This window comes from Nicotiana tomentosiformis, chromosome 1, assembly GCF_000390325.3.
Source record: "Nicotiana tomentosiformis chromosome 1, ASM39032v3, whole genome shotgun sequence".
In the NCBI taxonomy this organism is placed as follows: domain Eukaryota; kingdom Viridiplantae; phylum Streptophyta; class Magnoliopsida; order Solanales; family Solanaceae; genus Nicotiana; species Nicotiana tomentosiformis.
In genome coordinates this window covers 150,850,543-150,922,631 of record NC_090812.1, presented here as the reverse complement: position 1 = coordinate 150,922,631, position 72,089 = coordinate 150,850,543, and the positions used below count along the sequence as shown (strand labels likewise).

Below are 72,089 nucleotides of genomic sequence, written 5' to 3'. Positions count from 1 at the left end.
GTCCTGCTGGGACATCAATTCAGATAGGCACATTCTCTGCAGGGATATGCGACTTAGTTATCCTTTTCAAATCAGTAAATGCGTCTCGCATTTGATTTGCTATATTCTGTAGATGGATGATCTTCTGGACCTCCTGATTACATATAGGGGTACGTGGATCAAAGTGAGATAATGATAAAACTTTCCACACAATTTCTCTTTTGATTTTCTTTTTCTCTCCCCCTAATTGTGGGAAATTTGTTTCATCAAATCGACAATCTGCAAATCGAGCAGTAAATAAATCTCCCGTCAATGGTTCAAGATAGCGAATAATAGAGGGTGATTCAAACCCAATATATATTCCTAACCTTCTTTGAGGGCCCATCTTACTACGTGTGGTGGTGCTACTGGCACATATACAGCACATCCAAAAATTCGTAATTGAGCAATTTTTGGTTCATGACCAAAAACTAATTGTGACGGAGAATATTTATTATAATGTGTTGGTCTGAGACGGATAAGTGATGCTGCGTGCAAGATAGCATGGCCCCAAACAGAAGTGGGTAATTTTATTTTCATAAGTAGTGGTCTTGCTATCAATTGCATCCGTTTAATAAATGACTCTGCAAAGCCATTTTGAGTATGAACATAAGCTACAGAATGTTCAACTTTTATTCTAACTGATAGACAATAATTATCAAAAGCTTGAGACGAGAATTCTCCAGCATTATCAAGACGAATAGCCTTTATAGGATAATCTGGGAATTGTGCCCTTAATCAAATTATTTGGACTAATAACTTTGCAAACGCCAGGTTGCGAGATGATAGTAGGCACACATGAGACCATCTTGAATATGCATCTATTAGGACCATAAAATATCTAAACAGCCCACTTGGTGGGTGAATAGGTCCACATATATCCTTATATATACGTTCTAAAAAGGCAGGGGACTCAATGCCAACCTTCATTGGTGATGGTCTAGTGATCATTTTGCCTTGATAACAAGTATCGCAAGAAAATTTATCATTTGTAAGAATCTTCAGGTTCTTTAATGGATGCCCACTCGAATTTTCAGTAATTCGTCTCATCATTATTGATCCAGGATGGCCTAAACGGTCATGCCAAAGCACAAAAGTATTTGAATCAGTAAACCTCTGGTTTACGATAGAGTGTGCTTCAACTGTACTAATCTTTGAATAGTATAAGCCAGAAGATAAAGTTGGTAACTTTTCTACAATGCATTTTTGGCCAGAAATATTCTTTGTAATACAAAGATATTCCACGTTCATTTCATCTATTGTCTCAACATGATGCCCATTTCGGCGGATATCTATAAAACTCAACAAGTTTCTTCGGGACTTGGAGGAGAACAATGCATTGTCGATAATAAGTTTTGTTCCCTTAGACAGAAATACAGTAGCTCTTCCGGAGCCTTCAATCAAACTTATATTACCAGAAATTATTGAAACATTTGCTTTTTCCTTATGCAAATAAGAAAAGTATTTCTGATCTTTGAATATGGCATGAGTTGTTCCACTATCAATTACACAAATATCTTCGTGATTGGTCTTTGATCCAAACATAATTTGAGGATTATCCATATTTTTTAAAATGACATAAACAAAATAAATATGATAGTAAACATCATTTTTAAAGCATAACTTTTATTTATGTACAACAATTACATAACCATACTATCTACTACAAACAACAAAAATTAAAATATTTACATTTCTACAGATTCACTACCGATCACATGACTTGTTTCTCCTTCAGGGAGTGCAAAATAATCAGCTACATCCAAATGCATGAAGTCTAAATTATCTTCAGAAATAAAATTTGCTTCAGCATTTTTCTCTGTCTTCTTCAGGGAGGCTTGATACAGCTCAACCAGGTGCTTTGGCATACAACATGTACGTGACCAATGCCCTTTTCCTCCACATCTATAGCATGCATTTTCTGGCCTTGCTGCTTGCACCGCTTCATGCTTTTGTTCCTTCCTTTTCCACTGCTGGTAGTGAGGAGGGTTCTTTGGTGCATTGTTATTACCACGATTAGAGTTTCCTCCCCGACCACAGCCATGACCATGACTGGGGCCACGTCCTCTTCCATGCTTAGCTTGGTGGAAATTCATCTCATTCACTTCAGGGAATGGACAAGAACCAGTAGGTCGGCTTTCATGGTTTTTCATTAATAGCCCATTATGTTGCTCAGCTACAAGAAGATGTGAGATAAGTTCAAAATACTTTTTGAATCCCATCTCTCGATATTGCTGCTGCAAGAGCATATTCGAGGCATGAAAAGTGGTGAAAGTTTTCTCCAACATATCATGATCAGTAATATTGTCACCACATAGTTTTAATTGGGAAATAATTCTGAACATAGCAGAATTATACTCACTAATAGATTTAAAATCTTGTAGCCTTAGATGAGTCCAATCATAACGTGCCTGTGGAAGAGCGACCATCTTCAGGTGGTCATATCTATCTTTCAAATTATTTCACAGTATGACTGGATCTTTAACAGTAAGATATTCTATTTTCAGGCCCTCATCAAGGTGATGGCGTAGGAATATCATTGCTTTGGCACAGTCTTGGTTTGATGCCTGATTTTTATCTTTGATGGTGTCTGCCAGACCCATCGCATCAAGATGAATTTCGGCATCAAGCACCCAAGACATGTAGCTTTTGCCCGATATATCCAGGGCTACAAACTCAAGTTTAGAAAGATTTGACATTATTTAGAAAAAGAAAGTTCGTACCTCTGATACTTTCAAAGTATTTTCTCGAGATGGCAGAGTCTCGTTCTGATAACGTGTTATAAAATAAAGATAGTAAAATAAAGACAAGTATAGAGAAACTGATATATTATTCAAACTTCAAACTTATGTACATAATGAGCTGAATTCTCCTCTATTTATAGAAGAAATGAAGCTGCTGTGTAAGCTGATACTGCAAGCTGCTGTGTAAGCTGATCTTTGCCCTCTCTTTGCCCTATTCTACCAAATGAAAGACATTAATATAAGTAATCAAAAAGAAGCATCGAAGGATGCAGCTTTAAAGGATAATAAAATTGAGCGAATGATAATAGACCAATGTTTATATTTTAAAGGAGGCAAAAGATTGTTGTGTAAAATGCTTTTTCATTTATTTAAGTTTTAATGGAAAGAGTTGTTCGATGTTCACGAATAGTATTGATAGACCAAAATAACCCTAAAATATTAAACACAAGAACTCATAGTGAAAGGACATAATTGTAATAATCTATTTTTTGGACTACAATACCTTTTATGTTAATTTTTTAATATTTAATATTTTAAAATTAATAAATTTTGTCTATTAAATTATTTCTTATTAAAAATATGCAGGAAGGTTTAATAATACCAATTTCATAAGAATCCTCCGTATTGTCTATACATTACCACTCCATAATGTCCAATACCAACAAAAAAGTAATGTTAAATGAATTACATAAAGTATTGAAATTGAGAAAAGAATATCCTCATAATAATATATTTTTATATTATATTTGAATTTTGAACTGCTTTTCTACTCAAATAATATTTTTTTATTATTAAATTTTCATATAATATTGAAAAATATACTAAATTATTAAAAATCAACTAAGAAAATATTTAAAAATATAAATGTGTGAGAAAAAAAGAAAAATAGTTGGTAAAAGTCAATACCACTAACGATTTTGCAAACATAAAGATCTAAAAGTAAATATCAGATCGATCTTTTTACTATTTGAAAATAAAATTTATGGTGGATAAAATTATAATTACGATTAAATATTCAAGACATGAGATAAACTAATATTAAGAATTTAAATAAACATAAAATAAATTATTCTTTGTGTTTAGACCAAGTAACTAAATCTTTTAATTAATTAATTAGCAAGAGAGTGCAATTCAGTTATTTTTTAAATTTATTATATGAGTAAAATTATTTTTTAAGTTAAAAAAACTCTTAGGATAGATAAATTTATCCCATAAAAAGAGCGTTAGAGATTAAAAAAATTTAGAACATAAAGTAAAAAAAAAAAAGGTTAGTATAGTATTAAGAATCAAAAGGCCATACACATGTCTGAAGAAGTACAATCAAAGATGATACAGGTCAATGTGCTTCTAAGTATATATTTATCCCTGAATTCACTCGAAACTAAAGGGTATCCTTTATATTTGTGTGAAAATAATTTTCAGTATGTTTATATTTTACAATTATAATAAGTAAATCACAAGGACAAATATTCTAAATATTGGTTAGACTTGATTAGATGCCAACACCTATAGCCATGTCCAACTTTATTAAAATGCACTCTACTTTGTTTCTCTATTCTATAATTAATTATTTTTTCTTCTTTGTATCATGTTATTGATATGTATATATAAAGGATTTGTAACTTTACAACAACAATAACAATAATCCAATATAATTTTACAAGTGATGTTTGAAGAGGATAGTGTGTAGACAGATCTTATCCCCTACCTTGTGAAGGTAGATAAACTATTTTCAAAAGACTATCAACTCAAAAAAAAGAAGCATAGTCACCATATAATTAAAAAGAAATACACGAATGGAGAAGTCATGTAAAAAAAACAGTAACAAAAAGTAATAACAACAACATGATAATAAGGCAATCAAAGAAAAAAGATAACTGGTAGTAATAGAAATTTATATATAAGAAAATGTGCAACTTAACAAAATTCATTGTTTTATTATCTCTATTTCAATTTAGATGATTTAGTTTAACTTGACACAAAGTTTAATAAAAAAGAAGAATACTTTTAAAACATATGGCGCTAAAAATTTAAGGGACAAAAGCTTAGTGGGTCATGATATTTGTGTGGTTATAAAAGCTTCTCATTAAGGGTAAAACGAGTAAAAAGAAAAGTTCACACTTAAATTAAATTGTTTCTAAATAGAGAAATATCAGTTTTTGAAACGAACTAATAAGGAATGTGTGTCGTTTAAATTGAAGCACATAAATTATCATTTTTGTGGTGGTCAAAACTTTGATGGACCAAGCTAAGCTAGCATTTGGCCATAGATTCCCAAATTTATTTTAAAAAACTTAATTTGGGTGAAGTTTGGTTTGAAGATGAAATTCTATTTGGACATAATTTTTTAAAAATATATTTCACTTTTTTTGTTTGTTGAAAAAGCATGAAATGTGGCTTATACCCATAAGTTCTAAAAACTATCAAAAATACCGAACAATACCAAATAAATAAATTTGCTAATCCTGTATATGCAGAACCTTCACCGATGCCATTCGTTATTACTATCACAAACCATAGTCCTGAACATAGTTAAGTTTGGCACAAAATTATCATTTTTATAATGAACTACATAATATACTATCCTAAAGTCATAACCTGATATTTTATTGTCAACTGCTAATAACACAATTACTAGCCATTATAATTCAGCAAATTACAATATTATTAAAAGATCTATCAGTCCAAAAGAAAATGATAGTAATTACCTAGTGGATTAGTTGGGTCATAATAGATGATGAGCATTTTTATAAAATATAAAAGTTTGAGGTAATTTTTACAATTGTTAAAAAAATCAAATAGTAATATTTTGGGCAAAAAACAGGTCTAGAGCTAGTTTTGGGATTTGAAAATTTTCTTTTCAAAATCTGCCAAAACATAGATAAAATCTATAAACAAATATGTTTTGCCAATTGTTTTTGAAAAAAACTTATAAAATCTATGACCAAATGGGCTAACCAAACTAACGTGTTATCAAGTTCAGTCAAAAGAAGGTCAAACCTAGTATGTACGCTCCCTTGCAATATGATGTATGAACCTTTACCAACATGACGACGTACCGACTTCAGAGATAAATTTAAAATTATATTTATTTCATATTTAATTATGTGTATCATCTAATATTGATATAAGTTTTATACCAAAAATGTTTAATTATCCCATATTGAACATGAAATAATAATTACAAAATTATAATCTTGATATTATTAATCTCAAGATATCCCAAATTGGAACCAAACGACCTCTCAAGATAATGGCAACCACCTCGGATAATCAAAGAGTTCTTACTCATATAGACTCTTAAGAAAAAGGACTCTAATCCCCATCTTAAACTCTGAAACAACCACTGCATCTTAAAATCCTATTGAATTACTCTCTTCTTGGCTTCTCTTTGCTGTAAATACGTTATTTTAGCCATTTTAGTTTTAAAATTGAATTGCTTAAATGAACTTAAGTTCTAAAAATATTGGTATTTGTATAAAATATTTATTTTTTGTAGGATTTTGATGTTTTCACATTGAAAGTATGATGTACAGGGAATAAATAAATTCTAATTTAATTTAACTCTTAAAAAAGACAGCCCAGTGCATAAAGTATTTCGCGTTCATGCAAGATCCGAGAAAGGACCGCACCCCAATGAGGTGTGATGTAGGCAGTCTATACTTATGCATGCATCAGAGCTCAAACCCGTGATCTATAGGTAGGGGTATCAATGGATATTTAAAAATCGACTAAACCGACCGAACCGTACCGTACCGCACCGAACTGATTTTTAGGTTTCTTTTAATAAAACCGTAGATTTTTATGTAAATCTAAACCGTACCGATAATTTGGGTAGGTTTTTTTATTTTATGAAAATAAACCGAAAAATAACGAACCGTACCGAATAAATTTACATATGAAAAATATATTTATATATTAAGTTTAAAAATAATAAAGCACTAATTTTTTTTGTGGGTCTAGAATTATGAAAATGGGTACAAGCCAACAGGTAATTAAGATCAAAATCCTAATTTTCAAATCAATTATGCTACTTCTACTGAAACTAGCAATTGAATATGTTTCATTTCGTATGATTTAGATTTATGTTTTTGAATATTTAATTTTCTATAGACTTTATTTTTGTATCCCAACTTGGTTAAAATCTTTCTACTTGTGTGATTTATCTTCTTTTTTTTTTTTTTTTTTTTTTTGTCTTTACATAATTTCTTTTACGTATCTTTAGAATAGTTGATGGATCTACACTCTGGTCATCTTTCATGTTTTCATAATTCATCACCATTTAAACAGTAAAATTGTCTAAAGAGTTTTGCTAAGTCGTATAAAAGTATGTATGTTATTGCATTCTATTTTTATTAGTGACTTTTACATGACATTTGAAAAAATACCAAAAATTAATCGAACAGTACCGATACCGAAGAAAAACCGACATGATTGGGACGATTTCAAAAAGTTTAATTTTAGTTATACATAATAGAATAACCGAAAAATTGGTATGATACTAATTTTATAAAATAACCGACGAACCACTTATACTCTATCTATAGGTCATACAGAGACAATTTAATCATTAATTTTACTCTTATTTTTCCTCAAAATAATTAAAACAAAGAGAGCGTGTGAGTAATCTTTTTTCCTTCCGTTGTCTATTATATCTCACTCAAATGTCCCACACACTTGCATAATATAAGGTATGTAATGATTGCCCGAATATAAGACCAACCCATCATTGCCTTTTATAACATGGTTTAAAATCTTTGCCAGCTTCTTCCTAATAATTCCCAAAAATAAACACACAAACAAACCATTTCTAAATGCCAAATTATCCTAATAATAAGCCTCCTTTTAATCTTTATATTCTCTCTCATCAAACACTTTCTCTCTTTACTTAAAAAAACCCTAACCACTTTTTCTCTCTCCCTCTTAAAAAGAAGTTCCAACATAGTGGAAGCCCAAAGTGAAGCAGTGGATATATAGTAGTGAGGAAAAAAGAAGAAGATATATAGTAGTGAATGTTGTCATTTGCACACAAAAATCACAAAAATGGATACATATGAAGCAACAAAGACAGTTTTGTCAAGAATCCAAAGTTTGGATCCAGAAAATGCTTCAAAAATCATGGGTTATATACTAATTCAAGACCAAGGAGATAAGGAGATGATAAGGCTAGCATTTGGGCCAGAAACTGTGTTAATCTCTCTCATTAACCAAGTGAAAAATCGTTTAGGACTTTCATCGAACAGTTCATCTGCACCTTCAACACCTTCATCTCCTTCACCGTTTATTCCCGTTCCAAACCCCAATAAATTCAACCCATTTCCCCATTCATCACCAAGAATCATTATACCAAACAATGGGTTTCAATCTTTGCCTTCATCTCCTTGGTCTGGTGGCTCCCCAGTGTTTTCAAGAAGTCCAAGACCAGTGTCATATGCTTCTGTAGTGAATGGTCCAAACTCAAATACTGCTTCTGGCTCTTCAGATTCTTCTTTATCACTACCTTTTTTCGAGCCAAGTGATGAATATTGCAATATTCAAGTTCAAGATCAGTTGTCATTTCTAAATGAGTCGTTTCTTGAGGAAAGCAGTCATCAAAGTGGTGTTTTTCTTGGTGGGTCCCATGATGATAATAATGGTGGGTTTGGTGGTTGGAAGCCTTGCATGTATTATGCAAGGGGATTTTGCAAGAATGGGAATAGTTGTAAGTTTCTGCATGATGGATTTGGGGAGGAAAATACTCCGAGCAATGTTGATTATTTTGATGAGATTTTGCGTGTGAAAGCTTTACAGCAACGGCAGAGATTTATGGCTTCCGGTCATCATCATCATCATCCATTTTGTTACAACAGGTGCATGAAAGATATTTTGATTGGCATTGGGTCTGATTTTTTGCTTGTGTTTTTTGTTTTTTGGTTGAGAAAATTGTTAGATTTTGGTGTTTTCTTGAATCTTGGTTTTTGGGTCTTGCATTATTATAATGTCTTTCTTTTTATCATATGTATAGTACTCTTATAACAAACAATAATCTTTTATAACGTGGTGTCCGCACAGGCATGTGCTCTTCTCGACTACTCACCAAATTTGGAACAGATTAAAAAATGTTGGAGTTTAAACTCGAGAGACCAATTTTCCCATTTTTTTTTAAAAGATTTTGAATGTATCTAATGGATAGTTAAACTATTCAATATCAATACTTAGATTGAGATAATGAAAAATTATTTCACCTTTTCAGTTGGAATTTTAGAGGGTTAAAAAGAAGGGTATTTTATTTTTGTGCTAGTTGATGGGCATTAGGGCTGCTATATTTGCTTGGGCTGGTAGTTTCTTGAGAAAAGTTGTTGACTGGTGTTTTCTTGAATTTGGGTTTCTGGTTCTTGCATTTTCCAATTTCTTGCAAATTTCATGCATAGTATAATAACCTATATTTCCTTCCAAGTAATTTTCCTTACATTGACCCATTTCCCACTTTCAGGAGGTTCAGTACTTTGACTGAGGTAATGAAAAATAAATATCACCTTGGAACTTTAGATTGTTCTTCTGGGGCTAGTTGGTGGCATTTAACTGAGTTTTGGTGTGTGTTGGTTGTATTTGAAGGAAATTTATTAACTTTAGTGTGTTCTTGAATATGGGTTTGGGTCTTGCATCGTTTCAATTATTTATTTGTTAACCGATTTTTAGCATAGTATACCGACTCATTTTTTGTTTGGTTAAAGATGGTATATCTGTCTAAATATAGGCATGAAGTTTTGAGTTATGTTATTGTTATGGTCTGAATTGCAGATCGGCTGCGGCCGCATTGATGACAAGTGATGAGTTCTACAAATATGGTCGGTCCCTACCCGACAGAAATGAATTTTCAGCAATGGCGCTAGGTGGGATTTCGAATTCTAGTTCGAGACAGATTTACTTGACATTTCCTGCCGATAGCACATTTAAGGAGGAGGATGTGTCTAATTACTTTAGGTTTGTTATTCTTGCTTTTTATTCGATCAATGAAATCTTCAAATTAGAATGAAATATTGATGTTAGATGGTCCTTGATTTGTTTTTTAGTATGTACGGCCCGGTGCAAGACGTTAGAATTCCATATCAGCAGAAGCGAATGTTTGGATTTGTTACATTTGTCTATCCAGAAACCGTGAAGATTATCTTGGCCAAAGGGAACCCTCATTTTGTGTGTGATTCTCGCGTGCTTGTTAAACCATACAAAGAAAAGGGAAAATTCCCAGACAAGTATGGAAACACAATCTTTGTCTTCTGTTATGATGATTTGTGATTCATACTTTTGTGCATGACTAATGTTTCCATTCTCAATCGAATTGAAGGAAGCAATTTCAGCAACAGCAGCAGCCTATTGATAGAGGAGAGCTCGAGTCCGGGGAGCTCTATGATATTCCCTTTGGTAAGAAAATGAGCTAGATTACTTTTTCTTCTTTAGTTGTACGACGGAGACGGTTGAAAGTGCCTTTTTGTTCAGGAGCAAGGATGTTTCATAATTCGCATGCGATGATGTTGAGAAGAAAAATAGAGCATGATGCTGAGTTGCAGCAAGCAATTGAGCTTCAAGGCAGAAGGTTAATGAATTTGCAACTGATGAAGAACCAACATCACAATAATCACTTCCAACCCAGCCTCTCTCCGGGTGTTTTTTGTTCGTTTAATGGCATCAACCAAGAAGTCTTAGCAGGTTAACACTTGGAACACTTTATTTTTTTTCTTCATTTTTAAGTGTTGGCTGATTCTTTTTCCTGCAGAAAACAAAGGTTTCCAGGAACCCACCGAGCCCCCATCTGATGCAGCCGATGATAAGGTACCTCAGGAGCTGCTACATACAAATAATGGAAATGGAGGTTCCAATAAGGAGCAGACCTCGAATACCGATGATTCTTATCCTCGAGAAAGGTATTAAACATCAATTTCGTTGCTGAAATTTCAAGGTTCATCAACATGAAGTTCTCAGTTGTGGTGCTATATTTAAGCCTTTTCATATAGTTTCCACATTCAAAGCTGATGGTGTTGCTTCTTTGCAATGTAGTGTGTATTGGTGCAATTCTGTGGTTATTCTCTTAGATATTCTTTCTAATGTGTCTGAGATTTCTTTGTCATTGAAACAGCTTGGAGCACATCCTTCCTGATAACCTATTTACTTCTCCCACGAAATCGGTTGCAGAACAACATGTCGCGTTTTCCATTGATTCAGCTGAAGCTGACGTTAGTTCCGCGATGACAACGCCAGCAACAACACCAACAATAACTACTAACAGCGTCCCTATGCCTCCCGCCACTTCTGCTCTTCAACATTACGTCTCTTAAATGATGTTGCTTCCAGATGCCAAGGCAGTACTTAACAGTGTCCGTGTTTTTTCTCTTTGGTTTTAAGAGAGGATACTTAATCTGAGGTTGTTATTACCAGGTTTTACTTCTGAGAAGCCCCTGAAACTTAGGTTTTAGAGTTCAGCATGACTATGGAGGAGTGATTAACTTGAATTGGTAAGAGAACTTGCTCTATTTGTAAATTAGATTCCCTTGTCATATATCACCTAAAAGGGCTGCCTGGTGCACTTGCCCCTGCTATGCGTGGGGTCCGGGTCTATTATATGCAACCTTACCCTACGTTTCACCAAGAGGCTATTTTCACGGCTTGAACCCGTGACCTCTTGGTCACAAGTCAGCAACTCTACCAGTTACGCCAAGGCTCCCCTTCGTTGTCATTTATCATCTACATATATGTAATATACTTTTCATGTTGTCATTTATCATCTACATATATGTAATATACTTTTCATTTTGTGTTTGTTTATGCAGACAGGTTGGTAGCATCATAAAATACAAGTAGTTGAAGCCCTCTAGCTGTATAGCCAAACACAACAGAAGAAAAGATCTGTAAGGAAGATCTCCACAAGATTACTGCCATCATCAAATACCATACTACTTACAACAAATACATATAATGCATAGGTAAAGAACAGATGAACTGATTCATGGGAGTGGGGTCTCTCTGTTTATTCTGTGTACCCTCTTTTGTTGTTGTGTGCTGTGGACCATACCATAACAAAGGCTAGTAGAGTAGTAGTAGTAACCCTTAGATATTATACTGTAGTAGTAGTTTTTTCTCTTCCCCCCTCTTAATTATAGCTTGCTGTCATGTAAAATTTAGTGTAGGAAAATGAATATCTTTTAGATTACCATGTTTTTTGCCAAATGAATGTATAGATTTAGCTTGGTTAAAAGGTGTCTTGAACCTGTTGCAGCTAGTTGATTGAATGAGAAATCCTAAAGGAAAATGAAAGGTAAGACCGGTAAAGATCACCCACTTTTTCATTTTCCAATCATTCATTAGGGAAGGGGGTTATATTAGGAAAAAGGCAAAATAGGGGAAAAATGGGAAAGGGGAAAAAGGGCACTAAAAGGTGTAGTATGGTGATCAATGATGTGGATAGAGTATCACGAGGTCTTATTATTAAATTTTGTAGGCAAAAGATATTAGATCATTTCTATTCAAAGTCTTACTCGATACATATATGATAATTATAGCCACACTTATAAAAAAAAGAATACCTTGTCACGATTATTAAAAAAAAATGAAGTGGAAAGAAGGGTAAAGGGTGGGGTGAAAATGAAGTGTGTTTTTTTATGCATTAAAAGGCAACTTTAGGGGACTATTTTGTCTCATTTTATGGTCTACTTTATGTGGACATGAATGGTGAAGGGCCATATTATCACATGGCTACTGACACCATTTGAATTCGTATTTTAGGGCACTCACCCTCACTCATTAGGCTCCTTTCACTTTGTGTCCCTTCTGTTTTGTCATTCTTTACTTACTGTGCACATGTGCTCCAAACTTGATCCTTCCCCAACAACTAATTCAGTAAATGTGTCCTATTTGTGCACACTTTTTGTTGGGCTTCAGCTATCTCTTACCAATACAGCTACCAAGTATACATGAAGAAATCAACTCGCCCTTTTGTTTATATCGGTAATTAGCTAGCATTTGAACATAGATTTTGTGAAAATTTAAATTTTTTTCTTGAAGTTGTATCGAAAAAATAATTTTTGAAAGTTGAAGTTTTGTTTGGACATGCATTTGAAGTTTTGTGAGTGGAAAAAAGAATTCATCCAAAAATTGACAAAATATTTTCTTCAAATGTTTTTTAAAAACTAATCAAATTCCACGAACAAACAATATTTTTAATTTTTTTTTTTGAAAAGAATAGCCAAAATTTATATCCAAATGGGAACTTAGACTCCATTTTCTCATGGTTTCAACCCCATTTTACTTTATTACCAGACTAAATCATTTGGTGTTCTATAAATATATCTTTGTTTTGCTATTTAGTTTTCTACTGGGAAAATTATTTTGAAGTGTAAAAGTATAAAATGATTATAGTTATATCATTGAATTTGGTGGAGATTCTCAGGTGGATACTCCTGTTTCTTTGTCTCGTAATTCTCTAATGAGTTCAAGAAAATGGACTGGTCAAATGGAAACAAAATGGGAACTTTACATAATTATCACAGTTTAAAAGAAATATAATAAATTCTTTGCATGAAACTAAATATTACAGTTGTGGCAGGAAAAAATTTATATTTGTAGCACACAGTTCTATTAAAATAGTAATATTAATTATTAATCCCTAAACATAAGTAATTTGAATGGAAAGTCAATAATTCTTTGTACAAAAATCATGCATTTTTTTCTCTTTATCTATTAGCTTTCCTTCTTTTTCTTCATCTTCTTAATTTTGTTTTCTGCCGAAACTAATATATTTTCTAAATTTGTTCCATTCGTTTTCTTTTTAATTATCTTTGTTAAGTTTTTCTCTTCCTTCTTTCTTCCTTTCTTAATATAAAGATCTTATTTCGATAATAATATACGTTAATATATACAAAACGTATATAAAAAAATATACATTGAATTAACACATATAAAATATACAAAAAAATATACATAAAAAATACATCTTCAATTAAGATGACACTTAGACATGTGAATATACATAAAAAATATATCTTAAATTTAATTAAGATGGAATATAAATATACAGTATATATATATATATATATATATATATATACAAAAAATATATATATAAAAAATACATCCTGAATTAAAATGGCACTTGACATATAAAATATATTTGAAATATACATTAAAAATACATCTTAAAATAAGATGGCACTTCACAAATAAATATACAAAAATTATATACATAAAAATACATTTTGAATTAAAGTGATACCTGATATACAAAGTATAAAAGACGTATAAATCGATACATCTTGAATGCATTCACATATGCATCAGATTTTCAAAAATGGAGTGAAGAAGATGAATGTTGGAAAGGGAGAATGGACATGGACAAAAAAAGTACTTCCCGTGATTATTGAGTCAATTAACTTATTAAATGTTGAACTTAATTTTTATAATATGCTAATAATGAAAACAAAAGTGCTCTTTATGGAATAAACAATAAATAATACTATTTTTTTTAAATAATAGTCAAAAAAGGATCAATCGTGTAAAAAAAAACTCAAACAAAGGTGGGAATTCGTATGGATCAAACGGTCCCTATTCTTAGATATACATGTACGTTTTAGGTTTTTCGGTAGTTCTATTTTGTTTATCAAGAGTTCATTTATTACTAATTTTTTTGAAGTTTTATTGGACATAGATTTAATCATCTTTTGAAAATGAAGTTAGTACAATGCATTTTTGGAATAACTTCAAAAATAGCTAGATTTACAAGTAGTCATTCAAAAATAGCCACAGTTTCAAAAGTGATCGAAATTTAGCCACTTTTCATGTAAAGATAAATCTGAACGAAAACACTATTCAAAATCCGGAAAATACTCCAGCATAATATACTGAAATTCCAGTATAATATACTGGAGTTCCAGTATACTTTGCTGGAACTCAAGTTCCAGTATAATATACTGGAGTTCCAGCAAAGTATACTGGAGCTCCAATATATTATACTGGAGCCAGCAAAGTATACCGGTCCAGCATAATATGCTGGAAGTTCATACACAAATGCACCGAACTCCAGTATATTATGCTGGACCTGTCTCTGTTACAGCAAAATTATGGCTATTTCTCAATGACTTGACAAACGCTGGCTATTTTTGAATGACCAGTCCGAAAACTGGCTAGCCCGTGCTATTTTAACTGCATTTTTTGATAATAAAGCTAAATATTCGGAAAATGTAGGCATAATTTTTTCTCATTTGAAAAAGATGGTAAACATCTTTAAAAATTTCAATTAAAGATTAATTTGTTGGCAAGTGAAATATGACTAAAGATGGAGACAAATTGAGGGGGTTTTTGTTTAGGTAAAAAACTCTGAATTTACCAAAATAAAGATACAAAAATTCTGTTTGCAAGGAGATGCTTTATACAGTTAATTAAATTGTTTAAATGATTAAAAGTCGAACCTACAAAATTTGAATTGAGGTAACTTCGGTGAGACGAGAATAGTTTTGCTATGTTTAAATTAGGTTATTTAGTTTTGCAAAAATAAGAAAATGGAAACAAAGTAGTATGAAGCAGTGTTTTGAAAGGTTTTTTTTAGGATTTGTCTCGAGACTTGAGACTTATGTGTGGGGCTTAGTTCATCGAGGCTTACGCCCCCAAGCGCCAGACTGTACGCCCTAAATGCGCCTAACGCTCAACGTTCGGGATTCGCCCAACAATTCCTATGCAAATCATGTGTTGAATTCACTAATTAGCACTGTTGACTCTCAAAATTCTTTAACAAATGATTGATTAAAGTTTTTTTTAATCTAAAGGAATATAAAAATTGTGAATAACTCAAATAACGAACCATAATATAGCATATTCACTAATTGAAAATATTGTGAGGGTGAATATCATTTGAATATTTCTTCTAAAAATAGATAACCAAAATTTATATCTTACTTGATAGATCTTCATATCTTAGTTCTATGTCTCTGCAAATTATCATATATTTATTATTTTACTATTTAAAAATAATTTTATATTTACTCATGACAGAGTAATATTTTAAATTACAATGTTGATTATATTTATTGAGTATTTACTTTTAAGGAGGTAAAATATGCGGTTTGATAATATTTTTTAAGAAATTATAATTTTTAATTATTTGAAAGTTAAGACGTTTTAGTTAATTTATATTTCATAGTAACTTTAACAGTATTGCATTATTTATACTTGTAAAATATGCTAGATATTTTATTTTATATGAGTTTCTTTAATTCTTTTTGGTTTTCTTGAACTTTCAATGTATCTTTTATATTTTTTTTGTGTTATAATGCTATATTATGAATTCATAAATTTTAAAAAGTAAAGATCCGTGGGGCTTACTCCCCATGTCTCAAGGCTTTCGTCTCCTCCCATATTAAGTAAAATTTCTCGCCTCATGCCCTTGCCTTTAAAACACTGGTACGAAGAACAAATGGAAGAAATGGTTCACATTTTTGTAGAGTTTTTTCTTCTTCAACATTTTATTTTAGCATATTTGTGGAACTTTTAACTAAATTAAAGGTAATTATTTGAGTTCCTTTGGTTCACTTCTTTTTTCGATTTTAGCATGAGCCTTTTTCCTTGGTTTAGTGAAAATATAAAAGTATACTCATGTATTAGTTTTTGGAGTTCAGTCAAACCTTTCTATGACAGTCTTGTTTGTTCCGAATATTTTTGGATGTTACAGCAAAGTGCTGTTATAAAGAACATATATTATAACATAACATGAAAATTGGTTTCGAAAAAACTTAACTTTTATAGTAAAATATTATTATATAGAGATACTGTTATAAAGATGTCTGACTGTATACTGTTTCGAGTGGATTATCATTCTACTCTTGCAATACATTTTTTTGTCTCGGGGGGTCAGATTGATTGCTCTACATTATGTTGAAGGCTTTTTTCGTTGAAAAGAACAAACAGTAAATAACTTATGGGTCATCCATCGCGTCATTCAATTGCTTTTTAATAATGCTTTTTGGTTTTGAATTGTTTTGTACATATATAAAACTTTGAATTTATTTACCTGATTTAGCTAGATTTCCCTATTTACAAACAAAAATAACGTTTTTTTTACAAAATATACAATCCGGTCAAAAATTATAATTTATATACTACTTAAATATAATTTTGTAAATTTGAGATATAAACTCCAAATGATAGTGCCAATTATTTGCAACAACACCCAATTCAAACAAGTAACGATTTCACCAAACCCGATTTTCAAATACAGAGCGTTTAAGAAAAAATATTACGGGTTAATACAATTAAAAGAACAAGAGGATTTTTCAGCAACCACTATAGTTTAGTGGCTATTAACTTCCTATAGCTACCATATACATATTTACTTCCTACAGCTAATATTTCGTTTCTACCGAACTTATTTGCCGTATTCGCGCTAATGTATTCATGAATACATTCGCAGAATTCACCTAATAAGTAAGGAGTCCAACTGTTTAATAACGGAAAGAGGATCAATTAGCGTGTATCGCTCCTAATTTAACTCAACAAAATCAATTTTACAAAATTTTGTTGCTATCGATTTGTATTCGTTGTATTCGCGCTACTGTATTCATGAATACAGTCGCGAAATTCGCCTAATAAGTAGGGAGTCCAGCTGTTTAATAACGGAAAGAGGATAGCGCGTATCATTCCTAATTTAACTCAACAAAATTAAGTCTACAAAATTTCATTGCTACCAGACTGTATTTGCTGTATTCGCGCTACTGTATTCATGAATACAATCGCGAAATTCGCCTAATAAGTATGGAGTGCAGATGTTTAATAACGGAAAGAGGATCAATTAGCGTGTATCACTCCTGATTTAACTCAACAAAATTAATTCTATATTTTTTTGTTGCGGCTGTGGTGTATTCCATGTATTCGCGCGACTGTATTTATAAATACAATGAGGTAATCAGCCTAAAAAACAGGGATTACAACTGTTTAATTATGTATTCCATGTATTCGCGTGAATGTATTTATAAATACAATGAGATAATACGCTTAAAAAATAGTGATTACGGGTATTTAATAACAAAAAGCGCAATATTGAATTGTATTCAATTTCACTATATTGAATTCAGTTGTATTGAAAACAACAAAAAATCAAGATATAGGGTGTATACCGTTCTATTCAATTCGATTGTATACATTATATTCAATTCATCGATATTCATTATTCACTATTATACATTGTATTCAATTCACCATATTCAATTTGACTGTATTCACATAACAAAAAATCACAAAAAGTGATATTTGACTGTATTAAAAAAATTACAGACCTTCGGAATACATAAAATATGGGCGAAAAATAATGTATTTATACAAAAATACAACATACTTGAGTGTATTTATATAGAATACAATGTATTTGTACCATTGTATGTGACTCAATAGCAAAGAAGAGAAGAAAGTTAATTGTGATATTCGGCTGTATGCAAAAAATACAGACCTTCGGAATACACAAAATACAGGCGAAAGAATAATATATTTATACAAAAATACAGTATATTTTAGTGTATTTGAATAAAATACAATGTATTTGTATCATTGTATGTGACTCAATAGCAAAGAAGAGAAGAAAGTTCGCCAGAGATGGCATTTTTCGGCCAAGAAAAATACTGTATACATTGTATTAAAACTAAAAAAGGTTTTCCATTTACACACAACGGAGGAGACGCCCCCACCAGGTAGGCGGCCACGGGTCATAACGCACTCTTCGCAAATGCAGACGAACAAAAACCCGGTCCTCAAATCTTCTTCGGCGACTCTGCTTCAGATTTTCAAAAGCTCAATCCGTATCCATGGCCAGATTTGTTCACCTACTCCCGTTTCGCTCCAGATCTATTCTCTTCGCTTCAGAAAGTCCACCATTGCCACCAAAAATGGCTGCTACGACAGCTGCTTTGATGGAAAAAAAGAGAGAGATTTGAGGAAGAAGAGAGAAGATTGAGAATCTTGGTGAGGGTGAGAGAGATAGAGAGAGAGAGATAGAGAGAACATAACTGGCGTATTCACACCTCAATGGTAGGGTATAAAATAAATACCTATTTTACTATAAATAGAAAAGGTAGCTATAAGTAATAATATTTTAAAATTGTGTTGGTTTATAATAAATAAGGTGTAATAATTTGCTATAGGAGGTAAAATCTATCTCTATATATATATATATAAAGTTGGGAATTGACCAGCTGATGTGGCATCCCTCTATAGTCAGCTTTCTTATTAATCTTTTTCTGATTTTTTGAATTGTTTTTGTTATTTCACTCCAATTCATTTATTTTTATTAGCCCACTACTTAAAATAATAAATACTACTTAATGGCCCAAAACATTAAGCCCAATAACCGTTTAGTTTTGCCCTTTGACAATAAAACTCCACATAGCCGTTTTGTTTTCTTTAACACATTACACACCCCACGTTCTGTGCGAGTCTTCTCGCAAAGGTCAGAGGCTCAGAGCTTCGTCCAAGGTAAAATTCCCAACCTTTCTTCCGTTCATGACATGGGTTAGTCGTTTGAGTTTTCCAACTATCATTCTCCTAATAATTCTCCATTCATCCTCAGACCCACCAAAGCATACAAGCATACTACCAATAATCTGCCAGTGACACCATTTCAAGCGAGCGTGCTGACGAGTGACTTTTGGTTCTCACAATGGTTCAAACAATGTCAACAAATTAGGTTCGTTTATATTTTTCCCTTTACTGCAATATGAATGTGTTTTATGAGTACCGTTATGGTTCTAATGCAATGAACGATACTCGAAATTCCATCTTTGAATATGATTTTGTATATTTTTTATTTCCTTTGGTGTACCTGTATGGTGGCGCTCCACTGTTTTCTTTTTCTCTTTGCTGATGTCTTTTCTATTTATAGGGAAAGTGATTGATGTACTGAAATGGGAGGAGGAGCTAATCAAGGAAAATGTATTTCCTGGGAATGTCAAATGTTTAGAGGACAAGTATGATAATATGCAGAAAAAATTAGAGGAGTAAGAATGGAGATATGAATAGTATGAAGAAGAGTGTAATTTGAAAAGGAGAGTAATATTCTTTTTTTTTCCTTTTGCTGAAAATATTGCTGAAGATATTAAAAATTATGTGTTGAAAAGGGAGAAAATAAAGAGAAAAACTTAAGAAGATTTTTGATGATAGGCGAAGGGAATGGACTTGGTTTCCATTTTATATCTCTTCTTGATTTTGGTTCTTCAAGTGGCAACAGTTCGAACAAAATGGTCAGGTAGCCCATTTTTATTTTTCTTCCTATAGTTTCTTGGCTTACCAACTACAGATTTGTTGCTTAATCTTGCTTTGTACTGAAGTCATAGCAGTGGCCAAGGTTTTTACTTTTTAATCCTTAAAAATTAGAAGAAAGGTTTAAAAATTGGGTGTGCGTATTTCTTGTGCAGTTATCTATGAATTATTAGCGTAATTCGACTTTGACTTATCACTAAATGTGTACTGCGACTGTCTTTGTTATCGGAAGTCCACAATTCTTTAGTTGGATTGCCACCATTTGTCGTTTTAGTCTTTGCCTGGTCGTATTCAAGTGCAATGAGAAGGTTCAACTTAATCAATGTTAGAAGAAAAAAATGACATGTGGGCACATCACAAATTGCATAAAAAAGGTATTGTGGTGTCAAAACATTTATAATAATCATTTTATTAAGACTCAAACTTTTCTACCCAATATATTTTACTGACTAAAAAGAGTTCCTTACAGCAGAGGAGCATTCTACAGAAGCAAACAAGGACAATTTACTCTAATTAATTAGTGTAAAAAAATATGAATATATAACCCTTTATACTTTATTTATAATTAAATGACATATTCTTTTACTTTAATTCTTTTTTCTACTCTCTGTACTTGCATTCCTAAATATACAATTGAAAATGAAATTCCATTGCAGATAGTTAATATTTTGGGAAATTTTCAAAACATTTTCGCTCTAAGGTTTTCTCCCTTCCATCTTTAGTATTTTTCTATTGGTTTATTATTTTTTTCCCCTGAATTTGAATTTCTTTTTAATTAGAATGTGCGATGGTGAGATTAATCTCTGCTCCCTATTACTTATACTATACTTGTAACATTCAAAGTGTGAGGAAGATATCAATGGAGTTGAATGTGATCTTTTGGATATCCCATTGGCTCTTTGTTATGTCTTTGTCGTTCACGGCTTTTCCTTTAATTATTTTCTTCTTCTTTTGTGTTAGTACTATAGCTAATAACAAGAAGAGTTAGGAACTTTCTTTCTTCTATGCTAATCTACCGTTAAGAAATTCTTTTGGTGTTACGTTGATTATCATTTGAAAAATTATACTCCACTCTTTTATGCTAGAAAACTGGTATAAGTGTACGCATATTGCATACTTTGTAGAGTATAACAATAAAACGCCGGTGCCTTCTAAACTCCCCTACTTGACCGTGTAGAGACCATAAGTGCAACGAGGTTGGATGTTAATTACGATCCAATTTTCCCTCCGTTGGGTATCGCGATGGTACATAGTCTTAGGGACTAGGTAAGCCTAACATTTACTGAATAACAATAATAATTAAATAACATCTAACAATTTTTGAAATAGAAATCTCTATAAAATTTACAATTCCCAAAACTGATAGTGCAAGTCATAAGCTCTACAGAGTTTGTTAAAATTTTCTAACTACAACTGGTTGAAATAAAGTAAACAACGTGAATACAAATCAGAAGGTGACTCCGAAGCCTGCGAATACAATAACAGTTTTACCTTGAGTCTCCACAGCAACAGTCCGCACAGCTAGCTAATGATCAACTAACTTTGAAATACCTGGGTTTGCAATAAAATGTGCAGAAGTATAGTATGAGTATACCACAACGGTACCCAACAAGTATCAAGACTAACTTCAGTGGAGTAGTGACGAGGAACAGTCAAGACAGCCACTGGACTAAATAACCTGAACAAATATGAGAATAGGAACAACAGAGTATGATATCTACTTAAGGACTACGCGATATGGCTGATAATACAGTAATTGCAATAAGAAAGGACAACAACAAGTATCAGCGGAATACCAAATAATGACACAAAAGGATGAATGGAAAACGCAACATAAATCCGAAATCACAGATACAGAAAGGACAAGTAATCACTCAACCACAACAACTGTTTTCACATCAAGTTTAAATCAATAAACTCCACGAGGTACCGAACCTCACACTATTCACAACTCACGGGTCCCAATACCTGAACCCTAATACTTGGCATCCTGTGCCCTAATTACACTTCGTAACCGCACTGACAACTCACGTGCCAAATAGAGCCATTCTCACATAGAAGGCAACTAAATAAGGGTGTGCATCTATACTCAACAATATCAAGAAAACCTCTTAAATCGATAAGAGTGCTCATATCACGACCCAATTTTACCTATAGGTTGTAATGACGCCCAACACTACAGCTAGGCAAGCCAACTAATAAGTCAAACGTACATTGGTTAAACTTTTATTCCAAAAAAATAATAAAATACCAACTTCTACCAATGTGTGTGTGTCAAGACCCGGTGTCACAAGTGCATGAGCATCTAGTATATTATACAAAACTTCAAATACTGTCTGAAATGAAATAGACAGAATATAAATATAAGAAGAGACACTGGTAGCTGCAGAACGGCTCAGAAAGGCAGCTCACCACTATGCCTCGGGATGACGCGGGTATGTGATGATAGGTCCTCTACTAGTACCTGTCTCAGATCCTGCACAAAAAGTGTAGCAAGTGTAGTATGAGTACGTAAACAACGTGTACTCAGTAAGTATCAAGCCTAATCTCGAAGTGGTAGAGACGAGATGACCGACTTTGACACTCACTATGTGTCAATAATAATAACTGAAATAAAATTAGGATATTTAAATCAGCATGATTTACAGAATTTACAATAATTTATTTAATCAGCAGAAATAATCAAATTCCTTCAAATATAACAATTCTCAATATATTAATTAAATTCCTTCAATTCAAATAATTTTCAATTTATCAATTAAACTTCATTTACAGGAGTAACAATTAATTTCTTAACAAGCAAGAATAATAATTCATTAAATTTTAAGGATTTTTCAATTTATTAATTAGCTTCACAAGCTGAAATAAATTATTAAAGTATCGTGTAATTATTATTATTAAGCACGATTTCTGCCGAGGACGTACGGCCCGATCCAGAGTGTCGTGTACACTGCCGAGGGACGTGCGGCGCGATCCATAGATGCATCTATCCTGCCGAGGCGTTCGGCCCGCTCCACAAGAAAGGAGGACATTTTCTTATGTGCCTCCGGAAAGAGAGTATATTTATTATAAGATGAATTTGGGAGGAGAACAATTTTTTTAACAATTAATTGATTTAAACAAAAATTAAGCATATTAAAATTTCATATTTTTCTACTTTTCATAACAATTCATAATATATACATCAATTATTTTAAATAATAAAGAATACAAATCACACAAGTAATTCATGCTTTGAGTCTTAAACTAGCCGGACTTTAGCATTAATAGTAGTTACGCACGGACTCTCGTCATCTCGTGCGTACGTAGCCCCCGCAATTAGCAACAATTATTCAAATTTAATCCCTATAGGGTAATTTTTCCCTCACAAGATTAGACAAGAGACTTACCTCGTCTTGCTCCAATCTAATCCACTATAAGGCCTTTTTCATGATTATCCAACTCTGTCTGGCTCGAATTTAGCCAAAATAATTTAATACAATCACTAAACATTATAGGAATCAGTTCTATAAGAAAATACTATATTTTTAATAAAGATCCCGAAATTTATAAAAACTTCGTCCGTGGGGTCCACGTCTCGAAATCCAGCAAAAATTATGAAATCTAACAACCCATTCAATTACGAGTCCAACGATACCAGTTTCACTCAAATCTGACTCCGAATCGATACCGAAATCTCAAAACTTCATTTCTATGAGATTTCTAAAATTTTCCCAAATTTAAATCTCAAAACACTAATTTATGGTGAAAACAATGATATACTTGTATATGTAGACCAAATCCGAGTTAGAATCACTTACCCCAATGTTTTTCCCTTGAAAATCTGCCCAAAAGTCGCCTCTGCTCAAGCTCAAGTTCGTCAAAAATGGCAAATGGGACGAATGTCCCCTTTTTATAAAACTGCCCTGCAGCCTTCGGAACTGGTCCTCGATCGCGGCTTCGATCACAGGCTCGAGCCTGGACCTCGATCATGGCCTCGATCAGGGCATCGAGGTTAGGCCTTCGATCAGGACATCGAGGCTGGGCCTTCGATCAGGGCATCGAGCATGGGCCTTCAATCAGGGCATCGAGCATGAGCCTTCGATCAGGACATCGAGGCTGGGCCTTCGATCAGGGCATCGAGCATGTGCCTTCGATCAGGGCATCGAGGCTGGGCCTTCGATTAGGGCTTCGAGCATGGGTCTCGATCCTAGCCCTCGAGCCTTACCTTCGATCGTGGCTTCGATCTCAAGCTCGAGCCTGAGCCTCGTCAACCTTGGGCTCGATACCAGGGCTCGATCACAGCCCAGAATATACAGCAAAAGGGAAAATTGCAGCAGCTTTTTAAGTCCAACTTTTATTCCGTTAACCATCCGAAACTCACCCGAGGCCCTCGGGACCTCAACCAAATATACCAACAAGTCCTAAAACATCATACGAATTTAGTCAAACCTCTAAATCATATCAAACAACGCTAAAACCATGAATCATACTCCAATTCAAGCTTAATGAAACTAAGAATTTTTAACTTCTACATTCGATGTCAGAATCTATCAAATCAACTCCGATTGACCTCAAATTTTACACACAAGTCATAAATGACATAACGGAGCTGTGAAAAGTTTTAGAACTGGATTCCGACCCCGATATCAAAAAGTCAACTTCCCGATCAAACTTCCAAACTTTAAATTCCTATTTTATCCATTTTAAGCCTAATTTAACTACGAACTTCCAAATAAAATTCCGAACACGCTCCTAAGTCCAAAATCACCATACGGAGCTGATGGAATCATAAAAATTCTATTCCGGGGTCATTTTCACATAATTAGGCATCCGGTCACTATTCAAACTTAAACATTTTAATTTTTCTTCAAAATTCCATATCTCGGGCTAGGGACCTCGGAATTTGATTCCGGGCATACGCCCAAGTCCCAAATCACGATACGGACCTACCAGAACTGTCAAAACACTGATCCGAGTCCGTTTGCTCAAAATATTTACCAAAGTCAATTCAATTGAATTTTAAAGCTCTAATCCACATTTTAAATCCATTTTTCACATAAAAACTTTCCATGAAATTTTACGGATTGCGCACGCAAGTCGAGGAATGATAAATAGTACTTTTTGAGGTCTTAGAACACATAATTAATTATTAAATTTAAAGATGATATTTTGGGTCATCACATTCTCCACCTCTTAAACAAACGTTCGTCCTCGAACAAGTTTAGAATTATACCTGAAGTGATGAATAAGTCTGGATATCTGCTCCGCATGTTTTCCTAGGCCTCCCAAGTCGCTTCCTCGACTGGTTGGCCCCTCCACTGGACTTTTAGTGCAGAAACCCTCCTGGACCTCAACTGGCGAACCTGTTTATCAACAATGGCAATTGGTTCTTCTTCATAGCCCAAACTATTATCTAGTTGAACTGTGCTGAAGTCTAACACATGTGATAGGTCGGCATGATACTTCCGGAGCATAGATACATGAAAAACTAGATGAACTCTTCATAGACTGGGAGGCAAGGCAAGCTCATAAACAACCTCCCCAACTCATCTCAACACCTCAAATGGGCCTATAAACCTTGGGCTCAATTTCCCCTTTTCCCCAAATCTCATGATTCCCTTCATCGGCGAAACTTTCAAGAGAACTTTTTCACCCACATAAATGATAAATCACGTGCTTTCTGATATGCGTAACTCTTCTGTCTAGACTGTGCTGTACGAAGTCGCTCCTGAATCAACTTTACCTTTTTCAAGGCATCTTTCACCAAATTAGTGCCATATAACTTAGCCTCACCGGGCTCAAACCATCCGATGGGCGAACGACATCGCCGACCATATAAAGCCTCAAATGGAGCCATCTCGATGCTGGATTGGTAACTGTTATTATAAGAAAACTCGGCCAAAGGCAGGAAACGATCCCACTAACCTCCAAAGTCGATCACACATGCCCTGAGCATATCCTCTAAAATCTGAATTGTCCTCTCTGACTGTCCATCGGCCTGCGGATGAAAGGTTGTGCTGAGCTCTACATGGGTCCCTAACTCACTCTGTACTGCTCTCCAGAAATGTGAAGCAAACTGAGGACCTCTATCTGATATGATGGAAATTGGCACACCGTGCAACCGAACTATCTCCTGAATATATATCTGGGCCAACCTCTCTGAAGTATACGTAGTCACAACAGGAATAAAATGTGTCGACTTAGTCAACCTGTCAACAATCACCCAAACTGCATCAAACTTCCTAAAGGTCTGCGGCAACCCAGCTTCAAAATCCATAGTAATTCATTCCCATTTCCACTCTGGTATGGTCATCTGCTGAAGTAGGCCACCTGACCTCTAGTGCTCATATTTAACTTGCTGGCAATTTAGACACCGAGCTACATTTCAACTATGTCCTTTTCAATTCGTCGCCACCAATAATGCTGCCTCAAGTCACGATACATCTTCGTAGCACCTGGATTAATAGAATATCGAGAACTGTGTGCCTCATCCAGGATCTTTTTCCTCAGTTCATCCACATTAGGAACACACAGACGATCCTGGAGTCGTAGAACACCATCTATACCAATAGTGACTTCCTTGGCACCACCTCGTAATACCGTTTCACGAAGAACCACCAGGTGTGGGTCATCATACTGGCGAGCCTTGATCTGCTCAAATAGTGAAGATTGGGCCACAACACATACAAGAACTCGGCTGGGCTCTGAAATATCCAACCTCACAAGTCTGTTAGCCAAGGACTGAATATCTGAGGCTAATGACCTTTCCTCTGCTGAAATGAAAGCCAAACTACCCATACTCTCCGCCTTTCTGCTCAAGGCATCTACAACCACATTTGCTTTGCCCGGATGATGCAAGATAGTAATATCATAATCTTTTAGTAACTCCATCCATCTGCGCTGTCTCAAATTTAGGTCCCTCTACTTGAACAAATGCTGCAAACTACGATGATCAGTGTAAACTTCACAAGACACCCCATAAAGATAATGCCTCCAAATCTTAAGAGCGTGAACAATCGCAGCTAACTCCAAATCATGTACCGGATAATTCTTTTTATGGGGCTTCAGCTGACGTGAAGCATATGCAATAACTTGCCCTTCCTACATCAATACACAACCCAAGCCAACGCGTGAAGCATCGTAATACACTGTATACATCCCCGAACCGGAAGGCAACATTAACATTGGTCCTGTAGTCAATGATGTCTTGAGCTTCTGAAAGCTCACCTCACAATCATCGGACCATCGAAAAGGAGCACCCTTCTGGGTTAATTTGGTCAAAGGTGCTGCAATAGATGAAAAACCTTCCACGAACCGACGATAATAACCTGCCAAACCCAGAAAACTCATGATCTCCGTCGCCGAAGTGGGACGATACCAATTCTGAACTGCCTCAATCTTTTTGGGATCAACTTTAATACCTTCGCCCGATACGATATGTCCCAAAAATGCTACAGACTCTAGACAAAACTCACATTTAGAGAACTTAGCATATAGCTTTTGTTCCAGCAATGTCTGAAGCACTACTCTCATATGCTGCTCATGCTCCTCCTTACTACGTGGGTAGATCAAAATGTCATCAATGAAGACAATGACAAATGAGTCAATATATGTCCTGAATACCCTGTTCATCAGATCCATAAACGCTGCCGGGGCATTAGTTAAACCAAAAGACATTACCAGAAACTCATAATGACCATATCTAGTACGGAAAGCAGTCTTCGGAACATCCAAATCCCGAATCTTCAACTGATGGTACCCCGACCTCAAGTCGATCTTAGAAAATACCCTAGCACCCTGCAAGTGGTCAAATAGATCATCAATACACGTCAACGGGTATTTGTTCTTAATAGTGACTTTGTTCAATTGGAGATAATCAATACACATCCGCATTGTTCTATCCTTCTTTTTCACAAATAATACTGGTGCACCCAAAGGCGATATACTCGGTGTGACAAACCCTTTGGCTAGTAACTCTTCAAGCTGTTCTTTCAATTCTTTTGGAGCCATGCGATATGGTGGGATAGATATAGGCTGGGTATCTGAATCCAAGTCAATACAAAAATCAATATCATGATCAGGTGGCATACCTGGAAGATCTGACGGAAATACATCGGGGAACTCCCGAACTATAGGCACTGAATCAATAGCCGGAGTCTCTACAGTAGTATCCCGAACATAGGCTAGATAAGCCAAACAACCCTTCTCAACCATGTGTTGAGACTTTATAAAAGAAATAACTCGATTAAATGAACTAACGGGCGAACCCTTCCACTCCAGCTTAGGCAATGCTGGAATAGCCAAGGTAACAGTCTTGGCATGACAATCTAGAATAGCATGATATGGAGATAACCAGTCCATGCCTAGAATAATTTCAAAATCGGTCATCTCAAGAAATAGGAGATCTGCTCTAGTTTCATAACCACAGAATGTAATAATACAGGACCGGTAGATCCGTTTCACAACAACAGAATCACCCACAGGAGTGGACACATAAACAGGAGTACTCAAGGACTCACGAGAAACACTCAGGAATGGAGCAAATAGAGATGACACATATGAATACGTATATCTTGGATCAAATAATACTGAGGCATCTTTGCCACAAACAGAAATAATATCTGTAATCACGGCATCTGAAGCCTCTGCATCTAGTCTAGACAGAAAAGCATAGAACCGAGCTGGAGCGCCAACTGGCTGACCTCTACCCCTAGGATGGCCCCTACCCACCTGTCCTCTGCCTCTCGGTGGTCGGACTACTGGTGGAGCAACTGGTCCGGTAAGTATAGGCTGCTGACCCTACTGTACTGGTCTACCTCGAAGCCTGGGGCAAAACCTCCGCATGTGACTGGGATCCCCGCACTCGTAACAACTCTTCGGTGCGATAGGCTGCTGACTAAATGTCTGGCCCTGGGGACTTGAATACCCCCGGAAAGAACCCTGAATAGCTGGTGGGCGATAAGAACTCTCTGGTATAGCACTGAAATAAGGTCGTACTGGAGCACCTCGAGGAGGTGGTGGTGCTGGATATGGGGGTCTGCTGGACTGCCCCCTCACGAACTGACCTCTGCCCCCGGACGGAGCACCTCTGAACTCTCTAGAGTACCTGAACCTCTTATCTCTCATAATCTGCTCTCAGCTCCGCTGACGTACACCCTCAATTCTCCGGGCTATCTCCACAACTCGCTCATAAGAAGTACCCATCTCAACCTCTCGAGCCATAGTGGCCTGAATACCAGTATGTAAACCGGCTACAAACCTTCGCACTCTCTCCGCCTCAGTAGGGAGTATCATTAGTGCATGGCGAGATAATTTAGAAAACCTCGCCTCATAATCAGTCACTGACATCTGACCCTGCTGGAGCTGCTCAAACTGAAACCACAACTCTTCCCTCTAGGAGGGTAGAATATACCTGTCCAAGAGGATACGGGTGAACCTGTCCCAAGTCATGGGAGGAGAATCTGCTGGTCTGCCAAGAGCATAAGACTGCCACCATCTACGGGCTCTACCCTCTAGCTGAAAAGTAGCGAAATCAACCCCATGGGATTCCAATATCCTCATGTTGTACAGTCTATCCTTGCAACGATCAATGAAATCCTATGGATCCTCATGTCGCTCACCCCCGAAGACAGGAGGATGTAGTCTAGTCCATCTGTCCAATAGTTTTATAGGATCGGCGGCTACAGCTGGCCTGGGCTCAGGTGTAGATGCTGCCACTGGCTGGACTCCACCCACGGGTAGTGCACCATGGGTCTGATATACAGCAGCTGCCTGTCCATGAGCCTGCGCGGTAGAGGTCTGTGCTCCCTCGCCCGCCTGAGATGTGGCTGGGTCTGCCAGAAATAAACCAGCCTGAGTCATATTGTCCATGAATCGCAGCATACGACCCATGACATCTTGAAATCCCGGTGCAGATGTGAAGTCCACCGGAGCTGGCTCTGCCATAGGCACCTCACCCTGCTCCTCAATAATGGGATTCTCTGCTGGATTCACTGGCGGCATAACTGGAACAGTCCTGGGACATCCCCGCCCTCTACAACGGGCTGGAGCCCTCCCTCGGCCTCTAGCAACTAGGGGAGTAGCTCTCCCCTGGTCTGGAATCTCATTAGAGCGTGTTCTCACCATCTGTGAGAGAATAAGAGAAGGATATTTAGTACTACATCAATTGCACAATGGAATATGAAGAAAGGTAGTTTCCTAACACCATATAGCCTCTCGAAGATAAGTAAAGATGTCTTCGTACCGATCTGCAAGACTCTATTAGGTCTGCTCATAACTTGTGAGACCTACGTGAACCAAGTGCTTTGATACCATGTTGTCACGACCAAATTTCACCTATAGGTCGTGATGGCGCCCAACACTACAGCTAGGCAAGCCCACTAATAAGTCAAACTTACATTGGTTAAACTTTTATTCCAAGAAAATAATAAAATACCAACTTCTACCAATGTGTGTGTGCCAAGACCCGGTGTCACAAGTGCATGAGCATCTAGTAGATTATACAAAACTCCAAATACTGTCGGAAATGAAATAGACAGAATATAAATATAAGAAGAGACACTGGTAGCTGCAGAACAGCTCAGAAAGGCAGCTCACCACTATGCCTCGGGATGACATGGGTATGTGATGATAGGTCCTCCACTAGTACCTGTCTCAGATCCTGCACAAAAGTGCAGCAAGTGTAGTATGAGTACGTAAACAACGTGTACCCAGTAAGTATCAAGCCTAATCTCGAAGTGGTAGAGACAAGATGACCGACTTTGACACTCACTATGGGTCAATAATAATAACTGAAATAAAACTAGGATATTTAAATTAGCATGATTTACAGAATTTACAATAATTTATTTAATCAGCAGAAATAATCAAATTCCTTCAAATGTAACAATTCTCAATATATTAATTAAATTCCTTCAATTCAAATAATTTCCAATTTATTAATTAAACCTCATTTACAGGAGTAACAATTAATTCCTTAACAAGCAAGAATAATAATTCATTAAATTTCAAGGATTTTTCAATTTATTAATTAGCTTCACAAGCTGAAATAAATTATTAAAGTATCGTATAATAATTATTATTAAGCACGATTTTTGCCGAGGACGTACGGCCCGATCCAGAGTGTCGTGTACACTGTCGAGGGACATCGAGCATGGGCCTTCGATCAGGGCATCGAGCATGGGCCTTCGATCAGGGCATCGAGCATGAGCCTTCGATCAGGACATCGAGGCTGGGCCTTCGATCAGGGCATCGAGGTTGGGCCTTCGATCAAGGCATCGAGGCTGGGCCTTCGATCAGGGCATCGAACATGGGTCTCGATCCTAGCCCTCGAGCCTTACCTTCAATCTCAAGCTCGAACCTGAGCCTCGTTAACCCTGGGCTCGATACCTGCCCAGAATATACAATAGAAGGGAAAATTGCAGCAGCTTTTAAAGACCAACTTTTGTTCTGTTAACCATTTGAAACTCACCCGAGGCCCTCGGGACCTCAACCAAATATACTAACAAGTCCTAAAATATCATACGAACTTAGTCAAACCTCTAAATCACATCAAACAACGCTAAAACCATGAATCATACCCCAATTCAAGCTTAATGAAACTAAGAGTTTTCAACTTCTACATTCAATGTCGGAACCTATCAAATCAACTCCGATTGACTTCAAATTTTACACACAAGTCATAAATGATATAATGGAGCTGTGAAATATTTTAGAACTGGATTCCGACTCCGATATCAAAAAGTCAACTTCCCGGTCAAACTTCCAAACTTTAAATTCCTATTTTAGCCATTTCAAGCCTAATTTAACTACGGACTTCCAAATAAAATTCCGAACACGCTCCTAATTCCAAAATTACCATACGGAGCTCTTGGAATCATCAAAATTCTATTCCGGGGTCGTTTTCACATAATTAGGCATCCGGTCACTATTCAAACTTAAACATTTTAATTTTTCTTTAAAATTCCATATCTCGGGCTAGGGACCTCAGAATTTAATTTCGGGCATACGCCCAAGTCCCAAATCATGATACGGACCTACCGGAGCTGTCAAAACACTGATCCGAGTCCGTTTGCTCAAAATATTGACCAAAGTCAACTCAATTGAATTTTAAAGCTCTAATCCACATTTTAAATTCATTTTTCACATAAAAACTTTCCATGAAATTTTACGGATTACGCAAGCAAGTCGAGGAATAATAAATAGTACTTTTCGAGGTCTTAGAACACATAATTAATTATTAAATTTAAAGATGACATTTTGGATCATCACAACTCAACTACGTATATGCTTGTGCAAGTGTCCTAACATAGTTCATGCCCGCTAGTAAGTACATGAAAAGAAATAGACAACACGTAGAATGTTTCCTCACAACTTTCCACAAGATAAAGCTCACACAAGTAAGTGTACCACTACACAAACATCAACATCAAGAATGACCCCAGGCTAGCACAAGTCATCACAAATCAATCCCTGACACAGCCCACCTTGTTTCGCCACGTGTGCAATAGTAAAATAAATGCCCGTCTTGTCTCGCCACACGTGCATAATAATGTTCCCACCTTGTCTCACCACATGCGCAACTCATATATATATATATAGCCCGCCTTGTCACGCCGCATGTACAAATATCAATATTAACAATAGCACGTTAGAAACCTCGTGCAACCCAATAACACTCGCACGTCAAAAACCTCGTGCATCACAATAACAACAACCGCACGACAGAAATCTCGTGCATCACAATAACAACAACCGCACGACATAAACCTTGTGCATCACAACAACAAGTATAACAACAAATAATGACAATAATACAAGGGTACGACAAATAAGTCAACTCAGAAATTCCAGAACTCAAATGAATTGAGGAACTAATTCACAAGGAGTAGTCACAATAGAGAATGCTAGTCATAATAAGAATAACTCGACAAGGCAAAAAGTAAAATGTAAGAACAACCCGCAATGTACAGTTCAACAACAAGGGAGCTAACACAAGTCGAATGATTCCAAATAAGGACAAGTCAACTAAGATATAGGATATCTAAACTTCCTTTAAGGTCGGGCAATTACGAAAGAGACACAACTAATTCAATTAAGGATAAGCAACAGAAAGATAATCATAGTCTCAATTAAGGATGTACAATTACAGAAGAGATAATTATAACTTCAAATAAAGATAAGCAGTTAGGGGAAAGATAACATGATAATAGAATAGTTAACAATTTCAGTTAAGGCACATATGAATCAAATAAGCAACAAGAGAGGATAAAGAAGCAATTAACTCTAATTAAAGTAGGTAGAAGTGAAACCAGTAATTAAGAAATGTATTCATAACAAAAAAACTGCATATTCAGTAAATACAAGAACCTAAGAACCCTAAAAGGCCAACTTTACATAAATAAGTCCGAGCACGTAGTCGTCACCTCGCGTACACGGACTACAATTAGCATAGAGACTCAAATCCTAAGGGGTAGTTCCCTCACACAAGGTTAGGCAAGATATTTACCTCAAAGAAGATAAACCGATACTCAAAAATGAACTTCTCGGTAAAATGGCCTCCGAACAGCTCAAATCTAATCAAAATAACTTCAAAGCACAAATAAAACTCATAAGAAACTATTCTGAATCATAAAGCTTCAATCTTTATCAAAATCTAAAAATCGCCCGCCGGGCCCGCACCTCGGAACCCGACAAATTTCACAAAATACGAATATCCATTCCGATACGAGTTCAACCATACTAAAATTATCAAATTCCGATACCAATTCGTCCCTCAAATTATGATTTTTTTCATTTTGAAAACTTTCTTCAATAACCAATATTTTTCTCAACTCAAAATACAAATTAAATGATAAAAATAAAGATAAAATCATGAATTATATTAAATTATAGGTGAATAATACTTACCCAATCGATTTGCTTGAAAAACCCACAAGGAAGCTCCCAAAATCGAGCTCTCAAAGCCCCAAAGTGAAATGAGATCAAATCCTTGAAATTTCCCCTTTTATGCCTAGTGATCTCGCACATGTGGACTTCCAGTCGAACCTGCGACGCCGCACCTGCGGAAATTCCATTGCATGTGCGGAAATGACTTAAGTCCTCTGGTCCGCTTCTGCGAGCCCAAGGCCGCACCTGCGCCTGCACGCCTGCGGATTCTAGTCCGCATCTGCGACCCCGGCCCAGGCTGCCCATACCGCTCCTACGACCATCACTCTGCATCTGCGAATCCGTAGATGCGGCTCCCTTCTCACACCTGTACTCACATACCTTCTTGGCCAAAAGCGCACCTGCGCCCTTCAATCCGCACGTGCGATCCCGCACCTGCAGTCTCCCCACCGCAAGTGTGAAACACCAGAAACCAGCAAAGCTTCAACAATTGCATAAGTCCGATATTTCCTCCGCTAAGCACCCGACCCGAGACCCCCGGTACCTCAACCAAATATACCAACCAGTCCTAAAATACCATACGAACTTAGTCGAGCCCTCGAATCACACCAAACAACGCTAAAAACACAAATCACCCTTCGATTCAAACTTGATGAACTTGAAACTTCTAATTTCTACAGCTAATGCCGAAACCTACCAAACCACATCCGATTTACCCCAAATTTTGCACACAATTCATATTCAATCTTACGGACCTACATCAACTTCCGGAATTGGAATCCGACTCCGATATCAAAAAGTCCACTTCCAGTAAAAAATCTCCGAAAATTCGACTTTTGCCATTTCAAGCCTAAATCAGCTACATACCTCAAATTCACCGTCCAGACACGCTCCTAAGTCCAAAATAACCCAACGAAGCTAACAGAAATGCCGAAACTCTATTCAGGAATCGTCTTCACACAGTTCCGACTACGGTCAAAATCCCAAGACTTAAGCTTCCCTTTTGGGGACTAAGTGTCCCAAATCACTCCGAATCATCCGGTAAATAAATTCAACCCCGCACGCAAGTCAATACACATAATACGAAGCTGCTCAGGGCCTTATGCCGCCGAACGGGACTTAAATTCTCAAAACGACCGGCCTGGTCGTTACATTAATATGAATAAAATAGTCATAATATAAAAAATAGAAATAAAGGAATATATAAAAATTAGTTGTTAGCATGTGAAAAATTTCTAGAAAATGGTAGAAGATTTTGAGTCACGACATTAATGCATACATGATGAAAAATAAAAAAAGAGAAATGAAAGAAAGAATGAGGAAAAAAATAAAAACTAAGTGTTGGAGAAAATGAATGTTAATTTTTGTACTCTTTTTTAGGAATGTTTCAAAACTTACAGTTGTTAAATAATTTATTTAACTTCGCATATATAAGAGTAATAAGTTGATAAAATATTTATTTTATGGATTTACTAATGTTACTAATGTTTTTAAAGTTTGCGCGAAGCGCGATAAGTTCACTAGTTTCCAAATAACAATGCTACTCAAATTGGCCCAGTCCAAATCTCTATTAAATGACTTAAAATTTTATAGACAATCCCTGTAGACTAATTCTGACAAGTCTTAACAACACCCACTCCAAATTTCTTGCAAAATCATATTTGAAGTTTAAACTAATTTATTTAAGCTTGCTCAACAATGGTAGATTATCTAAAAATCTAATTTTACCGCCTAAATAGATTTGATTTGTTGAATTGATATTTGAGTCACAATTACTGATTCAGAGATTGGGGTTAGAAACTTGATTTTTAAGAAAAAAGTTGAATAGGGACTTTGAGAACCTATTTGGAGTTGAAGTTGAATCTTGGCCTATTTTTTTTTTTGGACCGCATTTTTGCAAAGTTTTAGGCTTCTCAATTGCAATGTATGTGTATAAATTATACTTACGTGTAATTCTCTCGCTTTTCAATAATTGTCAACGGAGGTTTTTAAGAAATATGCAATTTTCTTTCGCATTTAATCAATTTAGGCTAAATCCCAGTGTTAAAAGAATAGATAGGCAAGTAGTTAAGTGAAAAAACATTTGCATTCTTCGAATCTACTATAAACAAGAAAGACCTAGCTGTAACTAAGAGGGCATATTTTCAGGCTTATGAAAATAAGGTTAGAATACGTGAATACGAAAGAAGTTCTCTTTTTTTTTCCAGATGTAACGATCTGACCGGTCGTTTTGAGTATTTTAGTCCCGATCCTCTATTTATTGTCAACTCTATGTTATATTATGGTTATGTGGCTTGCCGGGGTGTTTGGTTTTGATTTCGGGTGAGTTATGGAGTGAAATGGGACACATAGTCCCTAAGTTGGAGGTTTAAGTTGAAAGAGTTTTGTCACGACCCAATTTTCCCTCCGTTTGAGTATCGTGATGGCACCTAGTCTTAGGGACTAGGTAAGCCTAACATAAATTGAAAAACTAATATTATTTAAATAACATCTAACAATTTGAAATAGAAATCTCTTAAAATTTACAATTCTCAAAACCCAGTAGTACAAGTCATAAGCTCTACAGAGTATTTGCTAGAAAACTTCTAAATACAATTGTCCATAAATAAGAATAAATAGTGTAAAATGAAAACTTGAAGGTGACTCCGAAGCCTGCGAACGCAGTAGCAGGTTTACCTTGAGTCTCCACAGCAACGACCCGCACAACTACTAACGGACAATACCTGGATCTGCACAAAAATGTGCAGAAGTATAGAATGAGCACACCACAGCGGTGCCCAGTAAGTATCAAGACTAACCTCGGTGAAGTAGTGATGAGGTACAGTCAAGACACTCACTAGTCAAATAACCTGTGCCATACTAAAATAATCGAGAACAAATACCAGTGATATAAATAGTAAGGTAGCAAGAACACCGCAATTATTACTCCGACAAATAAGAAAGAACACAAGTACAACCAATTAAACAAGTCTTTCACATATAATCTCTTCAAATAAATACCCTCCAAATATATTTCTTCCAATAAGTATCCTTCGAATATAAAAAAAAAACTCTTTCAAATAATTATCTCATATCATAATCATATGGTACGGTTCTTAGCCCCTTGTCATATTCTCAGGGCATCTCGTGCCCATATCTCTATCCTAACCGCACGAATAATTCTCGTGCTAAATATTTCAATACATAAAATCCACACGATTAATTATTTTTAATTAAGTAAGGTTACAAATTTTAAACCAAGTAAGAATTCAACAAAGAAATGAGTTTATTTTAGAAGTAGTTTGAGTAAAGAAAAATGACATTTCAATTTAAATAAAATATCGGATAATCTATTGCTTCGGATGTAAAACTTATTAATTTAAAACATAATAGTAACTTCTTTTATTTAAAATAACTCAGTCATCAAAATCGGTAAAAACAGGAATATAAATCTTCAGAGTCTCGTACTAAAAAGCCCAAGCCAACACAGTACAACAAGGAATACAAATATAGTAAAAATCAAATAATACATCACGGTAGATCACAAGGGTTATCCTAACACGGAAATGCAATAACCAAAGACAAGTGCAATCACAAAGAGATATCAACAAAAGGACACTCCCGAGATACCATCTCATAGTCCCAAAAGGAAATATGCAACAACAACAATGCCTCTGGGCTATCATAAATCATCACAATTCAATGCCCGACATAACCCACCTTGTCTTGCCATGTGCGCAATAATAATGTAAATTCCCGCCTTGTCACACCGCACGCGCATAATAATATTTCCACCATGTCTCGCCACATGCGCAAACCCAAATATATATATATATATATATATATATATATATATATATATAGCCTGCCTTGTCACGCCGCATGTGCACAAAATAATAGTAATAATAGCACGACAGAAACCTCGTGCAAACACCCGAATAAAACTTTCCAACAAAATAACGTGCCAATATCACATCTCATCAACTGCACCTCAAGTGCTCAAATATTACAACATATCACAGATTTGCATATCAAGTGCTCAATTATTACAATTTATCACAGATTGCACATCAAGTGCTCAAATATTTTAATTTTCCATAAAATTCAATAATACATAAATTTCCATAATAAGGAGCCCATGACTCAACCATAGTGTGCACAAAATTTTAACAATTATATCCGGGAGTGAACAACTCAACAAATAATATTTTACATAAGAATCAAGGTGGCAATCCCATCAAATCATCATATACAAACAAATCCAACAAAATAAGAATTGAGGCAAGGCAATTAAAGGATTTAACAAGTACCAATAAATTTCCCATTTAATACATAAAGTGCGTCTAAGGATTTTAACCAATGTAATTTACACATATAACCCAAGTACGTACTCGTCACCTCGCGTACATGGTTTTTAATTACACAAATTGCACATAAGACTCAATGCCTAAGGGGTAGTTCCCCCACTCGAGGTTAGGCAAGATATTTACCTCGAACTGCGCTCAATCGGTCAAATAGTATGCCCTTTCCTCGATTTTCCGACTCCGATCAGCTTGAATCTAGTCATAATTAATTCGATTCAATCAATATAAATTGTAGGAATAAATTCCATATGAAAATATAAATTTTCTACAAAAATCCGAAATTTAACCCAAAAATATCTCGGAACCCGACAAAAGTTATAAAATACGAACACTCATTCACTCACGAGTTCACTCGTACCAAAATTATCCAAATCCGATGTCTAAATCCCAATCAAAACTCAGAAATTCGATTGAAGAACTTTTACCCCATTTTTCCAACTTTTCAACCCAAATCCAAAATTAAATGGAGAAAACAACTATAGTTTAATGGAATACAACAAAAAACGAGTTAGGAATCATTACCCCAAAGCTTCCTTTGAAAATCCCTCGAAAATCACCAAATTCCGAGCTCTTAAGTTCAAAAATGAAGAATGAAATCAAACCCTCGAATTTCTATTTTCTGCCCAGGCGTGACAGCACCTGCGACATAATTAGCCGCATCTGCTCAACCGTAGGTGCGCATGTCCAACCGCATATGCGTTTCCTCTTGGCTTTGCGTCCCAGAATCCGCTTATGCGGAGCCGCTGATGTGCACAAATTCTCCGCACTAGCGGAGACTGCCAAGTTCAGCTCTTCTCGCACCCGCGCCTCTATCTTCGCATCTGCGCCCAAGGTCCGCAGGTGCGATTACACCAGAACTCAGACCTCTTCACAACCACGAAAACTATCCGAAACTTGTCCGAAACACACCTCGGGCCCTCGGGACCCCGTCCAAGCATACAACCAAGTTCCATAACCTAACACGGACTCGCTCGAGGTCTCAAATCACATTAAACGACGCTAAAATCACGAATCACCCTCCAAATTCAAACTTAAAGAACTTGAAACTTTAAATTTCCACAACCGATGCCGAAACCTATCAAATCACGTCGGAATGACCCCAAATTTGCACTCAAGTAATAATTGACATTAGGGACCTACTCCAACTTCCGAAATCATAATCTGACCATGATATCAAAAGTTTCACTACAGGTCCAAATCTCCAAAAATTCGACTTTCACCATTTCAAGACTAAATAAGCTACTGACCTCATATTCATAGTCCGGATGCGCTCCTAAGTCCTCAATCACCCAATGGAGCTAAAGGAACCGATGGAACTCCGTTCTGGAGTCGTCTTCACACAGTTCCGACTACGGTCAAAATCCTAAGACTTAAGCTTCCGTTTTGGGGACTAAGTGTCCCAAATCACTCCGTATCATCCGGTAACTGAATTAAATCACACACACAAGTCAATACACATAATACGAAGCTGCCAAGGGTCTTATGCCGACGATCGGGACTTAAATTCTCAAAACGACCGGCAGGGTCATTACAAGTTTACCGTAATTTGACTTTTATGCAGATGACTTCGGAATGGAGTTTTGACGGTTTCAATAGCTCCGTATTGTGATTTTCGACTTAGGAGCGTGTTCGGATATTGGCTTGCAGATTTGTAGGTCGTTTCAGCGTGAATTGGCGAGAGTTAGAAAGTTGAAGGTTTGGAAGGTTGGAAAGTTTGATCGAGAGTTAACTTTATTGATATCGGTGTCAGATTTTAATTTCGTAAGTTGAAATAGGCCTGTCATATCATTTATGACTTGTGTGCAAAATTTAAAGTCAATCGGAGTTGTTTTGGTATGAATCGACATTGGTTTTGGAATTCAGAAGTTCATAATTTCAATAGGCTTGAATTGGTTTGCGATTCGTAAAATCAATATTTTTTGATGTGATTTTTGGCCTCGAGTAGGTATGTTAGGTGTTTTGAAACTTGTTGGTATATTCGGACGGGGTCCCATGGGCCCCGGGTGTGATTCGGATTGAATCCGAAATCAAATTGGACTGTCACTATTTTTGAAACTAATGGTTTTCTTCTTATCTGGTTTCCTTCTACGCATCCGCAAGGGTTCGCTCGCGATCACACAAAATCTTTAGGGGTTGCTGGTATTTTTTCCCTTCGCGTTTGCGAAGGTGAGGATGCAATCACGAAGTTTGCTAAGTTGGTTCATCGAGAATGCGTAAAGTAAACCACGTTCGGGTATAAGGAAGGTGAGGCTGGGGATGAGGTAGGTTTGTGTTACGCGTTCGCATGGCCTTGGATGCGGTCGCATGTGTAACGACCCGATCGGTCGTTTCGAGAGTTATAGCCCCGTTTTCCCCATTTTTGCTTTTTATGTGTTATTTAGCTGTATTGTGTTATACCGGGTTAGTTGCTTTGGGTCTGGAGTGTTTTCGGAGTGGAATAAGACACTTAGCCTCTTATTTAGAACCTTAAGTTGGAAAAGTCAACCAGATGTTGACCTATGTGTAAACGATCTCGGATTTGAATTCTGATGGTTCCTTTTGCTCCATTAGGTGATTTTGGACTTAGGAGTGCATCCAGAATGTGATTTGGAGGTCCGTGGTAGAAATAGGCTTGGATTGGCGAAATTGGAAATTCGGCAATTTTTGGTCGGCAGTGAAAAATTTGATATCGAGGTTGGAATGGAATTCTAGAAGTTGGAGTAGGTTCGTAGTGTCATTTGTGACGTGTGTACAAAATTTGAGGTCATTCGGATGTGGTCTGGTTGGTTTCGGCATCGGATGTCGAATTTGGAAGTTTAGAAGTTCTTAGGCTTGAATCTGAGGGTAAGTTGGTGATTTGATGTTGTTTTGAGTGATTCAAAGGTCCGACTAAGTTTGCATGTTGATATATGACTTGTTGGTATTTTTGGTTGAGGTCCCGAGGGCCTCGGGGTGATTTCGGGTGATTAACGGAACAAGTTTGGATATTGGAGGATTGCTGAAACTGGAATCCAACTGTCATAATCGCACCTGCGAATGTCTCATCGCAGGTGCGATCCAGCAGAAGCGAGCAGGATGCCACAGATGCGAGGTTGGAGGAAATGGGAAGAAGGCACATGTTCTATGAAGTTCCCGCACCTGCGAGGCCGTAGAAGCGCACAAGAGGTTGCATGTGCGGACAATGTCGAGGTAGGCTGGGTCCGCAGGTGCGTAGGATATGTCGCATCTGCGAGTCGGTAGATGCGGATAGGTGACGCAGAAGCGGAAGAGAGGATGTCAGGCAGTAGCCGCAGGTGCGAGGTATTTTCCGTACCTGTGTGGTTGCAGATGCGGAAATGGAGCGCAGGTGCGGATGCTATTGCTTCAGACCATATGCTATTGCTTCAGATGCTGTGATTACAGGTATTGCTTCAAATGGTGTGATTACAGGTATTGTCTCAGTTTGTCATAAAGATGCCTCGGTATTATTTGACCCTGGTTCCACGTATTCATATGTTTCCTCGTATTTTGCCCATTTTCTGGATTTGCCTCGTGAGCCTTTAGTTTCATTTGTTCATGTGTCTACTCATGTGGGCGATACTATTGTTGTGGACTGCGTATATCGGTCATGTGTGGTAACTATTGGGGGTCTGGAGATCCAAGTAGACCTTTTGCTACTCAGTATGGCTCACTTTGATGTGATATTGGGTATGGATTGGTTATCTCCATGTCATGTTGTTCTAGATTGTCACGCTAAGACGGTGATGTTGGCTATGCCGGGATTTTTGAGGGTTGAGTGGAGCGGTTCTGTAGATTGTGTACCAAGTATGGTGATTTTATATTTGAAGTCTCAGCGTATGGTTGAGAAGGGCTTCCTATCTTATTTGGCATTTGTGATAGATGTTGGTGCAGAGACTCCTACCATTGATTCTATTCCGGTGGTACGTGATTTTTCGGATGTATTTCCTGCAGACCCGCTGGGCATGCCGTCTGACAGGGATATTGACTTTGGTATTGATTTGGTGCCGGGTACTCAGCCCATTTCTATTCCACCATATCGTATGGCACCGACGGAGTTGAAAGAATTGAAAGAACAACTTTAGGAACTCCTTGATTAGGGGTTTATTCGGCCTAGTGTGTCACATTGGGGTGCACTGGTTCTATTTATAAAGAAGAAGGATGGTTCCATGAGAATGTGTATTGATTACAGGCAGTTGAACAAGGTCACAGTCAAGAACAAGTATCATTTGCCTCGTATTGATAATTTATTCGACCAACTTCAGGAAGCGAGGGTGTTCTCCAAGATTGATTTGAGGTCCGGTTATCACCAACTAAAGATTCGGGATTCAGATATGCTTAAGACAGATTTAGGATCCGATATGGCCATTATGAGTTCTTAGTGATGTCTTTTGGGCTGACCAATGCCCCGGCAACATTCATGCAATTGTTGAACAGTGTATTCCAGCCCTATTTGGACTCATTCCTTGTTGTATTCATTGATGAAATCCTGGTGTACTCTCATATCCAGGAGGAGCATGCTCAGCATATGCGGATTGTATTATAGAGATTGAGAGAGGAGAAGCTTTACACAAGTTCTCGAAGTGTGAGTTTTGGCTCAGTGCAATAGCATTCCTGGGACACGTGGTGTCCAGTGAGGGTATTCAGGTGGACCTGAAGAAGATAGAGGCGGTGCAGAGTTAACCTAGACCATCCTCAGCCACGGATATTAGGAGCTTCCTTGGTTTGGTGGGTTATTACCGTCGCTTTGTGGAGGGATTTTCATCTATTGCATTGCCCTTGACCAAATTGACCCAAAAGGGTACTCCATTCAGGTGGTCGGATAAGTGTGAGGAGAGCTTTCAGAAGCTCAAGACTGCTTTAACCATAGCTCCAGTGTTAGTTCTACCATCAGCTTCAGGTGGTCGGATAAGTGTGAGGAGAGCTTTCAGAAGCTCAAGACTGCTTTAACCATAGCTCCAGTGTTAGTTCTACCATCAGCTTCAGGTTCTTACACCGTGTATTGTGATGCCTCGAGGATAGGCATTGGTTGTGTTTTGATGAAGGAGGGTAGGGTGATTGCCTATGTGTCACGCTAGTTGAAGACCCATGAGAAGAACTATCCTGCCCATGATCTTGAGTTAGCAACCATTGTTCACGCCTTGAAGATTTGGTGTCATTATTTGTATGGGGTTCATTGTGAGATCTATACTGATCACCGGAGTCTGCAACATCCGTTCAAGCAGAAGGATCTTAATTTGCGTCAGCGGAGATGGTTGGAGCTTCTTAAGGACTATGATATCACTATTCTGTACCATCCGGGGAAGGCCAATATGATGGCCGATGCTTTGAGAAGCTGGGCGGAGAGTTTGGGGAGTTTAGCATATCTTCCAGCAATAAAGAGACCTTTGGCATTGGATGTTCAGGCCTTAGCGGGCCAGCTTGTCATTATGGATATTTCGGAGCCTATTCGGGTATTGGCTTGCGTGGTCTCCAGGTCTTCTCTTTATGACCGTATCAGGGAGCGTCAATATGTTGACCCCCACTTGCTCGTTCTTCAGGATAGGGTTCAGAGAGGTGATGCAAGGGATGCGATTATTGGTGATGACGGCGTGTTGAGGATGCAGGGCCGGATATGTGTGCCTAATATAGAAGGGCTTCGGGAGTTGATTATTGGGGAGGCCCACAGCTCGCGGTATTCCATCCATCCTTGTGTCGCGAAGATGTACCAGGATTTGAGACAACACTATTGGTGGAGGCGAATGAAGAAGGATATAGTTGGGTTTGTAGCTCGGTGTCTCAACTGTCAGCAGGTTAAGTATGAGCATCAGAGACCGGGTGGCTTGCTTCAGAGATCAGACATTCCGGAGTGGAAATGAGAGCGGATCACCATGGACTTTGTAGTTGGGCTCCCACGGACTTCGAGGAAGTTCGATGTTATTTGGGTTATTGTGGATCGGCTGACCAAGTCCGCGCACTTCATTCCAGTTGGTACTACTTACACTTCAGAGCAGTTGGCTGAGATTTACATCCGAGAGATTGTTCGCCTGCATGGTGTCCCAGTTTCCATCATTTCAGATAGGGTTACTCAGTTCACTTTACAGTTTTGGAGGGCCGTGCAGCGAGAGTTGGGTACTTAGGTTGAGTTGAGCACATGTTTTCACCCTCAAACGGACGGGCAGTCCGAGAAAACTATTAAGATATTGGAGGAAATGTTGCGCGCTTGTGTCATTGACTTTGGGGGTTCATGGGACCAGTTTTTGCCACTTGCGGAGTTCGCATATAACAACAGTTATCAGATGAGTATTCAGATGGCTCCGTACGAGGCTTTATATAGGAGGAGGTGTAGATCTCTGGTTGGATTGTATGAGCCGAGTAAGGCTAGGCTCTTGGGTACAGACTTGGTCCAAGATGCATTAGATAAGGTAAAATTGATTCAGGAGCGGCTTCGCACGGCGCAGTCTAGGCAGAAGAGCTATGCAGATAGGAAGGGTCGTGATGTATCTTTCATGGTTGGGGGGAAGGTTTGCTGAAGGTATCACCCATGAAGGGTTTTATGAGGTTTAGGAAGAGGGGCAAGTAGAGCCCCCGGTTCATTGGGCATTTTGAGATGCTTCAGAGGATATGGGAGGTGGCTTATAAGCTTGCCTTGCCATCCAGCTTGCCGAGTGTGCACCCAGTGTTTCATGTTTCCATGCTCTGAAAGTATATTGGAGATCCGTCCCATGTTTTGGACTTCAGCACGGTTCAGTTGGAGGGTGATATGACTTATGATGTGGAGGCAGTGGCCATTTTGGATCGGCAGATTCAGAAGTTGAGGTCAAAGAATATAACTTCAGTGAAGGTGCAGTAGAGAGGTCAGCCTGTGGAGGAGGCCACCTGGGAGACCGAGTGGGAGATGCGGAGCAGATATCCATGCCTATTCGAGACTCCAGGTATGTTTCTAGACCCGTTCGAGGACGAACGGTTGTTTAAGAGGGGGAGGATGTAATGACCTGACCGGTCGTTTCGAGAGTTATAGCCCCATTTTCCATATTTCTACTTCTTTATGTGTTATTTAGATGTATTGTGTTATACCAGGTTAGTTGGTTTGGGTCCGGAGTAGTTTCGGAGTGGAATGAGACACTTAGTCTCTTATTTAGAACCTTGAGTTGAAAAAGTCAATCGGATGTTGACCTATCTATAAATAATCTCGGATTTGAATTCTGATGGTTCTGTTAGCTCCATTAGGTGATTTTGGACTTAGGAGTGCGTCTGGAATGTGATTTGGAGGTCCGTGGTAGAAATAGGCTTGGATTGGCGAAATTGGAAATTCGACAATTTTTGGTTGGCAATGAAAAATTTGATATCGGGGTCGGAATGGAATTTCGGAAGTTGGAGTAGGTTCGTAGTGTCATTTGTGATGTGTGTGCATAATTTGAGGTCATTTGGACGTGGTTTGGTTAGTTTCGGCATTGGATGTCGAATTTGGAAGTTTAGAAGTTCTTAGGTTTGAATCTGAGGGTAAGTTGGTGATTTGATGTTGTTTTGAGTGATTCAAAGGTTCGACTAAGTTTGTATGTTAATATATGACTTGTTGGTATTTTTAGTTGAGGTCCCGAGGGCCTCGGGGTGATTTCGGGTGATTAACGGAATAAGTTTGGATATTGGAGGATTGCTGAAACTGGAACTCAACTGTCATAATCGCACCTGCAGATGTCTCATCGCAGGTGCGAGCCCGCAGAAGCGAGCGGGATGTCGCAGATGCGAGGTTGGAGGAACTGGGCAGAAAGCGCAGGTGCAATGAAGTTCCTGCACCTGCGAGGCCGCAGAAGCGCACAAGAGGTCGCAAGTGCAGACAATGTCGAGGTAGGCTGGGTCCGCAGGTGCGTAGGATAGGTTGCATCTGCGAGTCCACAGATGCGGATAGGTGACGCAGAAGCGGAAGAGAGGATGTCAGGCAATAGCCGCAGGTGCGAGGTATTTTTCGCACCCGTATGGTCGCAAATGCGGAAATGGAGCGCATGTGCGGAGTCTGGGAGTTTAAGTGACTTGCGCAGGTGCGGTTGTTTGGACTGCAGGTGCGGTTGTGCAGAAGCGAGAAATGGTCCGCAGGTGCGAAAAAGCCTGGACAGAAATCATAAATAGAACCCTTCGCGAATTTGGTTCATTTCCACCATTTTCAAGTTGGTTTTTGGAGCTTTTTGAGTGATTTTTGAAATGTGATTCAAGGGCTATGAGTGAGGTAAGTTGCTTGAGCCCTAATACTCATATATATGGTGATTTCCCGTTTTTTAATCATGTAATTAGTGAAAATGAGGGGCTAGGGCTTGGGATTTTTAAGAGTTTAATTTAAGGATTTGAGGGACCAAATGATATCGGATTTGGATAAATTTCATATGTACGGACTCGTGAGTGAATGTGCTTTCTAGTTTTGTAAAGTTTTTGGATTTCGAGACGTGGGCCTGTGGGGCCGGGTTTGAGCCAATTTCGGGTTTTGGTCTAATTTTATAGTTTTTCTTGTGGAATTCATTCCATTACCGTATATTGATTGTATTGTACTGATTGTGAATAGATTCAGAGTATTTGGAGGTCGCGTCGAGAGGCAAGAGCATTGCGGGGTAGAGATTTGACCGGTTTGAGGTAAGTAACGATTGTAAATCTAGTCCTGAGGCTATGAAACCCTGGATTTTGTATCATTCTACTATTTTGAGGCAACGCACATGCTAGGTGACAGGCGTGTGGGTGTGCACTATTGGGGATTGTGACTTGGTCCGTCCCATAGCAACTGTAAAGTTGCATATTTTGTTGAAACTATATGATACTTATATGTTTTAGAAAGAGTTTCTGTAAATTGGGCTGAATGCCATGTTTGGGCCTTGTGCCAGTGCTGTTTGGACCCTTAGGGGCCTTTTCTTACTATCCTATCGCTGTTTTCGATTTAAATCTATACTGAGTCATGGTTATACTTGTTTACTGCATAACTCAGTTTTTCTTACTCTATTTTGATGCATATAAATATTTTTTTGGGCTGAGTACCCTGTTTTTACTAAAATGCCTGAGTGGCTTGAGAGGTTTATGACTGAGTGAGGCTGAGGGCCTGATTTGTGAGGATATTTATGGGATCGGGCTGCACGCCGCAACATGTTTGATATAGGCCGATGGATTGAGTGATTTATGCCATGATTTGGCTTGATATAGAGCTTGGGCTAAAGGAGCCCCTCCGGAGTCTATACACACCCCCAGTGGGCGTAGGTACTTACTGAGTGCGAGTGCCGAGTGCTGAGTGACTGGGAGGCATGAGTGATTGTAAGGTATGCCCGAGTGACACGAGTGACTGTGTGGTTTCCCCGAGTGGTTGTATATGAGTGATGTTTTGCCCGAGGGGATGTTTATGATTTCATCATTTGTGCTCACCTTTGCATTTTTTTTTACTATGTTTGAAAATCGTTGAAAAACATCCTTAAATGATTTTATTGGAACTGGGTTTAAACGAGATGTTTTATGCTCACCATGTGGTATTTTACTGATATTTCATGATATAAATGTTATATGCTTTATTGCTCGTCACTACTGCCCAGTCTTTATTTATTGTTGTTACTTACTGAGTTATGTACTCACGTTACTCCCTGCACCTTGTGTGCAGATCCAAGTGTAGTTGGACACGGTAGCGGTTGTTGATTATTCTGGTTGCAAATTTTCTCGGAGATAGCAAGGTAGCTGCTTGGTGATCGCATCCCAAGATAGCAAGATAGCTGCTTGAAAGGGGAATTGAGGTCGGATTTGAGTAATTCTTGTATGGTTGGACTCGTTATCGAATGGGTGTTCAGATTTTATAATTTTTGGTCAGGTTCCGAGGCACGAGCTGATTTAACTTTATGAGTTGACTTTTTATTTCTTTGCAAAGATCGTAACTTTATTATTCGAAATAGTTTCTTATAGTTTAATTTTATGGTATGAAGTTTTTTTGGCTAGATTCGAGCCATTTGGAGTTGGATAATCGAGGGAAAGGCCTACTAGTGAATTGAGTTAGCGTGTTTTGAGGTAAGTGTCTTACCTAACTTTGTGTGGAGGAATTTTCCCTTAGGATTGGTGTTGTTTTGTAATAATTGTGATGTATAGAAGCCGTGTATGCAAGGTGACAAGTGTGTACACAGGCTAAATGTTAAAATTTACCGGTTTTAGCCATGTAGATTCCTTTCATGCCTTAATTGAGTTATCTTAACATGTTATATTCATCATCATTAGTCTATTTTCACATGCTCTACTTGTCTTATCTCTTACTTGTTAATTTCTCTACATGTTTAGTTGAAGTTCTTGATTCCTTTATTCCATATTCATTAAGTAACCGTTGAATTCTCTACTTGAAATTGTTATTCTTGGAATATCTTGTTGTTAAAAATTGGTATTGAGGTATAATGGTTGTGATTCACATTGAGGCAAAGTGTTAAGTTGTGAAATACTATTTTGGTTGAGTTATTCACTTCCGATTATTATTGTTGAGACTCTTATGTACATTGTGGTTGTGCCATGGGCTATTTATTGTGAAAGCACCGTTATTGTTGATTTTTTTGGCAAGTTGTGATATTGCACACTTGAGGTACGATTTGTGATACGTTGTGATATTGATGCGCATGCGGTGGTATAAGGTTTTAAGGTTGAAACGCATGCGGTGAGATAAGGTGGGCTTGATACACATATTGCTAGTAGGGAAACTACTTGAAACCACGCGGTGTGATAAGGTGGGCTAAAATGCGGGCGCTATTTTGGAAAAAAAATATTTTTCAAAACTAAATGCAAGGCTCCCGCTGTGATATAAGGAAAGATTGTGGATTATTTTTGTGATTTGAAGCTACGAGGCGGTACCTCGATAGTGACTTTTGTTGGTATTTCTCTATTACTTCACTTGTGTTTGGTTGTTTTGTTTCCCTGACTTAATATTTTTTGTTTTATGTCCTGATGCATTATTTGCCTTGATTATGTGTAGTTAATTTTGGCATATTCCTTACTTGTTTCATTTTCATTTTTATTATTATTGCACCATTAAATTATTCGTCATGTTTCTTATTTATTCCAGTAGGGCCTTGACCTGACCTCGTCACTACCCTACCGAGGTTAGGCTTGGCACTTACTGGGTACCGTTGTGGTGTATTCATGTTATACTTTTGCACATCATTTTGTGCAGAATCAGGTACCTCCTACCAGCCTAAGCACTTGCAAGAGCTCAACTTCAGAGACTTCAAGGTATACCTGCCGGTGTCCGCAGGCCTTAGAGTCCCCCTCTACCTAGACTATTCTATTTCTTTATCCTTTTATAGACACTGATGTATAGGAATGTTCAATACCATCATATAGAGCTTGTGACTTGTATTTCACCGGATTTTGGGAAGTTGTATATACTGAGTTGCGGAGTTTATTTTATATTAGATGTTGAGTTTTGAGACTTTAAATTATCATTCCATCAATATTGATTGTATGTTAGGCTTAGCTAGTCTTAGAGACTAGGTGCCATCACGACATCCTACGGAGGAAAATTGGGCTTGTGACACTAGAGAACATTAGAGCCCGTTTGGCTGCCTTCTTTATTTTAAAAGTGTTTTTGTTCAAATGCGCTTTTAGAAAAAGTACTTTTATAAACACTACTAGAAATTGCCAAATTTCCGACCACGAAATCCGTTGGAAAGATGTTGGTCGCAGAATATTAGCGACGGAATCGGTCACAAATTTCTGACTATTTTGGTTGCAAACAAGAATTATTTAGTTGACCGGATGAAATTAAAGCCTGCGACCACTTTGGTCGGTACATTTGTGACCGATTCCGTCGTAGATTTATTAATATAAATTAATTATATACTAAATTTTCCGACCGATTTGATCGGTAATTTATTATTATTTTTTATTTTATTTAAAATTTCCGACCTACTCGGTCGAAAATTAAGAAATTAAAAAATAATAATGATTATAATTCCAACCACTTCAGCCTCAAAACTGGGAATTTTCATGTCCAATTTCGACCACTTTGGTTGGAAATCAGTCGCAAAGTTTGGTAAAATTCAGCAGAATTCTGCTGTATTTTAACCACACCCCTCCCAAATCAAACAACCAATACACATCAGTCAATATCACAAATATTATATCAATAGAACCTAAAACAACAAGTATCAAACTTGTTTAAACATAACAAAACCATCATTTCTATTAAACCACATAAAAATCTAAAGCTTTCAACCAAAATCATATTACACAAAGTCTAAAATGAACAAAGTGTTGTAACACCCAATCAAGTCTAAATATCCTATTACACAATCCAAATTACTACCTATCCTCATCAGTTTCAGTATCCCCATTGTTAGATTCTTCCATTGGACGCTATTTTCCATGAATGTCCGTATCATACTTATTATTTCTTGAGAATTATTCCATTGATGACACGATTCATTAATTTACGTTTGAATAGTCTCAATTTCTTCGGATGAAGCAGAAGCACCACTAAATAATGCAGTTGGACGACTAGACGTTGATTGCACTCCAAGTACGTGTAACGACCCGGTCGGTCGTTTTGAGTATTATATCCCACTCCCCCATTTATTACTTATTCCATGCTCATTTGTTGTTACCTGACTTGCCAGGATAGTTGGTTTAGTTTCGGGGATGTTTCAGAATGAGTTGGGACACTTAGTCCCAAGGTTGGAAGCTTAAGTTGAAAGAGTTGACCGGATGTCGACTTGTGTGTAAATGACCCCGAAATGGAGTTTTGATGGTTTCGATAACTCTTTATGGTGATTTTGGACTTAGGGGAGTGTCCGAATATTGATTTGGAGGTCCGTAGATGATTTTGGCTGGAATTGACGAAAGTTGGAAAAGTTGAAGTTTGGAGAGTTGAGAAGTTTGATTGAGAGTTGACTTTATGGTTACCGGGCTCAAATTTTAGTTTTGAAAGTTGGAATAGGTCCGTTGTGTTATTTATGACTTGTGTGCAAAATTTGAGGTCAATCGGAGTTGGTTTGAGAGGTTTCGGCATCGATGGTTGAAGTTGGAAATTCATTAGTTTTAATAGGCTTGAATTGGGGTGCGATTCGTGCTTTTGATGTGGTTTGAGGCCTCGACTAAGTTCGTATCATGTTTTAGGACTTGTTTGTATGTTTAGTTGAGGTCTCAGGGGCCTCAGGTGGATTTTGGATGGTTAACGGATTGGAATTTGGACATAGGAAATTGCTGAAGAGTTCAGGTCTGGTACGATCGCACATGCGTAAGATTTGGTCGCAGGTGGGAGACCGTAGAAGCGTGATTGGCATCGCAGGAGCGCATTTTCGTTGGGCTGAGGGAATGTGCAGGTGCGTGACTTTGGCCGCACCTACGAGTTCGCAGATGTGGAGAGTGGAGGAACAAGTGTGAATCCTGGAGTGGCGACCTGGAGGGCGCAGGTGCGGAAGGAAGCCCACAGAAACGGAAGTGGGTAGGAGGTAGTATAGTGGCAGAAGCGAAGAGGACTCCGCTGAATCGGCCCCGCAGGTGCGAGGATGGACCACAGGTGCGACTCGTTGGGGACCTAAGTGGGTTCCGTAGGTGCGGATATTGCACCGCGATGCGGTTCCGCAGATGCAGATTTTTGGGCCGTAGGTGCAAAAGGCTTGGGCAGAATATAAATTCGAAGGGTTCCAAGATTTCTTCAGTTTTGGACTTTGCAAGCTCGGTTGGAGGCGATTTTAGAGAGGGTTTTTGCGAGATTTCAAGAGGTAGGCAAGCTACTTTTGATCATTTTTATCTATTAATATTGAATACCCATTGAATTCCCCTCCCTAGATTATGTTTTTTTAAAGTGGAATTTGGAGAATGTTGGACTAGGGATTGGAGAGTAAGATTTTGGGATTTGAGTGGCGATTTGTGACGAGCTCGGATCACATACTTAAATTATGCTCGCTAATCAAATATAGTATAGTATCATATTGTATCCAAAAAGATTGGATTAAAAATATATTCTCATAGTTCCTAGCTTGGTTGCTATTCAAGATGATCAACAATTGAGATTTATATGATTTCTAACTAAAATTAACTAAGAATCTAAAGCTATTGACTAATGACAATTGAAACAAGGATAAGCAAGGAAGTTATCAATTGGAGAAAATAGGGGTTGATAGGATAAATGCAAGATAATTGTTTGGGATCCAACTCTAGATAATTCACTTTTAATGTTCAAGTGAGTCTCTCGAATTCACTCAATTATTAGTTCAAACATTCAGCAAAAACTCCTCTCTCGATTAAGTTTTAGCCTCATGAGACGAACCAATTTAAGAACGCGAAGATATGCAAGAATGCATAGTGGATTGGTCTTTAGAAAAATCTCTTTCGATTATTCTCCTAACTAGGTTTAATCAATGATTCAACTAGCCTCTTTCGATTACTTAGAAGAATCTATGAGCTCAACCAACAATATAATGCAAACATATCACAAGTTATGCCTCTCTTGATTATATGAACAAGTGATTATAGATGCAATAGTTAAATCATCCAAAGCGATTCAATACATAAAACTAGAGTTATAATCCACAAAAAATAATCAATACACCAAATCCATCAAACCCTAAAGAGAACTACTCCATAGATATGGAGAAATTCATCACAAAATAAAGTTAAAGAAGAGGAAAACATAAATTCAATCCATACTCATGTCTTGAATGAGGAAGGGATGATGAAATCTTTGTGCTTGTATTTTTCCAAGTCCTCCTTAGTCTCCTTAGGTCGAATATGTGTCAAAAGTCTAGAAAATAATGTTTTCCCATGTATTTATACCAAGTAGGGTCGGGCCCAAACGAAATCACCCTTTTCTAGCCGAAATAGGACATTTACTGTGTAAAATTTGCACAGGCGCGTCGCATGGGGCAACGCGCCATACAGGGCATTAGTGGAGAAATCCAGAGAGCTAACTTCTGACAGACAATAGAGATTGCACAAACGCGGCATCCCACGCGCCGTGGTAATGGGGAATTCTCAGAGTACGGACCAAACTTCAATTTTGACGTCCAGACTTGGTCCTCGACCCCCGAACACAATCCCGGCTTAATCCTTTGGGCTTTTACTCAGACTTCAAAGCTCCAAATCACTCGAATTCATTCCACAACATTTGCATAGCTCGGAATCACTCTTACAAGGAATAAAACAAACAATAAGTGCAAAACACTACCAATTAAAGCTCAAACACGAATAAAGTGCAGTGAATTAGAGTGCAATAAGTGACTAAAATACGTAATTATAGCCTCACATCAACATCCCACACTTAAACCATTGCTCATTCTCGAGCAATCAAACTACACTTCAAATAAACTCGACCTTTTTCAACAACTCTCATAACTCATCACACCAAGAATATCTAAAACAGATTAAGTACAATACCGTAACATTCTCGCCTCAAGATTTTGACTCAAAAGCACCACGCATTATTTATAACCCACTCACTTACTCTAACACAAAGGTCAATTCCATTACTTTTTCGTCATGAATTAAGTTTCCTCACACAACAATAGAGAGTAGTTCCACACATAATGAAATTTAAGAACAATTAGGGATTCAAGATAAGAAGAATTTGCTCATTCTCAGAAATAACATTCATATGCCACAAAAGACATACCATAGGCTTGCCCGTAGTATACTACTCTACTAATTAAGCTCATTCAGTCAAGGATCAAGTAGGACTTTAACTGGTTGTAACGTAGGTTGTGGGATGGGTAAGATATATTTAGATATAATAGTGACTACACCTCCCTAAGCACTTTAATACATACATTTCATTATTCAAAATCCCACACTTATGTCAAACCATAACTCCACCTTTACATCAATATACATTAACTCCCTACTTCTTTAAGTACAATTACATCAAGAGTCACCACTATCAAAGAATATTTTGCACAACAATACAACTATTTTTTTAATTTCTTTTTCAATTCAAGTGGCTCTTTCTTTTTCAAAACATTGCACCCTTCTCCTTATTTTAATAGTTCCACTCAAAAGCCAAACCAACCACCCCACACTTCAACTTTTACAAAGTTCATAACAAATTCAAGTGCTCACGAGAGGTACAAGGTTCAAATAGATGGTTAATTCAAACAATTGGATAAGGCTTGTAAAATGGTTGCCAAAGAAACAAGATTACATGCTCAAAATGGGTTAACTAAGATACATAACAATCAAGTGAGTAAGAGCATATAACATGCTCAACAAAGAAATGCCTATATCCCTTCCAAGACAGAATAAAACTACTATTTCACTTTGCAAACACATAGGGCAAGTTCTAGACATCAAATGCGATGCACAGAATAACACAAAACCTCTCACATACATGGAACATAACTCACTCAAGATTGGATTATCAAGATACTCTAGTCAAAATAGTTAAGCAAAGTTAAGATCATACAATTTAAGGTACTTATACAAGAGTAAATACTAAGCCTAAGCGTCACACTAAAGCACTCATTATTCTCAAGGTATAATAGAGTCAAGAGATATTGCTTTCCATCTAAACCATAGCACAAGGTTTTCTACTACTCTACAAAAATAAAAAACAAACTACACCCGGTTCAAACAAAACCCTTGGAAAAGAACTATGGCTCAAAGAAAAAATAAGGGGGAATTGTTACACTACCTAACAAAAGAAAATCTTTTTTTCTTTTTTCCTTCGACTTTAATCCGTCAAGAAACCTGTTGAATGATATCCATTGTCGGAAAAAATCGAAAATTTTAAAATTTTAATGTTTTTTTCCAATTTCTTTTCTATCTCTAACTACTAAAACTAACAAAAAAAAACTAAAACTAATATACATACATACATACAACATATCCCCCCCCCACACAATTTAAGTTGTGGCATGTCCCCATGACACACAATTAAAAAGCATAAGGTAGAGAAAACTTCCCTGAACATCTAGTCGGGGTCTGAGTCAAAGTCAGTCTCCATTCCTCGTGACCGAACTAATGCGCATATCCATACAGATAGTTTCTTCTCATCCTTTTTGGGGTACACCCCACCCTTATCTTTCTCATTCACTGCAGCCTTCTCTTTCGAGCCCTTCACTTTCTACTTAACACTTGCAGCTGGTTTTTCTTTCTGTGCCCCCTTTTCTACATTCATCTCAAAAGTGACAGTCTCGTCTCCCACTCTAAGCATGAGTTTTCTCTCGTGTATATCCAATATAGCTCTACCCGTTGCTAAAAATGGTCTTCCTAGGATAAGGGGGACCTCCTTGTTCTCCTCCATATTCACCACTATAAAGTCCACAAGAAATACAAACTTATCCACCCGAACTAACACATCTTCAACTACTCCCTCACGTGGTATAGTTGTTTGGTCTGCCAGCTGCAAAGATATTATCACCGACCTTATCTCTCCAATCTCCTTCTCCTGTTTCCTGCAAAATAGATAGAGGTATTAAGTTAATTGAGGCACCAGAATCACATAAAGACTTATCAAAATTTATAGTTCCTAATGAGTAAAGTATAGTAAAACTCCCTGGATCTCCACTTTTGTGGGAGTTTGTTTTGCAATATCGCGCTGCAATGCTCTGTGAGCTTCACCACTGAGGTCTCCTCTATTTTCCTCTTCTTTGTCAGGATCTCCTTCAAGAATTTAGCATAAGAATGCATTTGTGAGATCACTTCGATGATTGGTAAGTTCACATGAACCTGTTTCAGCACATCTAGAAATCTCCCAAACTGCTTGTCCATCTTTTCTCTACTTTGCTTTTGAGGGAAGGGTAAAACATGCATATACTGGCTCTCCTTAGGTTCCTTCTTGTTGATTTTTCCTCCTCCTTCTTCTTCTTCTCAGTTTTCACCGGGCCTTTCCTCTTCTTGTCATCAATCACTTTTCAGCTGCTCCCCCCTTTCTTTTGCAAGTATCATATCTTTTTGGATCGGGGTAGGATCTTTCAACACTTACCCACTTCTCATGTTCACAACATTCACTGTTTCTTTGGGATTCTTTTTAGTGTCAGCGGGGAGAGTGCCTGGAACCCTCTCAGTTAATATTGTTGCAATTTGTCCCATTTGCTTCTCCAAATTTCGAATTACTGTCCCTTGTATTTCAAATCTCTCATCAGTTTTCACAATAAAGGCCTTCATAAGATCTTCTAAACCAGGCTGATTGGGCTGTAGAGGTTGAAACTGCTACCTAGGCTGATTCATAAAACCAGGAGCTCCTTGTCCCTGAAATCTGGGTTGTTTTGTTGCCACGCATTTTCAGTACCCATTGAATTGAAATTGTAGTTTCCCACATCATTCACTTTCTCAGTTGAGGCTTGACACTCATGAGTAGGGTGTCCTCTTCCACATATATCACAAGCTGTATGAGGCTCATTTTGTATCGAGGCTAAGGTTAGCTTCCGTATTTCTTTAGCCATAGCATCATGTTGTACCTGGACAAATGTATTAGCATCAACCTGGTTAACACCAGTCGATCTTCTTCTTTCAGCACTCTCAGAGGGCCAGTGATTTGCATCTTCAGATAACTAATCAAGAATTGTATCTATCTCCTTTGGAGTCTTCTTCATCAATGGGCCTCCAGTTGCATTGCTTAATGTTCTATGCAAGGCCGGTGTCAATCCATCCCAAAAGTCTTGGAGTTGTATCCAGAGTTCAATTCCACTATGTTGACACTTTCGAACAATCTCTTTAAAACTCCCCCATGCTTCAAAAACAGTTTTCGTATCTTTCTAGCAAAAGTTATGGATTTCTCTTCTAAACTTGCCCGTTTTAGTTGAGGAGAAATATTTATCAAGGAATTTTATGGTCATCTCCTCCCACGTTCCAATAGATCCCGTGGGCAAGCTTCGAAGCCACTATTTTGCATCATCTTTAAGAGAAAAGGGGAATGCCCTTAAATACACTGCATCTTGTGACATACCATTGTATTGAAAGGTGTTCATAATCTCCTCGAAGTCCATTAGATGTGTGTTTGGATCTTCGTTTGGCTTCCCTCTGAAGACATAACAATTATGAAGGGTTTGAAGCAACCCTTGCTTCAACTTGAAATTGTTTGCTGCAATTGGAGGTGGTCTAAAACTTGGTAAATCTTGATTGTAGACCGGTCTAGTATAATCGCCAAGTGGTGTCCCAGGCCCGGGAGCTATATTTCTAAACTGATCTGCAGCCAAGGGTTGATTTTGAGCAATTCTCCGACCCCTCTCTTCTTCGTAGATAATATGTGCATCTCTAATAGCTGCTTCCTCAGCATTCCGTGCAGCTTGTTCTCTTCGTCTACATTATCCTCACCGTTTCTAGCCGTAAGTTCTTTGGTTGAGGATTGCCCAACTTTTCATGATGTCTCGGTGAGATTTCTTTCCATCCTCAGCTATCGCAGTTATTTTTCAATTTCTGGCTCGTATGGTAGCACTTTCATTCGCAGAAGTTCGAGTCACGCACCAATCTTAACCTGTAACTTGCGCACAGTCAAAGAACACCAACCGTAAAAATAGAAAAATAAAATTAAATAAAAAGAATTTTTTTTTGAATTAGCACTACAAACTATTTCAAACACTGTTGATTGCCAATCCCCAGTAACGGAGCCAAAATTTGACGAGCTCGGAACACACACTTAAATTATGCTCGCTAATCAAATATAGTATAGTAAAATATCATATCCATAAGGATTGAATTTAAACAGTATTCTCGTAGTTCCTAGCTTGGTTTCTATTAAAGTTGATCAACAATTAAGATTTATATGATTTCTAACTAAAATTAACTAAGAATCTAAAGCTATTGACTAATGACAATTGAAACAAGAATAAGCAAGGAAGTTATCAGTGGGAGAAAATAGGGGTTGATAGGATAGATGCAAGATAATTGTTTGGGATCTAACTCTAGATAATTCACTTCTAATGTTCAAGTGAGTCTCTCGAATTCACTCAATTATTAGTTCAAACATTTAGCAAAACTCCTCTCTGGATTAAGTCTTAGCCTCATGAGATGAATCAATTTAAGCACGTGAAGATATGCAAGAATGCGTAGCGGATTGGTCTTTAGTAAAACCTCTTTCGATTATTCTCCTAACTAGGTTTAATCAATGATTCAACTAGACTCTTTCGATTACTTAGAAGAATATATGAACTCAACTAACAATATAATGCAAACATATCACAAGTTATGTCTTTCTCGATTACATGAACAAGTGATTATAGATGCAACAGTTAAATCATCCAAAGCGATTCAATACATAAAGCTAGAGTTATAATCCACAAACAATCATCAATAGACTAAATCCATCAAACCCTAAAGAGAACTACTCTATAGATATGGAGAAATTCATCACAAATAAAGTTAAATAAAGGAAAACATAAATTCAATCCAAACTCATGTCTTGAGTGAGGAAATAATTATGAAATCCTTGTGCTTGTGTTCTTCCAACTCCTCCTTAGCCTCCTTAGGTCGAGTATGTGTCAAAAGTCCAGAAAATAATGTTTTCCCATGTATTTATACCAAGTAGGGTCGGGCCCAAACAGAATCACCTTTTCCTAGCCGAAATAGGACATTTACTGTGTAAAATTTGCACAGGCGCGTCGCATGGGGCGACGCGCCATGCAGGGCATTAGTGGAGAAATCCAAAGAGCTAACTTCTGATAGACAATAGAGATTTGCACAAGCACGGCGCCCCACGCGCCGCGGCAGTGGGGAATTCTCAGAGTACAGACCAAACTTCAATTTTTGACGTCCAGACTTGGTCCTCGACCCCCGAACACGATCCCGGCTTAATCCTTTGGGCTTTTACTTAGACTTCAAAGCTCCAAATTACTCGAATTCATTCCAAAACATCTACATAGTTCGAAATCACTCCTACAAGGCATAAAACATACAATAAGTGCAAAACACTACCAATTAAAGCTCAAACACGAATAAAGTACAGTGAATTAGAGTGTAATAAGCGACTAAAATTTATAATTATAGCCTACCATCAATTTGATGTTGGAATTGGCTAATTTTGGTATGGTTAAACTCGTTACTAAATGGGTGTTCAGATTTTGTTAATTTTGTTGGATTTCGATACGTGGGCATGGGGTTGACGTTTTGAGTTGACTTTTTGACTTTTGTTAAAGAACTTAGCTTTATCATATGGATTTGATCCCCATAGATTGTGTTGATTGTATTGAGTTGTTTGTGCCTAGATTCGAGTCGTTCGGAGGCCGATTCACAAGGCAAGGGCTTGTTGGAGTAGAGATTTGCACGGTTTGAGGTAAGTAGCACTTCTAAACTTGGTTATGAGGGTATGAATGCCTGAATTATGTATTATGTGGTTGGTGTTGAGGTGATGCACATGCTAGGTGACGGGCGTGTGGGCATGCACCGTTGAAATTGTGACTCGGTCGATTCCATGGAACCGTGTAGTCATCTAATATTATTACAATTCGTGTACTCTCATTGTGTTAGAGGAATTGAGCTGTGATTCATGTTAGAAATCATGTTTAGGCTATATGCTGGTACTATTGGGACCCACGAAGGTCGTTTTGCTATTGAATTATTTGCTAAATTGCATTTATATACTCAGTTACATCTATCCTTTGCATATTATATCTTAGTCTCTATTGTCATTATTGTTACATCATGTTATCATCATTTAGGCTAATTGTTATGATATTTGTGAGCCCGAGAGACTGGAGAGATTGGTGAGTGAGTGAGGCCAAGGGCCAGATTGTGCGTGATGTTTATGGGATTGGGCTACATGTCGCAGTAGGCTTTATTGATTCATGCCATGATTGGCTTATTTTAGCGCTTGGGCAGGATCCGCCTCTCCGGAGTCTGATATACCAGCAGTAAGCGTAGGTACCCACTGAGTGTGAGTACCGAGTGATTGAGATGGCTGAGTAACTGGGAGGATTGAATGACTAGGAGGACTGAGTGATTGAGTGTGCTGAGTGAGACTAAATACTCCGAGAGTATGCACATGACTTTATCACTGTATTACATTACAGTTGACATATAGATATAGTGATGTATCATTCCTCATATCAGTCACACTTGGAATATTTTATATGTGTTGAACTTAAACTGTTAAACGTGAAAGCATGTCTACATTTCTGTACTGTTAAAAACCTGTATTTGGACTGTACCTGTTGAGCTTGTTACTGTTTTAGCCCAAGGTTAGTCTTATTACATATTGAGTACATTGGGTCGGTTGTACTCATACTACACTCTGCACTTCGTGTGCAGATCCAGGTACTTCTGGGCATGACGATTGCTAGCTTTAGAGCTTTATCTGTTAGAGTCTATTGAGGAAGCTGCCTTGGCGTCCACAGACCTCGACTCTCCTTCTTTTCAGTATATTTGCATTGTTCTATCTTTCTAGACCATTGTTATTTTATCAGTTGGATTGTATTGCCCTATAGATGCTCATGTACTCAGTGACACCTGGATTTTGGGGGATTTTTTATTGAGTTGCGGTATTTTCTTACCAGTTATTATAATATTTTCACTATTAAGCTTATTTCCTTATGTTTTAAATTTAAAGATGCGTGGTTATTTGTGAGTTGTCGGCTTCCCTAGTATTGCAATAGGCACCAGCACAACATGTGAGATTTTGGGTCGTGATCGTCCGTAGACTCTACCTTTATATATTTTCATGAGAAATAAAAAAATTATTTAAATGAGAAAGAGAAGAAAAAAATAACTTGTGCAAAATAATATTAAAAAGAAGTCATATCTAAAATATTTTATACCTTTATTTACTCCACCGACTGCTTGTATCCATATCGAAGTCATATCTTCGGGCGTTGGCTGAGAATCGGGCTGTGTTTGTTGCCACTCCTCCATTCTTATGTGATACCCTTCTTGAAATGTTATTGAAAAACATTATATAAACGAATTAATCTTAACAAAGAATAAATGTAGTATTGTTAGAATCTTACATGTCGCCGATGCACGCGGTTCAACCCATATGCCTTTTCCTTTGAAAATAAAAAATATGAGTTTATTACTTGAATTGCATATAAGTAAAGCTAAGTAAAATTTCATAAATAAATTACCAATATCAATCGATGGGCCGTAAAACTGATTGAACCTCCAGTGTGCAACAAGACACCTTTACTGGAGGCTCTGTTTGCCTGCGCCATTTCACTCATCTGCTTCCATTTTTCGGTATTCTACTTCGCCAATAGTTGAGACCAGACATCTTCACACAACCACAAAGGCCTGCTCCCACCTTTTCGAGCAACAAAGTGTGTATCTTTAATCCTTTTCTGAGCTCTCTTCTCAAAATTTTCATTCATTTGATTTTTATGCTAATGTTTCCATACACACTTAGTCTGTAATTAAAAGAAATGTTATACAAACACAATAAATATTATATAAATTATATAAATTATATTTATTCGTACCTTAAATTGAAGCCACATATTCACTCTGATTTGGTATGGAATCTCTCTCCAGAAATTCCACGGCTCATGAAAAAATGGCTTCATAGCTTCCACAACCATATGTGTGGTCTGAAAGGATGGCTAAAACCTGCATTATATGTAAAATAAACATTCGTTAAATAAATGATGATCTTTATTCTAATAATTAAAAATTAAAGAATTACTTACCCATCCCCATGGGGTAGGATAATCTTTGATGTGTATGATCTTACTCTACAATCCCACCAACATACTATCTCCGTGAAGGAGAAACTAAAGCAGTACTAGTAGATGGGGATTCAGTCGCCTGAGATCCTCCAATATCAAGTCTAGAAATACTAGGAGTAGATGATAATGGAGATGATAATGGAGTGGACGATGATGGAGGCACAAAAGATGAAGCGCCCTGGGATGGAATCAATGGTGAGCCATCATGCTGACTAGCAGGAAAACGAGGACTCAAAGGTAGCAAATTAGGCGTCGACATAAAATTATTAGTAGTGGAGGCTGAATCACCCTGGGTCGGCATAGAATAATATTGTATTCTGCTAGCCGGAGGGGGGGGGGGGAGACTTTGAAAAATTCAGGTGGTAATGCAGTCGTCGACTGAGAAGGAGGAGGACTCATCCTGGGCATGTATGGAGGAATGTGATCACTTGTGGATGGAAAAGTATTTTCTTTCTTCTTAGAATTTTTTCGTTCTTTACCCTTTAGAAGCCATCTGTGCAATTTAAGTAAAACAAAATATAATAATAAAAAACTTAACAGGTAATAACATAAATCATTTCTTCTACATATTATAACAGTTAAAAAAAACATATGTAAAGTCCAATAAGATATAAAAATAAAATAATAACATAAGGAATAATATAAGAAATCAAACAAGTCATAAAATACAAAAACAACTCAATCCTCATCACTTTCTTCATATTAATCATATTCATTTTTATCATCGCTTTTTTCATTTTCATCATATAATTCTTCATCCTGGCTTGCTTCATATTTATCACTTGAATATCCATCCTCGTTTACCATGGATGTTCCTTCCTCATAATCGCTTTGATTTGATCAAAGGATTGAAGGCTCGAATTCCTCATAAAGGCCTTCACTATCCTACAATTCACATGCTAGTTCATCATCCACCATTGCTTCAACACTTGAAATGTCATTCTGGCATGCTAAATCTAATGCATCCTCGACTTCAACTCTACCTATGGGCTTTGTTTTTATCACTACCCGCTATGTAGTCTTCTTCTTACATAAAGGATAAGGTGCGTAATACACATGTTTTACATTTTGTGCTATGATAAATGGGTCATAGTGTCTATACTTCCCCGTGTGCTTTATTTTAACTATTTTATACTGCGGATGCACCTTTGTACCTCTAGTAGGTGTTGGATCATACAATTTATACTGAAAGAGTACCAATGTTTTCTTCGGTCAACCAACACTATACTCAAGTTCTAATATCTGTTGAAGCACACCATAATAATCAACATCATCATCAGCTTTCATACACACACCACTATTATTAGTTTTTTTGCCCTTGGACCATTCTTCTGTATAAAACTTGTACCCATTGACGGAGTACTTAGACATCATTCTGACCTTAGAGATAGGTCCCCAAGTAATGTCACACAAAAATGGATCATTTACGCCATTATCTGGATTATGAACGTAGATCGAACCCAATATATAACAGCTAATTAGAAATTAAAAAGTACGTACACCTGATAATAATTTCATTGGAAGAAACTTAGCTAATACTTACAAAGTTTTTAAACCATTCTACAAACTTAGGATAAACATGCCCATGCCCATATGCACCCACACACCAATTGTCTGACAGATTTGAAACTTTTCATTAGTTAAAATAATTGATAATTGAGATTGAATATAAGTCTGTAATGTAAATATACACTTACATATAATAAGGTTGGACTTCAGGACAATTTAGTAGAACATGTGTTGTAGCTGACTTTAGCTCCATCTCAGTCAAAAATTGTGTTGGACGACGTTTTGGACCGCCTTTTCCAGGTTGATTGAATATGAAAAAGGGTGGTGCCAATAGATCGATATTGCCACCATCACCATGCTGATCAGGTCTATTTCTTAAACATGGCACATCATGTTCAAAATAATATGAACAAAAATAAGATATTTCTCTAGCCAGATATGCCTCACATATCGATCCCTCAATCCTTGATCTATTTTTCACGGTCCGCTTACATTTGCCAATCATCCTGCATAGCACGATTTTACGATGAAATAATTTTAAACTAAAACACGTAAGGATAATTGATTAAAGATAATTACCTCTCAAAGGGATACATCCATCTACATTGAACTGGCCTTCCTAGCCGTGCCTCTTGCGCAAGGTGAATTGGAAGATGTTCCATGACATCGAAAAAACCAAGCGGGAAATTTTTTGCCAACTTATTTAAAGTTAAATGTTACTGTCCATGTAAGCTAGGTTCTCCACTCTCAATGGGCTAGAGAACAACTACTTGAAAAATAAGCATATCTCTGTGATGAGCTTCCATATTCTATCAGGCAATGCATTGAATGCAATATGCATCAAAGATTCCATGAAATTGTGACAATCATGGCTTTTCATAGACGTCAACTTCCCTTCTTTCATGTCAACACACCTAGATAAGTTTGATGCATACCCATCAGGCATCCTCAAATTATTAACCCAATCACAAATCTCTCTTGTTTCATCTATAGTGAATGTGTAACTAGCCTTAGGTTCTGAATCTTGTTGTTAAAGTATGTCAAGTACAACTCAGCCCGCCTACAATATTCTTTCAAATCCATCATGGCCTTCAAGTTAACTTTTGTTTTGTTGCTTACATCCATAACAATATTAAATAAGTTATCAAAAAAGTTCTTCTCGATATGCATGACATCAAGATTATGCCGAAGGAGATTTTGCTTCCAATAAGGTAACTCCCCAAAATGCTCTATTTTGTCCAGTTGTGTGTTACACCATACCCCGGTATCTTATTAGGCAATGGATACTATATTACCTTAGGTAGATCCCTAACTCTGTTCCAAATCTCTTAAGCCGACAAGACCTGAGGTGGCTCCTCAAAATCAGTTTTGTTCTTCATAAATGCACTAGTATTTCTCCTAAACTCATGATCCATTAGCAAGAAGCGGCGATGATGCTCAAACCATGTGTTCTTGCCTCCATGTTTCAAAGTGAATGCCTTTGTATCTTCCATACAAGTCGGGAAAGCTTACTTTCCAGCAGTTGACCATCCGGACATCATTCCATAAGCAGAAAAATAATTTATAGTCCATTAAAGCAGCACGAAGTCTGATATTTTGCTTAGTTGATACATCATATATTTTAACACATTCATGCCATAATAACTTCAACTCATCAATTAGGGGGTGAATGTATACATCAATCAATCTTTTTGGATTGCGTGGAGCTAGAACAATACAAGTTAGAAACAAATATTGACTTGTCATACACAATTCAGGCGGTAGATTGTCATGACCCAAAACCAACCGTCGTGATGGTGCCTATCATAGAACTAGGCAAGCGAACTACTCAACCAGTTCAACCAAATAAAAACTTTGCAAATTAAACGGAAGCATTTAATATTTAAGAAACCTTTTAAAAACCAAAATAAAACCACAACGCAATACAAATCTCTCCCAAAACTGGAGTGTTGCCGAGTACATGAGCATCTATACCGGGATACAGCCTACTACAATGTCTAAGGAATAAGAACTGAAATACAAATAAAGATAATGAAGGAGAGCCAAGGCCTGCGAACGCCATGCAACTACCTCGGTAGTCTCCGAGATCTCGACTCCTCACTCAGCAGCCGTCGTAACTGGAAGCACCTAGATCTGCACACGAGGTGCATGGTGTAGCGTGAGTACAACCAACTCAATAAGTAACAAATCCAAATTTTGGACTGAAAGTAGTGACAAATTCAACCGGCACAGTTCAATATAGAAATAACAGTGCATAAACGTAGGCATGCTTTCAAGTTCAACAGATAAACTCAAAATAGTAAAATAGATCAAATCTGAATGATAAGAAGAATATAACTTCTCTACTTCTACATGCCAGTGCACATGGTGTATGTGATGCACCATGCTGACAGCTTCGTGTGCTCACACTCTTAATTTCTCAATCACTCAGTACTGTATATGGCCCATACGGCCTAGGGAAGATCCATCCCGGAATATATACATCACTGACCATCAGTCACCCAGTACTGAGTAGGGCCAATCTAGCCCGTGGAGAAGATCCATCTCCAGGTATATAATGCTTCGGAAAAGATCCATGTCCAGGGAAGATCCATCCCTCAATATAATCAACCGCGCTCACTGGGGGTATGTGCAGACTCCGGAGGGGCTCTTTCAGCCCAAGAGCTATCATAACTCAGTATAACCACTGTGGCGTGCAGCCCAATCCCATAAATGTCACTCATAATCAGGCCCTCAGCCTCACTCAGTCATCAATCTCTCCAGTCTCTCTCACTGGCTCACAATGTCATGATACTAGCCCGAAAACAATGATATGATGTATCAATAAATAACAATAGCGACGAGCTATGATATAAAATGAATGAATATGACTTAGTACGAAATATCAATGAAATCAGTAAGACAACAGAAGAAACGGCCACTATGGGCCCCAACAATACCAGCATAAAGCCTAAACATGATATCTAGCATGATTGGCAGCTCAATTACTTTATCACATGATGAAAACACGGATATCAACAAGATAGAACCACTAGACAGTGCCATGGAATCGACCAGGTCACAATTCTCACGGTGCACGCCCGCACGCCTGTCACTTGGAATCTGCGTCACCTCAATACCAATCACGTAACACATAAATTCGGGGTTTCGAACCCTCAGAACCAAATTTAGAAGTGCTACTTACCTCAATCCAGGAAAAACTCTACTCCAACATGCCTTTACCTCACAAATCGGCCTCCAAATGACCCGGATCTAGCCACAAGAAGTACAATACAATCAATATGGGCTAAAGGGATCAATTCTATAATAAAATTATGAATCTATAATTCAAAAATCCGAAATTGGCTCTAACTCTCCCCCTCCCCCCCCCCGGGACCACGTCTCGAAATCTGACAAAAATCACAAAATCCGAAATCTCATTCAACCACGAGTCCAACCATATAATTTTTATCAAAATCCAAAACCCAATTGTCACCCAAATCCCCCAAATCAACTCTCCAAATCCCTAGCCTCAAACTCCTAAATTACACCTAAAAAACAACCCAAACTAGAGGGGGACATCAATGGGGATACAAGATTATTGATCAAAAAACAAACACAAGGGACTTACCTCAAGAATCCCCTCGAAAACCATCTCAAAAATCACCTTAGTCCGAGCTCAAAATGTTTGAAAATGAACAAAATCGCGAACCCTTATGATTTTAATTCTACCTAGCAAAACCGCTTCTGCGGTTCACTTGACCGCATCTGCAACCTTTCACGCTTCTGCGGCGCCAAGTCTGCTTCTGTGGACACGCTTCTGCGAAGGGCCGTTCGCTTCTGTGAAGCTGCCTCACCAAGCGCCCATGCGCTTCTGCGATCCAATACCCCCATCTGCGGACACGCAAGTGCGGAAAGGACCTCGCACATGCGACCTCTACCAGCTTCCTTCTTGACCGCTTTTGTGGTCCATTTATTACTTCTGCGAGCTCGCATCTGCGGTTCCCAATCTGTAGGTGTGATTACACCAGCAGTCGCAAATCTTCAGCAACTCTTCAACTTCAACCTCATTTCGAAAATCATCTGAAATCAACCCGAGGCCCCCGGGACCTCAACCAAACATACAAATAAGTCCTAAAATATCATAAGAACTTAGTCGAACCATCAAATCACCTCAAACAACATCAAAAATATAAATCACACATAGATTCAAGCCTAATGAACTTTGAGACTTCCAAATTCAACAACCGACGCCGAAACCTATCAAATTACGTCTAATTGACCCCACATTTTGCACAAAAATCGCAAATGACATCACAGACCTACTCTAACTTCTAGAATCAGAATCCGACCTCGATATCAAAAAGTCCATTCCCCGTCAAATTCTCCAAAAATTTAACTTTCGCCATTTCAAGCCTAATTCTACTACGGACCTTAAAATCAAAATCTGGACATGTTCCTAAGTCCAAAATCACCCAACAGAGCTAATAGAACCATCAAAATTCAAATCCGAGGTCTTTTACACATAAGTCAACATCCGGTCAACTTTTCCAACTTAAACTTTTCATTATGAGACTAAGTGTCTCAATTCATTCTGAAATCCTTTCGGATCCGAACCAACTAACCCGGTAAGTCATAAAATATCATTAAAGCACAAAAGGAGTAGTAATTAAGGGAACATGACTACAACGCTCAAAACGACCGGTCGGGTCGTTATACAGATTATACGGTGTAACAAACACTGGCCAACATGAATATGGTGCAACATACACTGCAAATGGAGTAAATCCATCAGCACATATTCCCAGCCTAAGTTTCTGGTTCACCGCAAAGTTTGGGAACACCCTATCAAAATTCTTCCATGCTTCTCCATTTGACGGATGACATAGCACACTATCTGGCCTTCTATGTTCATAATGCCATCTCATATGAGGAGCAGAACTCATTGATGCATATAACCTCTTTAACCTTAGTATAAGAGGTAAGTAGTGCATCGCCTTCACTGGAACCTTCTTATGTTTAGCATTTGTGACTTCTTTGTAACGCGGCTGCTTACAAAACTTGCAATTTTCTAAAGATGCATCTTCCTTATAGAATAACATGTAATCTTTCTCATAACAATCAATCCTCTCCGATGAAAGACCTAACTTGGAAACCAATTTCTTTGCCGTGTAAGTCTTTGGGCAGGTCAATCTTGGTCGGATTAAGTTCATTCATAAGGTCAATGATAGAATTCATGCCAGCTTGAGAAATATAATTATTCGATTTAATACTTAGTAATCTAACTACAACAGACAACTTGAAATGCATTACGCCTTCATAAAGCGGACACCTAGCTTTCTCTAACTGCGTGAAGAAGCTCTTAGCCTCATCATTTGGTTCAGATTGAGCCCCAGAGAACATCTCAAAAGTATCCATCATCATTTCATTAAATCTAAAATTTTCAACATTAATATTCTCCGCTATGGGACTACCTTCTTCACCACCAGATGAGTTATGAAAATGAACATCATCTACACTAGCATGACTCTCCCCATGCACAGTTCACACATAATAATTTTACATAAACCCCTTCTTATATAAATGAACAGTAACAATATCGGGCCCCAATAACTTAAGACACTTGCATTTTACACAGGGGCACCTAATCGTCCCTTCGATAAGGGAATAATCAAGTGTCTTTACCTTAGCAATAAAGCTAGCAACACCTTCTATAAATTCATCCCGCAACCCCATACGATTCAGATGATTCCCATTATACATCCATCTACGATGTGCAAATTTCATCTACACATAGAAAAAAATTAGAAGTTGAAATATTTATGTAATTTACCCTAATCAATAAATTTTACACTTCAAAGGTTACTTATCTAAATAGTTTAATTATATATTTTAGTGTTATTTGATATTTATCCAACTTATTTAGTAATCTAAAAATGTTTTTGCATTTATCCATATTCATTAGTAAACTCAAAAGCAACAACAAGCATTAAACATTATATTCAAGAAACCTAAAACTTAATACCATTTCAAACTAATGAATTTATTATATTTAATAAACTTTAATCTTACAATCATTTTATATATTTACTTCACTATTGTTAAAATTATACTAGCTACATCACATAAATAATAAAAAATACAATTGGATCTCTTTGCAAGATGAATCAAAATTAATGATATAATTATTCAAACACACTACTTAATACAAATTGAATAACATATATACATTACAATGTGAAAAGAAAGTCAAGATTGAATAGTTTTTTTCCTAATTCTATAACATATACTCCATCCGTTCCACTTTATGTAAACTTATTTCCTTTTTGGTTCGTTAAAAAAAGAATGACTTCTTTCTAAATTTGAAAATAATTTAGCTGAAACTTCCAATGATACCCTTAATGAGAAGCTTTTATAACCACACAAATACTCTGGATCGTTTTTGACTTGTTTAGGACCACAAATTCCAAAAGTCTTTATTTTTTCTTAAACTCCGGGCCTAGTCAAAGAAGTTCACATAAATTGGAACGGAGGGAGTATAAATTACAATACAAATTGAAGATTACTCCTATTGAAATATATATATATATATATATATATATATATATATATCAACTTTCAAAAGAAGATTAATTTTAATGTTACTTAAGGCTCTAAACAATACTTTTAAAAGGTTAAAGAATAAATTATTCTCCATTTCATCCCTAATTTCAATTCTAATCTTTTCAAATTCAAATTAAAAATTCTAAAATTCTAATTTTAATATCAATACAAACAAAAAGAACAAATATATCAACATTCAAAGCCGGAGAAAGGATGAAGGAAGAAATTATCTCGCTGGAGAATATGCTCGCTGCCGGAAAGACTCACGCTACTGGAGAAGATATAAACACTACTTGAAAAAAAAAAAGGATTAAAAGGGGAGCTGGCCATGGCAGGGATGAGCGAGAGAGGGGGGTGGGGGAGGGAGAAAGAGCGGTATACTGCCGGATTTGGTAGCTGGCGGTGACTGTCACACCTCCAATTTAAGTGACATTATTCGAAATGCGATTATTTATTCAATCAGAGTCGCCACTTGGAATAATTTATAGTGTTCCAAGTCACCGGTTTATTTTAAATCTCAAATCAAAGAAAATGACTTTTATTTATGGTTCGCGAACACAGAAGATCGGGTAAGAAATTCTGTTAACTCGGAAGAAGGTGTGACGTACTCCCGAGTTCCGTGATTTTAGCACGATCGCTCAACTATTCAACATTGAAAATGTACACAAGTACTGAGGCAACTGAGAAGGGGTTAGAATGGACCTTAAAAGAGGTGTAATGGTCCTTTTGATTGTATTGATAATGAACAGATTTCAGTACAGCAAAAACAAGACTGTAAATGACCGAACTTGACCCTCCCCAAACCAAAATAGCAACGTGAACACGGACCAAGAATTTGAACCTCGACGTCGGCGACGGGGACTCGACTTGTGATGACCCAAAATGTCATCTTTAAATTTAATAATTAATTTTGTGTTCTAAGACCTCAAAAATTACTATTTATCATTTCTCGACTTGCGTGCGCAGTCCATAAAATTTTCCGAAAAATTTTCAGGTGAAAAATGAATTAAAATATGAATTAGAGCTTTAAAACTCAACTGAGTTGACTTTGGTCAACATTTTGAGCAAACGGACTCGGATAAGTGTTTTGATAGTTCTGGTAGGTTCGTATCGTTATTTGGGACTTAGGCGTATGCCCGGAATCAAATTCCGAGGTCCCTAGCCCGAGATATGGAATTTTGATGAAAAATTTAAAGTTTAAGTTCAAATAGTGACTGGATGTCGAATTATGTGCAAATGACCCCGAAATAGAATTTTGATGATTCCAACAGCTCCGTATGGTAATTTTGGACTTAGGAGCGTGATCGGAATTTTATTTGAAAGTTCGTAGTGAAATTAGGCTTGAAATACCGAAAGTTGAATTTTTGAGAAGTTTGACCGAGGGGTTGACTTTTTGATATCGGGGTCAAAATCCGATTCTGAAAATTTTCATAAATCTATTATGTCATTTATGACTTGTGTACAAAATTTGAGGTCAATCTGAATTGATTTGATATGTTTCGGCGCAAAATATAGAAGTTAGAAGATTTGAAAACTCATAATTCGATTCGATACGCTATTCGTAATTTCGGCGTTGTTTGGCATGATTTGAAGCCTCAACTAAGTTCATATTATATTTTGGGACATGTTGGTATATTTGGTTAAGGTCCCGAGGGCCTCAGGTGGATTTCAGAAGGTTAACGGAATGGATTTCGGACAAAAAGGAACTGCTGGAATATTTCTGCTGCAGAAGCTATTTTTGGACAGTAAACCGGTGCAATCGCAGAGCTGATTTTGGAAGCTTATATCTCGAAATCTATAAGGAATCTGAACATTATCAAAACATGAAAGTTGTAGCCCTTTGATTCTAGTTTCCAGAATGATAAACCATTTATCATTCAGACATTTATACAAAATGTTATGATCGATTGACTGAAGTTGGTACTGCAGATTTTGGCTACAGCAGTGTGCATCGCCAGAAATTTTTGCTGCACAGGGCTGACTTTGGGAGCTTATATCTCGCAATCTACAAGAAGTTGGGCGATGAGAAAAACATGAAAGTTGTAGTACTTTGTATCTAGTTTGCAGAACTTTAAACCATTTGGCAATTGGAGTTGAGTATAAGAAGTTATGAATGATACACTACAGGCTGTCGAGGAAGAGTTTGATGTTTTCAACATAAGCATGTAATGATCCAAAAGTCCATTTTTAGTTTTAGAGATCGAAATTCGATTTTGAGACTTTCAACA

At 37.3% G+C, this 72,089-nt stretch overlaps 2 protein-coding genes, 1 long non-coding RNA gene and 1 other non-coding gene across 5 annotated transcripts; all 4 read left to right on the top strand.

Moving 5' to 3' along the window:
- The first annotated feature begins 7,524 nt into the window (after positions 1-7,524).
- Positions 7,525-11,946, top strand: LOC104097480 (zinc finger CCCH domain-containing protein 53-like). 2 transcript variants are annotated; one of them, XM_009604042.4, is made up of 8 exons: positions 7,525-8,611; positions 9,543-9,725; positions 9,815-9,994; positions 10,087-10,163; positions 10,239-10,448; positions 10,516-10,663; positions 10,876-11,251; positions 11,571-11,946. In XM_009604042.4, exons 1-7 carry the CDS (start codon positions 7,806-7,808, stop codon positions 11,072-11,074), a joined length of 1,803 nt encoding a protein of 600 aa, XP_009602337.1. In that variant the 5' UTR covers positions 7,525-7,805; the 3' UTR covers positions 11,075-11,251; positions 11,571-11,946. The 2 variants fall into 2 exon arrangements, with proteins under 2 accessions (XP_009602337.1, XP_009602334.1); XM_009604039.4 differs by having other exon boundaries at positions 11,567-11,946.
- A 7,225-nt stretch (positions 11,947-19,171) lies between these two features.
- LOC104097479 (uncharacterized) lies at positions 19,172-19,955 on the top strand. The gene is made up of 3 exons (XR_011409056.1): positions 19,172-19,241; positions 19,336-19,452; positions 19,648-19,955. It is a non-coding gene; the product is annotated as an uncharacterized lncRNA (long non-coding RNA).
- Positions 19,956-41,550: 21,595 nt separating this feature from the next.
- LOC138891595 (uncharacterized) lies at positions 41,551-42,895 on the top strand. The gene is made up of 2 exons (XM_070175171.1): positions 41,551-42,223; positions 42,723-42,895. The coding sequence occupies exons 1-2, from the start codon at positions 41,551-41,553 to the stop codon at positions 42,893-42,895; spliced, it is 846 nt and encodes a 281-aa protein (XP_070031272.1).
- Positions 42,896-56,800: 13,905 nt separating this feature from the next.
- On the top strand, positions 56,801-56,907 carry LOC117277045 (small nucleolar RNA R71). The gene has a single exon (XR_004507313.1). It is a non-coding gene; the product is annotated as a small nucleolar RNA R71 (small nucleolar RNA).
- Positions 56,908-72,089: the final 15,182 nt, after the last annotated feature.

Coding starts and splice junctions, on each gene's coding strand:
- LOC104097480 (XM_009604042.4), top strand. CDS start 7,806: ATGGATACATATGAAGCAACAAAGACAGTTTTGTCAAGAATCCAAAGT. Junction 10,164..10,238: donor GCTCTATGATATTCCCTTTG/GTAAGAAAATGA, acceptor CTTTTTGTTCAG/GAGCAAGGATGTTTCATAAT. Junction 10,449..10,515: donor CAACCAAGAAGTCTTAGCAG/GTTAACACTTGG, acceptor TTTTTCCTGCAG/AAAACAAAGGTTTCCAGGAA.
- LOC138891595 (XM_070175171.1), top strand. CDS start 41,551: ATGGAGCGCAGGTGCGGATGCTATTGCTTCAGACCATATGCTATTGCT. Junction 42,224..42,722: donor TGGTATTGATTTGGTGCCGG/GTACTCAGCCCA, acceptor TCTCATATCCAG/GAGGAGCATGCTCAGCATAT.